Raw genomic sequence first — 72,089 nt, 5'->3', positions numbered from 1 at the left:
CATCGTTATATAGCATTGGAAGAGTTGTGTTTCCCTCATTTGCCTCCCACCTTTTCATAGGAACAAATTTTATGAGTTTACCCTGAGATTCTTTTATTCACAGCTCTTTGGTTTTTTCTTTCATTAGCCTTGTTATACATAGTTTCTCTAAAGTGCTTCCCTCTAACTTGTTTCCCTCATTTCCCTTGCAATAATCTCCCACCTTGTTCATAGGAACATATTTAACGAGTTTTCCCCGAGATTCCTCTAAGCACAGCTCTTCGGTTTTTTATTTTCTTACCCCTGTTATATCCAATTTCTCTAAAGTGCTTTGCATATTTTTCCATGGATGTGGTATGATCTTCTACAATTCACCTAATGTTATGGTGCATTGAATCAGTGTTGACATGATAGACTGCAGCTTCTCCACATCGAGAGCCTACTTTGCTTGGTTTAATGTAATGGTCTTGCAAACCAGCAATGTTTCTTCATTATCACTCAAGTATGAGGGTAAATTTTTGAGGGTTTGGGATTTTGAAAAGCTCGACCGTTTTGATCCCCAATCTCCATATATTGACCTGCCATCTAGCTCCATGGGTGGTTGGTCTAACCAAACTTCTTTAAGTGGAGTTGATTTCAGAGTTAGGCTTCTATTGTTAACTTCTCTTTCCCATGGGTGATTTGGCCAATCCTCTTCCACTAAGGGAATTCTCTCTAGCCCTTCCTCACTATCTAGTACTATCAATTTAGGTTTGTCATTTTTAACTAAAGGATCCCTCAATTCCTTAGTGTCTTTTGTTTTCATCCATTTTGGTTTTGTTTTGTCCTTTTTTTGGATTCCCAATGGTCTCCATTTTTTATTTATGTGCTTCCATCATTGATTGCATAATTTGCACCAAGTTTTTAGAAGCTTCTAGCTTTGCTAGTTCCATATTAGGTGTTGGATAGTTTTTCCATTTAGTTTCCACTAATGTTTGACCTGCTTTCAAACCTGTTTAGAAGGCTTCCAATGTTGCATTGATGGGTTCATAGATTTTATCTACCAACATTGATCCTCCCAATCTTGGCTTTGATTCTTTCAACTCTATTCACTCTGACTTCATTATTTCCTCAACCATTTTTGAGGGCTTTCTCTTCAACTTTCCTTCGTTGTTCTTGTCTTCTAAGCTCGTAGCATCAGTGGCTCTCTCTTTCGTGGAGTCTTTTGAAGACTTCTTACTGCTATTTGACTTCCTAGCATTGATTTTTTTGTTTTTATTGGCATGTGCCCTTGTCACTACCTTGACTGGAGTTGTAGGTTAGCTATTTGAGGAGCAACTTGGCATAACTTGCACTATGTTTATGCCTATTGTTCCTTTGTTTATGCAGACAATCCTTTGGATAGTGTCCACCTTTTCTGCCACATTGCATGCAAATAAGCCTCAATTGGCTTAGCATTCTTATCAGGATCTAGACAATCATTCTTAGCATTCTTATCAAGATCTAGACAATCATTTTTCCAATGGTCATCAGATCCACAATTTTGGCAATTCCCAGCTCTTGGCTTTGGCATTTGTTTCACCATGGGTGGCCTAGATCCTTAGTCTGCAATAAAGTAAATTGGTGATGTATGTAGAGGTGCCCGATAGACTAGTTTTTCCATGGTAGATTGCAGTTGAATATACAACTCTTCCTTGGCTACCATAGTTGATGAGCTAGCCTCATTGTAGGGCATATAGATTGCAGTTCCACTTGTCATTAAGGAAGCATGTACTTGATTGGCACAACATTGTTTCCTAGCAAGGGTTGTTGTTGATCTAACACTAGTTGTGGTCTCTCCACTATCATGGGTGGTTTCTGCATTTGCCCCATGTTATGCAGATATCTATACATAAGTTGTCTCTATTGTCTCATAGGCATGTATTGGACTTTTCCGTCGTATTTAAGTCGATAATAGCACTTACTAACCTCATGGTTTATCTATTTGCCTTTGATGGCACACCACTTAGATGACCTTACTAGTCCCATGTGTTGCCCTTGTGGCGGGCCCTTTCTTGGCCCTCTCACTAGCATCCTCAGCATGTTGCTCATCATATCATTCATGCACTTGAGCATGTCTTAATTGGCATTCATAGGAGCTGCCACAGTAGATCCTACATGTGTTGATAGTGCTAAAGCCAAGAGCTCGGAATTGCCAAAATTGTGCCAAATCGAGGAAGAACAAGGACAATTGCCAGATCCTTCTTCTTCCTCGCCACAATAGATCCCACCTCTTCTACTCCCAGTGTCACTTGTTCTTCCTCGATTTGCAATGATTTACATCCCTCTCCCCCAATTCTCATCATTGAGGTGGCTTTCTTTGGCTACATTGCCCCATTGGTTGGCCATATTGCCAAATGATCTTTTTGTTGGTCCAATTGTCTGTTTTGTTTCAGGTATGATCATCTCTCGGATCGAGTAACCCTAATACTTGGTATGTTCAACCTCCTTCAAAGTTGTCATATTAAAGTAATTGTTATAACAATCCCTAAAGAGGTGTACAGGGAGGTTTTCTAGACCTTTCTCCTTCATCTTGAAAATATACATGAATTTCAAGGGTGTCTATTGCCTTGGTGTAGCGTGATTGTCCATATCAAATCCGTAGCATTATTGTCCTCCCAACAATAAACTCTAAGTTGTGGTTATTAGTCGGCATGCATTTCAGAGGCTTGACATCTACTTGGTCATACCTTTCTAACTATTAACACTAGTGGTCCTTCTTTAGTGGCTATGTTTGGAATTTATGTATCAACCTCCAAACCCCATTGGTCCACAGTGTTAGGATTCTCAATTTTCACATATTGCACTCTGTTTTGGTCCATATAGAAGGTATCATGTATGTTTGCTCTAACCTTCTCCTCAAACTCAATCGTGTGGTCATCGACTCTCACCACATACTCTTCATTAGGATCTAGATAAAACTGAGCCTCATACGTGTTGGGCTTGTAAAAAGTCAATATGTGTTTGAACCCAAGAGTGATTCTCGTCTGCAATTGACTAGAAAAGGAAGAAATCTCTGAACTTGAATCAAAGTAAGTGTCAGACACTTCTTTCACTATGGTCTCTAATGGTCCCCCTTGGTTTACACTCTCCTCAATAGTAGATACTCTACTCTTAGTTTCTCGATTAGCATGATTTTCTATGACACGGCCTGATCTGAGGTGCATAAAGACCCAAAATACTCAATGAAAATGAATACCTAGCCTTTCGAACTAATACCAACCCATTTCAATTGTTGTAACTTCAAACTGATTGTTGCCCAAGCTTGACCTTGATCACTCCTGTACAATCAAAGGTATATGAGTTAGTCTATTAATCTATAAGTATACACAAGGACTCTTGATCAAAATTTTCACCTATAATCCTGCCAAAGTAGCCAAAGGACCAATCTGCAACCTTCATAGTTTCTTAAGCCAATTGTGTGTATTTTGTAGATAGTAACCATATCTAATCATAGACTACAAACTTGGCTAGATATTGAGTAGTTTCTATGGGTTTCTAGAGGTCATAATGCTAAACCCAATTTTTTCATGTTTGCTGTATTTAGCACTTTATCATTGCCCCCAAGGTTCCAATTGTAAGAGATCCATTATCCTTTTGACATGCTCCATGGCTCCTTTTGAATCCAGAGGCCCAAAGGGAACTAAGAAAACATGTATATAGTATCTGTATTGAGCGTGACTATAGAAACTTTGATGATAGGTCCGCAGAATGGCAAAAATGCAACTCTTTTGTACCTATTTTTTTTGCCCAAAAAAAATTTAGTGAGGTAAAAGCAACCATATGTTCTGGTCACCAGCTTATTGAAGTTAACGGGGCATTTTATCTCATGTCCTACAAAAATCTCCACTCTTATTTATATGCAATCAACCGTAAGAAATTGTTGTTTTGGGCAAAATGCACTTGTCCATCAACTTTGGATGCTTCTAGTGACCAAGGGATGAGAAAAATTACAAGTTTCTCATTTTTTCCATATGTAGTAGTTATTGAACTATAAGCTCATGAAAGGATTTTTCAAAATGAGTGGATCTACTATGGTTTTGGATTTTTTTCCCAAAACCCTGAAAGGACACTTTTATGTCCTGTTAGGTTACCATTCTAGTGTTAAAGCATTTTCAGATCCAAGTCGGATTCTGATGTGACCGTTAAAAACACATGTCAACTGTCCACTGTTCTTCTGATGGAAGATGCGGCCCAACCTCTTGTGCAATCGAGGTTGAAAACACAGGACCCTCCTGGTTGCTGAAAATGTAGCCCAATGAGCCTACTCCTTGAACCCCCAAGCTATAATAAAGTGAGTATGGATATTACCACGCCAGAGTGAAGCGAGGAAGAAAGTGCGAGAAGAGGAGAAAGATCGAGAGACACAGCAGAGCCAAGAAGAAGGCAAAGAAGAGTCGATCCCATAGAAGATCCAGAAAGCACTTTGACGGTTCATACGAGGATTCCTCTTTCTCGGACAATTCATAAGTCTGATGAGCCGATGTTTGCAAAGAGAAAGCAATTTTACAGAGCCAATCGATATCATTTTCTTGAGGATAGGAAGAAGAAACCCAAAGATTTTAAGGAGGGCCGGCAAGCAATAAAATTTGACACTTATTCTGGCTTTAAGGATACCCGTAGAGCCCTCACTTTCATTGAAGTACAGTTTGATATTGCAACTCCAGAGGACGCTATTCTGAGCACTTTAAAGTCCGAAGAGCGGCATCCTACCTCCCCATTAAATCTGTGATCACCTGCACCCACTACTCACCCACACATTGTAAAGCAATTACTGGGCAAAAATCAGTCCCCTCTCTTGAAATGGGCGCCCCTTCGTCTTGCAGACTTGGCAAGTGCATCTGCAACCGCCATGTGTTCCTTATGCCTCTTTTGAGTTAATTTCCTAGTACCCACCGACTTATAAGTGACAAGTGTAGCGAGGCGGCCTAAATGACTTTGAGCTGAGCCTAGACACCCTTTTACTGCTCGGATTCCACTGTCGACTGGCCCGACCATCTCGTGGCGACCTGTCCTTCCCAACTACAGGTGAAACTCTCGATTGTTGGTCGTTTCACACTGGCCACGCAATGTCCATCCATTTGTGACTTCAAAAAGAGGGTCCCAAAAATTAAATAAAAATCATCGAAAAGAAACCAACAACTAAGGTTACCGGTTGCCACATCCTCGTGACACTAACCGTCTTCTTGACGGGAACAAAGTGAGTCTGCTTGCTAAATTTGTCGATGACTGTCCAGAAGCCATGATGCCACTCTAAGTCTTGGGAAGATCAAAAATAAAATCCATTGCTATACTTTCCCACGGTCGGCTAGGTATAGGTAAAGGTTGCAAAAGACCTGGTGTCTTATGCCTATCAAACTTGACCTTTTGGCATATCAAACAACTTCGAACAAACTCATCCACATCCTTTTTGAGCCTCAGCCAGTAGAAAAACCGTTCCACATCTTTCGAGATGATCTCTATGTCGTGGTGGCCCGAAAAAGGCAGACAGTGGCATTGTCAAAACCTTATTTCTCAGTGCTTGTGTAACACACACGTTCTTCCGCATCAAATAGCCTTCCTTGAGTGAATAGCCCACAACTGCTTCCCCACTCTGTAACTGGTCAAAGATGTTTGTAAAGTCCAGATTTGTGGCGTACTGATCTACCATTCCTCGAAGCTGTGATAATGAACTGCCGAAATAGCCAAAACCAATGGCTTACGAGACAGTGCATCCGCCACCACACTCTTTTGTCCCTTAACATGCACAATTTGAAAGTGACATTGTGACAAAATGTTTGCCCACCGCATCTGCTTGTCCAAAAGTTGTTCTCCGACAAGAAATATCGTAAACTCTAATGATCGGTGAGCATTGTAAAATTGGCTCCGAGTAAAAAGTGCCGCCATTGTGTAAGAGCATGGATAACTGCCAATAGCTCTTTCTCATAAATATGTGTAACCCGTGTTGGTCTAGAAAACATTCTGCTCTCATAGGCTACAACATGTCCTTCCGGCATCAAGACCCCACCCAAACTGTGGTCATAGGCATCATATTATACCTCAAATGGATTTTGCAAGTCTGGCAAAACCAATATTCGGTCAGTCGTCAATTTCTCCTTGAGAGTCTTAAAGATTGCAATCTCGGATAATCCCCAAGTAAAAGGAGCCCCTTTCTATGTCAAAGTATGCAAATGAGAAGCAATCTCTGAAAACTTTCGAACAAACCGCAAATAGTAAGAACATAAGTCCAAAAAAGTGTGAATCTCTTGCACATTCTTCAACAATGGCCAATCTCTTATAGTCTCAATCTTGGCCAGATCCATATTGACACCCTCCGCAGAGACGATGTATCCCAAAAAGTGAATCTTTGGTAAGAAAATGCCACTCTTCTTTCCATTTACTACTGACCGATGTTGCCTTAGTGTCTGAAATACCTGGAAGAGGTGTTGTCGATGCTCTGCCTCATTCTTGGAGATTACGATGATGTCGTCAAAAAAGGTTCCTACAAATGACCTATACTTTCAAAAAATCATATCCATCATTTTGTTGATGGTTGCAGGAGCATTTGTGAGACCAAAAGGTGTCACTAAATACTCGTACAAACCAAAGGACGTCCTGAAGGTGGTCTTGTAAACATCTCCAAGAGCAATCTTGATCTAATGATAGCCACTTTTTAGGTCGATTCTACTAAAACAAATAGAACCCTATAACCTATCCAATGTATCATCGATCCTAGGTGTCGGGAATCCATTCTTGATCTTGATTTTATTGAGATCCTTGTGGACAATGCACATTCTCCAAGATCCATCTTTCTTTAGAACTAGAAGCATCGGCAAACAAAACGGTGAAGTACTAGGTTGAACCAATCTTTTTCCAACAATTCTTTTACTTGGTTCATAATTTCTTCATTTTGAGCTCTGCTTACTTTGTAAAGTGCCTAGTTCGGTGGCGTACTGCCTAGAATCAAATCAATCGTGATCTTCAGGATGTTGAGGAGGTAACTCTCCTTGTAAGCCTTTTGAGAAGCAGTAGCTTGAGCTTGTGTCACAAGGCAGGCATCATGTGCCAATAGAAAAGAACAGACTGAACAAACTTTTGGCACTTCAATAACATCTGAAACTAAAAGACAAAGAGCACACGCGACACGGAGTGGCGGAATTCCACCCCAGAAAGTATTGGCCCCAAACCTTGGCGTCCCCTTCGGTGTTTCTTTATATTGCATCAACAAATACAAGCCGGTACTCCAGACTCTGCACCTTTGCCAGGAAGCATGCCAGAGAATGAGCCCTAACCTCATATTTAAAGGCCCTAGGCGCCATTTGCAGTTTACAGTAAAAAGCCTTTAAAACTCAAAAGCTTCTGGTCCAAAAAGCAATGCCAAAAGCTGCTAGTGTAATTTATGGAAATCCATATAGCCTGCCACATCATCATCCAGTGCAAAACTCGGAAATCCGAACAGCCTACTGCCACATCATCATACTAGCGCAATTTTTGAAAATCTGCCATGTCATCAGTTTTGGCGTGTGACGGATGTCCAGATCCTGCTTTATTTTCTTCCTTTATGTCACTTGGGGCCCCATCGAACAGGGTCCCCAGAAGTTGGTAGGACTTGTTTCGTTGCTTGTTCTTCTTAGGGTTTAGGCCCCTCTGTCGACATCTACAAGTTGACTCCATTCTTTAGGTTTTGCAACGTCAGCAATTTGTTACATCTCCCCTTCTTGAAAGAGAGTAATCGTCCGGGATTTACAGCATATCTACAAAACAACTCAAGTTAGCTCAAAAAAAAATTCCGAGGGACATTCCGAAGGGCAATAAGTTTGCTCTTTTTATTAAGGAGTTAGCTTCTCCTTTCTGCTCTTTTGATCAAGGAGTTAGCTTCTCCTTTCGGCTGTTTTGATCAAGGAGTTAGCTTCTCCTTTCGGCTCTTTTGGTCAAGGAGTTAGCTTCTCCTTTCGGCTATTTTGATCAAGGAGTTAGCTTCTCGTTTCTGCTCTTTTGATCAAGGAGTTAGCTTCTCCTTTCATCCAGATCGGAACTCTTGATATTCCGGCGTAGTAAAATTAGCCATCACACCCAGGCCGTACTGATCTTCCACGGGTGTCTTGATGCTAAAAATTTATATATCCAGGCAATCTCATCCAATTAAGAATATTCAGTAATTGGCACATCACAATGCAACACAAATGCTTACATATGCATGTTACAAAACACAACAAACAGTGCCGCTGAGCACTCCCCCGAGACCGACGGTTTGCGCTATGAAGCTACTCAATGACTACCTCGTCACTCCCCCCGCAAATAACCTGAAAAGGTCCAGGCCATGAACTTAGAGGACTGTACAACCAGACGCTCCCCAAACTGTAGTCTACGTCGCTTGGAGGTTCAAGCATACAACCAAACGCTCCCCAGGCATCGGCCTGCGTTGTTCGGAGGTTTTCTAGCATACAACAGAATGCTCCCCAGGCATCGACCCGTGTCATTGGGAGGTTTTCAAACATACAACGAAATTCTCGCCAAGCATCGGCCTGCATCGTTCGGAGGTTTTCTAGCATACAACGGAATGCTCCCCAGGCATCGGCCTGCGTCGTTCCAAGGTTTTCAAACATACAACAAAACACTCCTAGGCATCGGCCTACATCGTTCCGAGGTTCAAACAATACCAAAACAGTATTTCTCACTTCTCCACCTGGGAGTAAAATCACCAATTATTGAAACCAGTATTAAAACCAGAGTCAAACAATTCAAATCGGCACCAAGACAAGAACACATAGCATCCATTTCAAACAAATTTCAAACAATACTTTCTCAAACAATGTTCAAAGGTATGTAACCAGAAAAAAACTAGAGAGGTCATTCAGGGTTTTGTTTGGACAATCGAACTTTGAGCACAATGGACTTGCCCTTCTGTATCACGGTGATGGTTCGGTTCTGGACCTGGAGAGTTGCATCATTCTTGTTGTGCCAGGGCATGCCCAAGAGAACGTTGCAGTTGCCCAACTTCATAATGTCTTTTCCATGAAGTTGTTTGGGTGCATAATGGAGATGAAATTGAGTGATTGGGCTGAAGAGAATGACAAGCGTGCAAAGGGACAAGTGGGTTTTCGTCGATGCCATAGCACCATTGATCATCTTGTCACTCTTCGTGTTCTCATGGAGGAAAGTCGGTTGAAAGGCAAGCGATTGTATTGTTGTTTTGTGGACTTTAAGAAAGCCTTTGATATGATTCCACGTAACAATTTGTGGAGAAGGATGGAAGAACTCCAAGTGCCAAGTGAGTTTATGCTTGCGGTTTCTCGAATCTATGAGAAGGTGATTTGTCAATTGCGCATGGGAAGAGAAATTTCAAAAAAATTTATAAGCACTATTGGGGTTAAACAAGGATGTCCATTGTCACCAACTCTCTTTGGTCTATGCATCGATCAATTGGAACAAATGGTACTTGACTTTATGCAATAAGAAGGCATTGAAGAGGTCAGTATTTGCAATGCGGTAATCATGCTTTTGTTGAATGCGGATGATGTAGTGCTTCTAGCACACACTTTAGAAGATGCACAAAAGCTTATGGTTGTCCTTGAGAACTTTTGCTTGCATAGTGGGCTGATTGTAAATGAATCCAAAACAAAGGTTATGCTTGTGAAAACCAACCATAAGGAGAAGCCATGCATTGTGTACAACAACGAGACACTTGAAGTTGTTGAGAGCTTTAAGTACCTTGGCCTTGAGGTTCCATCCAATCACAAGTGGCATGAATGTGCTATGCGTCGTTTGGAAGCGGGAAAGAGAGCATATTATGCATTTGAGAACATGTGTAATGCGGGAAACATCAAGTGTTGGGTTCTCAAGAACATGTGTAATGCGGGAAACATCAAGAGTTTGAGAATGTCCAAAAGCATTTTCTTACAAACTTTCTCCAAGTTAAGACACAAACACCATATATGCTCCTACTTCTTGAGTCGGGATCTCTTCCAATTGAGGTTATGGGCATGGAAAGGGTTGTGGAGTACATGATAAAGATGCGTCAAAACCCCTCACATCGACTTCCTACAATTGCATGGGAAGCAAGCAAAAAAGTTCAAAAGACGCATAAAAGCAAGATCTTGAGCACGGGATGGATGCAAGACATAAAGAAGTGGTTTGGGAGATGGGATGCATTACACTTGCTACATGATGCTTCAATTGACTCTCAAGTGAATGAAGCTTTTCTACAACGCCAATGTATTACGGCTTGGGAGAAATCCGGTGGGTCACGCTTCATACATTACACCACCTGTATTGCCCCGAACTACAAAACCATGTTCTTCGCTGAGAGAGGAAACCGTACTCACACTTACATGCTTGAGCCTATTCCCTTGTCCGCGATACGCACTATCGCAGCAATTCGGCTTAGCTCCCATTTCCTTCGATGCGAGATAGGGCGTTGGGGCAATGGAGAAGAGTCAAATCGATTGTGCACATTATGCTCACTGCAAGTTCGAGAGTCTGAGTATCACACACTACTAGAGTGCTCAGCTTTTGATCACATCCGAACTTGCTTCTCTCACATTTTCAGCCATAACTTAGACCTACACACTTTCCTCTCCCAGCCAAAGTGTGGGCTCTCCATTGCGACTCTCATCACTACAATTTTGGAGCATCGAGAGTCACTCATCAGCCATACACATACTACATCACATGTAACTTTGGTCCCATAGGTCATATTTGACCTCCGAGGACGATAATAAAATCTATCTATCTATCTATCTCTGAGGCTATGTCGTTCCGATAGCTATTTCGGCAAGATATGGAGCAAGGTCGAAGCGGAGCATGACTTGTGTACAAGCTTGGTGGGTCCGGAGACCCGGGTGAGTCGTGCTGGAGAGATGAGACAACTACAATATTCCATTAGAGGTGGACTATTTCCAATAGAAATGGAAAGGTCTCCCGGCCGGAAATCGATGAGGTTCAACAAAGGATTTTGTTCGAATGCCACGATGTCCCTAGCACTGGGCACCCAAGCATCCAAAGAACTTTGGCATTGGTTAAACAATATTTCTATTGGCTAAAGATGCGCTCTTACATAGAGAGCTATGTGAAGAGATGCAGTCAGTGTCAGGTCAATAAGACAGAGTGTGTCACAAACTGGTGACGTGGTTGGCCCTCGAACACACACACCCTGCGGCACAGACCTGTAAAACACGCTGGGCTGATGAGGTGACAAATTTTCAAAAATCAGGCTGATAGGCTGACGTGCCAGGCCATATGGATCTCTGCCTTTCCGTTGACATGCTGACATGGCAGTAGACAGACGCTCGTAATTTGTGCTGGCGCCAGTCTTTGGGGCCAATGCCTCTTGGCATGGAACTACCTCGGGCCGTGTCGTCTTTTGTGGACTATTTTAAAGTGAATCTCTACTATGTCGCGGTAGAATCTAGACTTGGGGTATCCAAGTTTATTACAATGGTATTAGAGCATGATCGATTTCTCTTCTATCGGGAAATTTGATCCTTTTCTCGCGACACTTATGGATTTCAACAAGAATCAGTCGACTTCTTCTACATCTGCTAATGCGAGAGGAGATCACGAAGAAGATTTTGATGATTTACCAGAGGAAGAGTACGGGTCACCTCGGCCTACTCAGTACAAACTTCAAGAGATGGAACGTCGACAACAGGTTGACGAGTGTACAAAGCAGATGATTAAATTTGCAAAGGATTTTCAGTTTGCAAATTTTTTATCTCAACAATCCATCGCAGAAGATCACACCGAGTGGCAGAAGCCACAAAACCATCCATTAAACCGGCAATCAAGAAACCTCCTTCTCCGAGGATGTTTATAGAGCAAGAATTATAGGAGGTGGTTCAGACACAATTCAATCGGCTTTTGGACATGAACAATCAATCCAAAAAGTAAGTGAAAAAGTGCAAGAAGGGGACTGAGTACCCTGGTTATTTGGGCCATCAATCTTCTTTTGCATCTGCAAGAAAGCAAAAGAAGCATGTACGATTTGAAGGACTACCCATTTCTTCTTCTTCCTCTGACAGTTCTTCTAGCTCTTCTGAACTCGAGCAAGGAGGACAGAAAAGGTAAAAGGCGAAGCAAAAAGTAAAGCTTTGGAAAGGGCAAGAAAAAGACAAAGAAACCCAGATTTTGCCTAGTTTCAGACACTTCTACATAGGAGTCATCCTCTGATAGTTTGGACTCCAATGACCATATGTTTTATGCAAAGAAAAAGCATTTTTACAAAGCCAACCAATATGACTTCCTTGAAGACAAAATCAAGAAAGTCAAAGAATTCAAAGAAGGTGGATAGTCGATTAAATTTGAATCCTTTTTTGGGTTCCTAGATGCTTCGAGGGCTTTGGCCTTCATTCATCAGTTTGACACAGCCTTCTCTAGAGGGCACTACTCATAGCACTCCAAGATTAGGAGGGCTACATCTTTCTTCAAAGGAAATGCTCGAACATGGTTCTTCTGAGGAAGGAAGCTCCAGTCAAGTAGTTGAAATCTCGAGAGTATGAACAAGATATACGAACCGCTTGGAATCATCTTCGGATGATCAAGGGAGATTCTTTGTACGCTTATTGCGAGAGATTTTGAAACTCTTTTATACCAACCTCTTCATTTAAGAAGGTCTCTTTTAAGGAACAGATTGAGCGGTTTTGTTGCGGACTCCCTATAGAGATCTGAGACTACTGCCTGGAACAAAAGTCGAATTCTATTCAAGAATTGAATGGTCATGCAAAACGGGGTTTCGTGATACATTTGGGAAATATGACTTACCCCAATGATGAGATCTTGACTCACATAACCCAAAAGACCTCTAGCAGTGAAAGTAGAAAGAGAGAGAGTTCCCAAGAAAAGAAAGATGACGATACACGACCCCGGCTCACTCTTTGAGAGAGTGTCAATTACATCAAACAAGGGAAGTGTTTTGGTTGCGGGGCACATGGGCACATCTCCGCAAAGTGTCCCAAAAAGGCACAACGAGAACAAAGTGAAGACATGCCCGAGAGTTTGACAGCAACAGAGGAACGTGGCAGAAAAGGCAAGATCAAAGCAGGATTGGTACCGGATTGCATGGGTACTGACCCAAGCCTGATTGATGAAAGTACATAACTTTACCGAGCTTGGGGCAAAGTGAAAGATCAAGAAGCCCTGATTTGAGGAGCCAAGGCCAACTTCATTTCATCTGAATTGGCGGCGCAACTCAAGATTACACCCGATAGGATGGGACCACTAGCAGAGGTAGTTCTAGCGGCACTCGGACAAGACATAGCCATTACACCTGTCATTGGCAAACTTCGATTGCATTGTCAGGGATATTTGGGACACGAGGACTTTTACATAATGCCCTTGGAAGGTTGTGACGTTCTCCTAGGAGTCCCTTGGTAGCATAAGAACAACACCGTGGTCGATTATCGGGCAAAGAAAGCAACTTTGACGACGAAAAGGGCCGAAAAATTATACTTGATGTAAAATTGAAGGGCAAGTATGTCCCTATTTTATCGGCTTCGGCCATTTCCAAATTAATGAAATCCAGTCTCTTTGTTTACTCGATCTACTTGAAAGAGTTAAATAATGAGCATAGAACGAACATGTCTGAACTTGATAAAGAATGCCAAGATTTCCTCCACACACATGCTGCTTGTTTCTGTGAGGGCCTGCCAGGCGAGTTGCCACCATCTCATCCTGAGGATCACACTATTGATTTGATACCTGGAAGCACACCAGCGAATCGGCCACCTTATCATGTTAGCCGAGCCCATATTGAAGAGATTATGAACCAAGTGAAAGACCTTATGGAAAAGGGTCTTATCCAACTGAGTACTTCACCCTACTGCTCTTCGGTGTTGTTGGTTTTAAAGAGAGACGGATCTTGGAGAATGTGCATTCACTACAGAGCTCTCATGTTAGGTGCAGCGGAATGATTGTTTGCGCTTTGCTCAAGATGACTATTTTGGCTGCGTTTTCGAGGGCTGAAATTGGAGGTCTTCTGCAGGTACGTAGGAGTGAATCTGCTGCTAATTCTGCATGCTAAAAACGCTGAGTCTTCTGCTACAAAAGGGCTGAAAATCAAAAACGCTCGACTGCCTACTGTCACTAGGGAAAAACGCTGGCCTTCTGAGACTGCTGGCGATCAAGGGTGGGCTGAAAATGCCAGGGAATTATGAAGGGGCTGAAGGTATGCAAAAACGCCAGGGTTGATGGGAAACCCAAAACGCTAGGGCTAGGTATCTACTGATGGCGATCTGTAACTGAAACCGCCAGGGATCTTGGGGACCGGTGCTGAGGATGCCCAAAAACGCTAGGTTGATGGGTTCTTGCTGAGAAGGTGCCTGTTGAGCATGTGCTCCTCCTGCCTCTTCTGGCAGAAAGTGCTAACTTCGGTTTGTTATATATTAACTTAGCAAAATTGCCCTACCTACTTTTGTTGGAAAGTCACTTAAAAATAATAAGTGAAAAATACCAAAAATAGGAAAAATAGGCTAAATGCATTGGAAAATTCCCCTAACTGATTCTAATGGATTCTGATGGAAATTTCGATGATCATGATGTGTGCAACCAGAGAATATACATCTATGCTAAGTGATTGGGCATGCACGGTCTACGAATAGACTCACAAAAGTACCAGATCACTTCTAATCTAGACTTGACTGGACTAACTGAACCCTGATCATGCTGTAGCTTGTCCACGGACACACAGAGTTGGATGTGTCACGAGACATCCCCTCCTTTTCAAAGTGAGGTATTGGTACCAAACTGTATGGCATTGAGGGAGATCGCCAATAGCATCCGGAATCCTGGAAGGGACTCTTCACCTGCCCACTCTGATGTGTGGGTCGTGCAGTACTTGAACTTCATAAAGGTCTACAATGCTTGCTTCTTTGGGCCACGCCGAAAGCAACACAAAGTCTTTTGTGGAGCCTTCGATGCTTCAACTTCGTCGAGAGTCATGCTTCTTTCTTCTTCAAGAATCTCCATGGCTGAAAATTCATGAAACCACTTCCAACACAAAAACATGAACACACCCATTCCATATAAAGTGAGTGGAAAAAATCTTGTCTTTATTAAAGACTGTGTATGCAATGTAGATGAACATAGAGACGAAGTGACAAACCGTTTAGCAAACACATGCAAACAATGAGATCGAATCTTTTCTTTCTGATCTACATCAGTCAACTGTGGCAATTCACAACGGAAATGCCCATGCTTGGTGCTCATACTTTCATATACTCTTTCTACAACTGTGACATGCCAAAGAAGAGACATGGAATGTGACTTCCTTACATAGATACTTTTCAGCTTTTCATGAGAAATCCGCATACATTCGTGCTCATCCATGAGAGAAACGTGCTCAACATACAATATGTCATGCCTAGGAAAAGGGATCACATAACGACGCTGACTAAAATACAGGAAATGATCACGAATGAAACATTCGAACAATGCTATGTATCAATCATGCGAACACATAATACTTCCTATGAGGGTTCTTTGGACCTAGGCTCGAGAGCCAAGATCGCTTCTTCTTCGTGAATGATCGAATCTGCAACAAGGTCAGTTTTGCTAGAAAAAGCATCCACTAACACATCATCCTGGTGAACAATCACATCTTCTTCATGCAACTCATCATCCTTGTGAGAAAGCACATCTTGATCATGCAAATCATCATGCTTGTCATTGGCATCCAAATCATCATGCTTAGCAATATCATTCAAATCATCATGCTTATCTTTGTCAATCAAATCATCATCATGATTCACACAATCATGCAAATCCTATGTGTCATGCTTTGGAGAAGAAGAGACTGAGAGAGTCTCCTTTTCCCGAATCTCTTGCATCGGTGTCGGCACTTGAGAAAAGAATCGCAACATCTCTTGCATTCGTGCTTTGGTCTCGCGATAAAATTCTGCTCGTATTTCTTTGTTCTCTACTTGTCTGCGTTCCATTTCTTCTTTGTTCTCTACTTGTTTGCGTTCCATTTCTGCTTTTCTTTCTTTGAATTCACGATCCAATTCGGCTTTTCGTTCTTTGGCTTCCAAGCATGCTTGCTCACGCTCACGCGCTATGGCTGCCATTCTTGCGGCATTTCTTGCTTTGCGTTGTAAATTATGTTCCATAAACAATACAATTTCTTCTTTGTTCTCTACTTGTATTTCTTTGTTCTCTACTTGTTTGCGTTCCATTTCTGCTTTTCTTTCTTTGAATTCACGATCCAATTCGGCTTTTCGTTCTTTGGCTTCCAAGCATGCTTGCTCACGCTCACGCGCTATGGCTGCCATTCTTGCGGCATTTCTTGCTTTGCGTTGTAAATTATGTTCCATAAACAATAGCTCCAACTCCTCCATTGGAGTTAATGCAATCAGTGTTGTAGATGGGTAAGGGTCAGAAAAACCTCCTGGTGGGAAAAATTCTTCTTCGCCTCTCTCATGCTCATCATCGCCAAACGAAGTATCCATTCCGCTTTGAGTGATGACCATTCTGAATTCTTGGGTTCTTGTGGGTTCTTATGGTCTTGGGTTCTTAAGTTCACGAGGAACTTGGGTTCTTGGGAGTCTTGGATTCTTGGGTTCTTGAGGGTCTTGAGGTTCTTGAGGTTTTCTTACGCTTGCAAACGGCGTTTGAGAAGGATCTTCTGTTCACCCGAGTTCTACTCTTTTCAGCGGGCGCACCCCTTGGCGGCCTTGCGCTCACACCAAGGTTGCTTTTTTCCACCTCATGTCGATTTGCTGGCCGCTCAGTGCATGGTCCGCTCTCAATGAGTGAAAAGAGACACAAGGGGAGGTTGGACAAGCCCTTCTTTCTTGGAATTCCTATCACTCTTCAAAAAACACGATTAGGAATCGACATGCCCAAGCGAACTTGGGTTCGTGCGACCTCAACAAGCAAAAAAAATTATGTGGTTCTTGTGGTTCTTTCCTTGAGTGATACAGAACACTGCCAAACCTCTGATATCAATGTTAGGTGAAGCGGAATGATTGTTTGCACTTTGCTCAAGATGATTGTTTTGGCTGCGTTTTCGAGGGCTAAAAATGGAGGTCTTCTACAGGTACTTAGGGCTGAATCTGTTGCTAATTTTGCATGCTGAAAATGCGGAGTCTTCTCTTGCAAAAGGGCTGAAAATCAAAAACGTTGGACTGTCTGCTGTCACTAGGGAAAAACGCTGGCCTTCTGAAACTGTTGGCAATCAAGAGTGGGCTGAAAATGCCAGGAAATTGTGAAGGGGCTAAAGGTATGCAATGTCATAAAATATAATATCTAATATCTAACCAACCCAAATGATTTTCTCATATTAAACTGATCACTTAATGTGGAAGAATAAACGGGAACAAGGATTAAGATATAGACATGTGCTTATAGATCTATCTCAACACGGGGCCAATAGTAAAGGGGCCCAAATGAGAGATGGTCTATCAAAGAGCAAGGCTAACTAATGGAGCATAAGACCTTAGAGTTAGCTTCATTGAAGACCTCCAATAATGTGTGTAAAAGTCCTTTGACCTTAGGTAAGCTAGGGCTGACCTTCAGGCGTGGGAACCCGACCCAGCTTGAGGTGCTTGTCCTGCTTGTCATGCTTGATGACTAAGGTGCTTGAGGTGTTTGATGATTGAGGTGCTTTAGATGCTTGAGCTGCTTGACGATTGAGATGCTTGAGGTGCTTGACATGCTTGAGATGCTAGGGTTGCACTTGAGGTGAGAACCTAGCCCAAGCTTAAAGTGCTTAAGGGCCAAGCTTGTGGTGGGAACTGGGCCTATGCATGAGGAGATTGAGGTGTCAAAAAGTCAAATATTCAATCCCTACAAGGAGGGGGCGAGCCCTACATGAGGGGGGATGAAACAGAACACCCACACACTCACACAAGGCATGCATGGTACAAAGAAAGCAAAAGAGACACTTGTCAAGTTCCTCCTCATGTTGCCGTCATGGTGTGCCTGAAGCCTATTGGTTGGCCACCCAAGGGGTCCAATGATAATTTAGGAGATTTAATTAATTGATTTTGCATTTATCAAGCCCTCTCTCTCAAAGGGGAAAGGGGGACACTTGTCCCAAGGCTACCCTTGTCGCTTGTAATGCCTCCTGCTTGTGATTGGCTAGGCCTGGAGGGATCCAATGAGCTTCAAGCATGAGCTACAAGGGGGGGGATCGACCCAAGCAAGCTAGGGGGTTGCTTAGGGGGTATACTCACCCACACACACTCACAAACACTCTCATTGTGTGCTATGCAAAGTGCAAGAGCTCTCTCTCCTTCTCCAAGCAAGTAGAGGTTGAGAGCCTACACCAACACTCTTGGCTATGAAATGCAAATCCAACCAAGAGCCATGATTCAATGCTTAAGCTTTCCATCTCCTTCTTCTTCATTACTATGCTATTATGTATGCTAGCAACAAGAGTTATGATAAGTGAGGAACTAATTCTTTCTCCTATGAAATGTTTCTTTTTCTTCTTCCCTACCCTCATTCCCTGCTAGCTCTCTCCACCTTCGAAGGTGTTTGAGGTCTTGGGACTGAGGCTTGGGATAGTTAAAGCTTTCTTCAATTTTATGTTATGTTTGTGATGCATGAAGCTTTCCATCTTCATTGCATCACCTAGGTCACAAGGAACACAAATATTGTATTGTAACAAGTCTCTTTTAATGGGAAAAATCATGATACAAATGCCTATTGGAGGGGGGATCGGCTCCACATAAATCCGGTCCTCAATTGTTGTCATGTTCTCTAAATTCTCTCTCTTGCAAAAGTATTGTTCATGCCAAGTTAACTAATTTCTATCATTATGTTGCTATCTTCAATTATGTTCACTCGCTATGCTCACAAAGTCATTTCTCAAAAGTACTCTCATTAATTTCCGCTACTCTCAAGTTAAATAGGCCAATTCCATTACATTGGTATCAGAGCATTTGGTTTCTCTTTTCCTACTTAAGAAGAGAGGTCCTTAAGTAGCCTATAAATGGTTGATGTTGTTAATTATATTAGGGTAAGTGGAACTGGGATCTATTATCGGTTTTGTTGAGCCCACTATGTGGGATATGGTGCACACCTTAGAAGCTTTGGACTTAATAATGGAGTCTTTTTAGACTTGCCTACGGCTTTACCATTATTGAGCCATAAGAAGTCTGAGAGGAGCTAACCCTCAGCAACTCTGCTATGTTAGACCTACTCCAATACTCTTTATAATTAACCACTTTGAGCCGTGGGTATAGATACTTAAGAGCCAATTTTCAAAGGCTAAGAGGAGTGGCAACTAAGGTTTTGAATTGCCAAAGCATACACTAAGTATATACATAAATTTTGTTAACATGGCTGACAATAATCAGGAGAGTAGAAGAAACATTGATAACTTTGATTTTACACATGCAGGTGCTAATGATGATGCTCCCATGTTTGTGAATTATCTCGTCACTAGGTTACAGCAAGCTATGGGCAACCCTGCTTTGCAAGCCGAAGTTACTCAGCAACTTCGTGCTTATGGAATTTACCTTCCTCTCCAAGAGGAGAGACAGCTTAGGAGGCCTCTTGAAGAGACCCCCAAGAGAAGACTCTCTCCCATTCGAGAGGAGGAATCCAAAAAGCAAGAAAGCAATGAAAGTTTAAGTTCCTCTGAAGATGTGGCTCCACGAAGACGGTAGTCTAGACGATCGCCCACTCCTCCCAAGAGGAAAACATCAACACATAATCCTTCTCCTCGTCACTCTGAAAGGGAAGAGAGGAAACAAAGGAAGAAAAGGTTTAGGAAGAGGTCACCCTCTTCTCCTTCTTCTTCACCTTCCTCCTCTTTCGACGAAAGCTATGACTATTCTCCTAGAGAATACAAGAGGGGAGGACATCGCAAATCATTTCCTGCATGGCGAAGGTCACAAAAGCTAAAGAAGTTCAAGGAGGGATGAAAGAATCTCTCTTTTCTCACCTATGATGGCACCTTTGGTGCTACCGACAAAGTGTTTGCCTTCATCCAGAAATTTGATGCGGCCTTTGGAGACGAGGGCTTCACAAAGTCCTCCAAGCTACACCATGTAGCTATGCACTTCCAAAAATCAGCTCATCAATGGTGGGCTAGCCTTCGTGGCAATGCTGAAGCCCCAAAGACATGGAAAAATCTACGAGTTTCCACCATGAAGCAATTCCTTGCAAGTGATGCAAAGAACAAAGTGCTTACCGGATGGCGCAGCTTGAAGCTTCTCTCTCATGAGTCCATCCACAAGTACGTAGACAAGTTTTGGGATTTACATCTCAAGGCTACTGTCTTTCAAAAGATAGACTTTGCCTAGCAAAGGCAGCAATTTTGTGCGGGATTACCTGAAGAGATGGCCGAATGCATCAACTCTCAACAACCTCGTACTATTAGCGAAGTAATCCATCACACTGTGGTTGCTTCACGCATCAATCTCCATCAAGGGGCTAGACGTAATGTCAAGCCCATGGAGAACAAAGACAAAATGATGCAAAGGGGAAAACCAATGTTCAAAATTCTTTCCAAGTCACTTCCAACAACAACAACAATCGGTCCAAGGAGAAGGGATTTTACAAAGCTAAAAACAAACTCTCTCCTTAAGAGCTTGAATCTTTTCTCAAGGACCATAAGTGTTTCAAGTGTGGGGAGTAAGGACACGGCTATCGTTCTTGCCCCAAGAAGAATACTCGCAATGAGACTCCTAGGGCTTCCATCATCGAAGCTCCAAAAGAAGATGCTCACTGCAAAGGATCGTCACTTTCCTATGCTTGGGGAAAGGTAAGAGAGCATGATGCCTTCATCTTGTTTGACCCTGGATCTACTCACAACTTCATATCAATGGAGTTGGCCACCAAGTTGGGCATTCAAGCTTTTGATATGGGAGATATGGTAATGGCTGACACGGCTTTCAAGGGATAGCAAGCCTCCGTTACTCCCTTGATTGGAAAGTTGAGGCTTCATGTCCAAAGCTATGTTGACAAAGAAGACTTCTTCATCTCTCCTCTCCAACATGAGGATGCTACCCTAGGGGCACCATGGTTTGATCGCATGGCTGCCAACATGAAGTTCCCTGAAAGGAGAATCCACTTCACCTACAAGGGAAAGAACATGTATATAGATGCTAGTGAGCGTGGTCGCACTATTCCACTTGTAAATCCTCTTGCTTTTGAGAAGTCAATGAAGAGCTCAGTTTTTGCATACATGGTTTTTGTCAAAGAGTCTCTAAAAAATACTAATGTTTCATCAAATGTAAATGATAGGAATCAAGAAGAGTTAGACTTGTCTAATTTTCTAAAAGGATTCCAAGATGTGTTCATCGATGATATCCCTATGGACTTACCTCCAACACGAGGGTATGATGACCATCAAATTGAGCTCCTTCCAGGCAACTCACCGCCTAACAAACCTCCTTATCGAGTCTCACAAGCTCAACAAGAAGAGATCATGAGGCAAGTACGGGAATTGGTAGACAAAGGGATGGTGAGACCTAGTTCCTCTCCCTTTTGTTCTCCAGTCCTTTTAGTGAAAAAGAAAGATGGTACATACCGTATAAGTGTGGACTATCGAGCACTAAACCATATCACTATCAAAAATAGATTTCTCGTGCCTCGGATAGAAGATCTGTTTGATAAGCTACAAGGCTCTACCTACTTCAGTAGGATTGACCTTAAAAGTGGCTATCATCAAATAAGGATAGTGTATGAAGATATCCTAAAGACCGCGTTTCGCACAACATTTGGTCTTTATGAATATCTAGTCATGCCTTTTGGCTTGACTAATGCACTAGCTACGTGCAATCGTCTGATGGAGAAAATTTTTATACCTTATCGCAAATTCACTGGATTGTTCTTTGATGATATCATCATCTACTCCAAGTCTTTGGAGGAACATAAGCAACATCTCCAAGTGACTTTTCAAGCATTGAGGGAGAACAAGCTTTTTCTCAACCAAAAGAAAAGCAAATTCTTCCTTCAAGAGATTCAATACCTAGGTCATATTATCTCTCACAATGGTACCCGTATGGATCAATCAAAGTTAGAGGTATTAAAATCATGGCCTAACCCAAGAAATCTACATGAGCTAAGAAGTTTTATTGGTATGTGCGCATACTATAGACGCTTCATAGCAAAATTCTCTCAAGTAGCAGGACCACTACACGACTTAACTTAACTAAGAATAACGTTAAGTATGTATGGACTGCTAAGGAGAAAAATGCATTTGATAAGCTCAAAGAGAAGCTTACTTCCCAACCAGTCTGTGTGCTTCCGGATCTCTCAAAGCCATTTGAGGTCCAATGTGATGCTTGTGGTGATTGCCTTGGAGCAGTTTTGCTTCAAGAAGGGCATGCCATAGCATATGAGAGCCGAAGGCTCAATACTGATGAACGAGTCTTGGGCATTTATGAGAAAGAGCTTTTAGTTGTTCTACATGCCCTAGACACATGGAAGCACTACCTATTGGGGACTCCATTTATCCTACGAACCGACCACCAAAGTCTCAAGTATTTCATGAAGCAAACCAAGCTTTCCGACAAACAAATGAGGTGGGCAAATTTTCTTTCTGAATTTAATTTCCATATTGCTCACATAGCTAGTAAGCACAATCAAGTGGCTGATGTACTTTCACGACGACCAAAAGTTAATGGGGTGTCTATAGCTACTCACAATGATCTATTCTCTATGATAGATGAGTATGCTACTGACCCTGATTTTAGAGACATAATGCCAACTCTTGCTTTGGGGAAGAAAGAGGAACCATTCACCTTGCAGGATGGTTATCTTCCCCACCGCAATAGGCTATGTGTTACCCATTCCCTTCGTGAGAAAGTTATCTATGGATCCCATGATCCTCCATATGCGGGGCATAGAGGTATTCAACCTACTCTCCGAGGAGTAGAGACATACTCTTCTATTGGCCTACCATGAAAATGGACATACAAGAGTATGTTTCAAAGTGTGTAGTATGCCAAAAGACCAAGTATGATAGAGGGAAGCAACCTGGATTACTCTAGCCATTGCCTATCCCAAATTCACCATGGGAGAGTATATCCATGGATTTCATCTTTGGATTACCCAAGTCTATCCATGGGAATACAGGAATATGGACAATAGTCGACAGGTTTAGCAAGCAAGCACATTTTATTCCTATCAAAAAGACTATTAAGGCACATCAAATGGCAACTCTCTTCATATCTCAGATTTTCAAGCACCATGGATTACCCACATCAATCATGTTAGATAGAGATCCTAGAATGACCATTAATTTCTGGAAATGTCTCTTTGAAAATCTAGGAACAAGATTGAATTCCTCTTTGGCCTATCACCCACAAACAGATGGCCAAAGTGAGATAGCCAATCTTATGATACTCAATCTACTCAAGACTTATGTTACTGAAGTAGATAAATGCTCACAATGGGAAAAGTATTACCTCTTGTAGAGTATGCCTACAATAATACTGTACATACTTCTATGGGAAAAGCAACTTATGAGATCATTGAGAGAAGACCTAAAAGTCCCTTGCTACTCAAAGTACATGGGAAGATCTTCGCTGCCAATGAGTATAGCCGTGACCTACAAGAATCTTTTCAAAAGATTAAGGAGGCTATATCCATCTCTCAACAAAGGCAAAAAGTTGTTGCTGATAAGTACAGAAGAGCCTTAATGTTCAAAGAAAATGATTCGGTCTTACTCAAGTTTCCTAAGGCTCGATTAAGGCAAACAACGGGCAAAAATCCTACGGGTCATCAAAAGTATTATGCTAAACTAGCAAAAAGATACTATGGTCCTTTCCAAATCTTGAAGCCCATCAATGATACGGCTTATCATCTCAACTTTCCCAACCATTGGCTCATACACAATGCCTTTCATGTAATCCTACTTAATCCCTACAAAGGAGAGCCACCAAATGAACCAATTATTGAAGACCCTACCGAAGCTGAAGACCAAGAAGAGGTGCTGCAACCCGAAGCTATCCTTTGGCATGAAGAAGAGGTACTACGACATGGTAAGATTATCCAATGGTATCTTATTAAGTTCAAAAATTATCCTTTTGAAGATGCTAGATGGATGCAAGGAATACAGCTTAAGGATAGTATGAACCTTGTCAATGCTTACAATGCTACATTAGAGTAAGCAAATGTACAAATTTCTTTTAAATGACTCATGTTTTTGTCTTATAAGACTGGTCCTCTTTTTAGTTGTGCACAAATTTAACTAGGATGCATGCTTAGAATCATGTTTGTGATGACGACGTCTCTCAAACACCAAGTAGAATATATCACTCTACTTTGGGAGAATGAAATGGACTAAAGAGCAGACATGCTTGCGGCAGCTATGTCTCCCAAGCACCAAACGGATTAGTCATCCATCTTGGAAAGATGCGTAGGGTAAAAAGGGATCCTCTACTTGCTAAGTAAAATTGACTACTGACTAAGGCTTTATATCTTCTACCTCATAGTCGAGGACGACTATGATTTCAAGAGAGAGGTAATGTCATAAAATCTAATATCTAATATCTAACCAACCCAAATGATTTTCTCATATTAAACTGATCGCTTAATGTGGGAGAATAAACACGAACAAGGGTTAAGATATACATATGTGCTTATAGATCTATCTCAACACACGGCCAATAGTAAAGGGGCCCAAACAAGAGATGGTCTATCAAAGAGCAAGGCTAACCAATGGAGCATAAGACCTTAGAGTTAGCTTCATTGAAGACCTCCAATAATGTGTGTAAAAGTCCTTTGACCTTAGGTAAGCTAGGGCTAACCTTGAGGCACAGGAACCCGACCCAGCTCGAGGTGCTTGTCTTGCTTGTCATGCTTGATGACTAAGGTGCTTGAGGTGTTTGATGATTGAGGTGCTTGAGATGCTTGAGGTGCTTGACATGCTTGAGATGCTAGGGTTGCACTTGAGGTGAGAACCTAGCCCAAGCTTAAAGTGCTTAAGGGCCAAGCTTGTGGTGGGAACTGGGCCTATGCATGAGGGGATTGAGGTGTCAAAAAGTCAAATATTCAATCCCTATAAGGAGGGGGCGAGCTCTACATGAGGGGGGATGAGAGAGAACACCTACACACTCACACAAGGCATTCATGGTACAAAGAAAGCAAAAGAGACACTTGTCAAGTTCCTCCTCATGTTGCCCTCATGGTGTGCCTGAAGCCTATGGGTTGGCCACCCAAGGGGTCCAATGATAATTTAGGAGATTTAATTAATTGATTTTTCATTTATCAAGCCCTCTCTCTCAAAGGGGAAAGGGGGACACTTTTCCCAAGGCTGCCCTTGGTTCTTGTAATGCCTCTTGCTTGTGATTGGCTAGGCCTGGAGGGTTCCAATGAGCTTCAAGCATGAGCTACAAGGGGGGGGATCGACCCAAGCAAGCTAGGGGGTTGCTTAGGGGGTATACTCACCCACACACACTCACAAACACTCTCATTGTGTTCTATGCAAAGTGCAAGAGCTCCCTCTCCTTCTCCAAGCAAGTAGAGGTTGAGAGCCTACACCAACACTCTTGGCTATGAAATGCAAATCCAACCAAGAGCCATGATTCAATGCTTAAGCTTGCTATCTCCTTCTTCTTCATTACTATGCTATTATGTATGCTAGCAACAAGAGTTATGATAAGTGAGGAACTAATTCTTTCTCCTTTGAAATGTTTCTTCTTCTTCTTCTCTACCCTCATTCCCTGCTAGCTCTCTCCACCTTCAAAGGTGTTTGACGTCTTGGGACTGAGGCTTGGGATAGTTAAAGCTTTCTTCAATTTTATGTTATGTTTGTGATGCATGAAGCTTTACATCTTCATTGCATCACCTAGGTCGCAAGGAACACAAAGATTGTATTGTAACAAGTCTCTCTTAATGGGAGAAATCATAATACAAATGCCTATGGGAGGGGGGACCGGCTCCACATAGATCCGGTCCTCAATTGTTGTCATGTTCTGTAAATTCTCTCTCTTGCAAAAGTATTGTTCATGCCAAGTTAACTAATTTCTATGATTATGTTGCTATCTTCAATTATGTTCACTCGCTATGCTCACACAGTCATTTCTCAAAAGTACTCTCATTAATTTCCGCTACTCTCAAGTTAAATAGGCCAATTCCATTACATGCAAAAACACCAAGGTTGATGGGAAACCCAAAACGCTAGGGCTAGGTATTTGGTGATGGCGATATGCAACTGAAACCACCAAGGATCTTGGGGGGTGTTGAGGATGCCCAAAAACGCTAGGTTGATGGGTTCTTGCTGAGAAGGTGCTTGTTGAGCATGTGCTCCTGCTGCCTCTTCTGCCAGAAAGTGCTAACTTGGGTTTGCTTATATATTAACTTAGAAAAATTGCCCTACCTACTTTTGTTGGAAAGTCACTTAAAAATAATAAGTGAAAAATACCAAAAATAGGGAAAATAGGCAAAATGCACTAGAAAATTTCCCTAACTGATTCTAATGGATTCTGCTGGGAATTCCAATGATCATGCTGTGTGCAACCAGAGGATATGCATCTATGCTAAGTGACTGGGCATGCACGGTCTACAAATAGACTCACAAAAGTTCCAGATCACTTCTAATCTAGACTTGACTAGACTGACTGAACCCTGAACATGTTGTAGCTTGTCCACAGACACATAGGATTGGATGTGTCACGTGACATCTCAATAAAATCACCATCAAGAACAGATTTCCAATTCCAAGGATCGATGATATTCTTGACCGACTTTAGGGATCTTCTTGTTTCAACGGGATTGATTTCAAAAGCACATCAAATCCAAATCGCGCCGGGAGATGTCTACAAGACAGCCTTTTGGACAACCAATTTGTTTTGGAAGGCTATTTGGGAGAACATTGACACACGATTGCAATTCTCGTCATCTTTCCACGCGCAGACAGATAAGCAATTTGAGATTGCAAATTTAGTTGTATGGATTTATTAAAGTCTTACATTTCTAATCACTCAATGGAAATTTTTTTTGCCCTTGGTGGAATTTGCCTACAATAACACGATCATTGAAGGTGCTCCGAAGGTTCCACTCTTATCAAGAAAGATAAGGTTTTTGAAGCCGACCAGTACACAAGGGACTTGGACAATGCTTTTGCCAAGGTCCGGGAGGCTTTAGAAAATTCTCAGGAAAGACATAAGAAGGCAGCAGATTAACACCGTCGCGATTTGAAATTAAAGGAAGACGATTGGGTGCTCTTACATTTTGAGAAGTCACGCCTAAGAAAGAAAAAGGGAAAGGAGCACCTTTTTCCAAAGCTTAGCATGAGGTTCTATGGCCTTTTCCAGATAAAAGAAAAGATAAATGGTGTCTCCTTTAGATTGAAGTTGCCCGATACTTGGAAGATTCACAATGCATTTCATGTGAGTCTATTGAAGCCTTTTAAAGGTGATGCGCTTGAAGATGGGGATCCAGATGAGCAACCCGAAGTGGAGGAAAGCAAGGAGATACTCGTTCCAGAACAGATATTGGCACACAAAGACAGAAAGATAAAAGGAAAGTGATTAGGCAGTTCTTGGTTAGCTCAAGAACTACCCTGTATTGGGTGCAATGTTGATGGAGGAGGAGGACCTAGCAGATACTCCTCAGATTTTGGAACTTTACCTTGAAGCATTTGGTTTAGCATAGTCTACTCCGATAGAACCCCGATTTCAGCAAGGGTGAATCTAGTGCAGCGCGTTTGCACAAGAGGAAAGTCACTCCACTCCTTTGTCAACGGATTACCATGATTTTGAATAGAGTCACCAATGTCCCCTTTGGGTTTCAGGGATACTAAAGGCCTGAATAGTATTCTCCTGTATGACTTTATAACTGGAATTCTCAAAAATGAAAATGATTAATTTGTAATTGACTTGTTTGAGTGCAGGAAATGAAAGACAAATCAACTGCAACATTTTGGTCTCGTTAATCTCTATAGACATAATTGCAATAAGAATTAGTTAATTGGGCATCCATGAGGTCCGGAATGGATCTAGATGCGATTACTAAATACATTGCTGATTAATCATGGTCTGAGATTTGGAATGAATTTGTATGTGATTTGTCATGTGATGTCAAGTGATGTCCGGTGATGTGACTGCTTTCGATTTGTACAAGTGCTAGATGTGTTGTGTCTAGTACGTCAGTACTAACAATTAGTGTCTAGTAAGACAATTTATGGCCTCTCAACGATTATAATTCTTTCAAGAGGGGGGTATGTCACAAACTGGTGATGTGGTTGGCCCCCGGACACACACACTTTGCTAGCATAGACCCGTAAAAACACATTGGACTGGTGACGTGGCAAATTCTTGGAAATCGCGCTGACAAGCTGACGTGGCAAGCCGTACGGATCTCCATCTTTTCTGTTGACATGCTGACATGGCAGTGTACGGACGCCCGTAATTTGTGTTGACTGCTTTTTGTTGGGGTATAAAGCCCAATGTGGTCGCCCAGGTAAGTGGGCGGGCCGCCAGGTATGTACACATATTCTTTTGTAAAAACCTAATAAGAACTCACTATGCTCTACACATTACAGTAGAGCAAGTTCACCATATCGTCGTGCTCTTCTTCTCGCACTCTCTCTCGCGTCACACTTCCGATCGTACTCCTTCAACTGGTATCAGAGCTCAGATCGAGGCTCGGGGCAGCACTGCAGGAGGCTAGAGTCACCAGCTCAGATTGGAGTGAAATTCGACAGGCGAAGACACGGCCCCAAATCCTGTGGAAGAGCACAATGGGCTTGGTGTTCTCAAAATTACATTCTGAGGTCATCTCGGTTACCGTTCGGCTTCGACAAAGTTCTGCGCATGCCATTTTCGACTACGTGGTCTCAGCGGGTGCAGATCCGACTCTGCAAATTTGGGGTTTTCGGCCTACGACTGTAGGTGCTGAGGATATCGACACTCCCAGAGTGTTGATTTGTGGCTATCTACACATCGAAGGACGGCTCACAGTTCTTGGAGGCGTGTCACATACGACACGGGTGCATCTACACACAGACTGTAGGCGACATCCACTAGTTCATCGGGTAGCTTGTGTTTGCTGCTTGATATTCCAGATTTCATCCTGACATTGCAGGTACTTCCACATTGGATGTATTGTCAGAGATGATGTATGTCTGTTGAGGGTTTGCTGGCTATGAGTCACGTAGCAAACAACCGCCGCAGCGGTTACAGCATACACTGGGAAATTTGTGGATGTATGACTTTGTGGGAAGTCTATGTACTGTCAGATTTACTGCAGCCTTTGTTGAGGGTCGAGTGAGGTTTTATTGAGCTGGGGGATTCTCAAATGTTGAGATCCTTTCGGTGATACAGGTCTTGGAGCGATCCCTCGAGCACCCTTAGATAGGCAGCTAGGATGTATAGACTGTGAGTTAGACAGTTGGGATTGCATCTTTGCTTTACTGCCGTTGAGGCATTGTCGCAGTCTATGCCTACAGGACAGTGACAGGACAGTCAGAGACAGTACAGGTGCAGGACAAGTTTACCCACAGCTTACAGTGTTAGAGAGACAGTGGTTTTTTGAGCTGTTTTTTGGTCTGTTTTTAGTACACCAGAGCCATTTTACAAAGGAGACTCTGCCAAAATTTTTGCAGAATCTGTAGCTTTCTTGGTTCATTTGACAGGTTGATATTGGTTCTGAGGTCAGTTTACAGGGGAAACTCTGCCGAATTTTTCCCAGGAAAGTAAACTACTGTGAAGCGTAGCTATGGCTGGATCACAGGACACTGCTCTTTACAATATCAAGAAGCTGGATGGAACCAATTTCCCATTGTGGAAGAAGCAGATTTGGCACGTGTTGGTACAAAAGAAGCAGATAAAACCTATAAAGCTCAAGGGGATAAAACCAGAAGATATGGACGAAGATGAATGGAGCGAAATAGATGAATTGGCACTTTCTACCATTATGCTAACTTTGACAGAAAGCGTTTACTTCAATGTAGCAGACAAGATGTCGGCTTATCAAGGATGGTTAAAGCTGAGTGATCTATATGAGAAGCAGAGTGCAGCTTCACAGGTATACTGGCTTAAGAAGCTTGTTGACTTGAAGATGAAAGAAGGGACACCTATGTCCAATCATCTGAATGAATTCAACACAATCTATAGTCAGTTGTCAGCTCAAGGTGTCAAGTTTGATGAACCTGTTAGAGCTATGTTCCTGTTGATCACATTGCCTTAAAGTTGGGACACTTTTCGCACAGCTTTGAGTAATTCTGCACCTCCAGATGGTTTGAACATAGCAGGTGTAGAAGGAAGTCTGCTTACTGAAGAAACCAATAGAAAGACAATAGACAAAGGCAAAGGAACAGCCTTAGTTGTCAGGGGAAGGACCAAAGAAAAGTACAAAGGTGGAAAGAGGAATCGGTCTCGTAGCAAGTCCCGCAGTGCTAAAGGCAAGAGTGACATAGAATGCTACCATTGTGGCAAGAAGGGTCACATGAAAAGAGACTGCAGAGAATGGAAAGCAGAAAAAGGCAAAGAGAAAGCTGAAGACCATGGTGAGAAGAACAAGTCCTCAGTGAAGATTCAAGAAATAAATGTGACAAACACTGTTGCAGAGGATGACAGTCTAGTGTCAGGAGACATCTACTTCTTGAAGAATACAATGGACTCAGATCTTCTTACAGCATCTGATGGAAATGCACTGAGTGACTGGATTATAGACTCAGGGGCATCACTTCATGTGTCTCTAAACAAGGAGTGGTTTACCTCTTATGTGACCACTAAAGATCATGTTCGGCTAGGCAATGGGCAGACATGTGAGATCTTAGGTGTTGGAGATGTTCAATTGAAGTTTCAGAATGGCTCTTCTTTCACGCTGAAGAATGTGAGACATGTTCCCACAATTACAAAGAGCTTGATCGGCGCAGGTTTACTTGATGATGCTGGCTACGTCACCACTTTTGGACAGAACATGTGGAAGATATCCAAGGGTTCTATGACAGTAGCACATGGAGTAAAGTCTGGAGGACTTTACATGATTTATGTATCAAATGTCTCTAAAAATGTAATCAATGTAACCAAGCAGCCGAACGTTTCTTTGTGGCATAGCCGGTTAGGACATATGTCCAAGAAGGGAATGGAAATCTTGTCTCGTTCTGGTTATTTTCCTGGCTTTTCATTTAATGATTTTTAATTCTCTGAACATTGTCTGTATGGTAAGCAAACACAGCAGCCACATAAGCATAGAAGCAGTAGAAGAGATACGCAGTTGGCACTTGTTCATAGTGATTTGTGTGGACCTATGCCTAACCTATCTCTAGGGGGAGCTTCTTAGTTTATGACATTTATAGATGATTACTCGAGGAAAGTATGGGTTTACTTTCTCAAGCACAAGGATGAAGCGTTTAGTGTTTACAAAACGTTTGTGACACTTGTGGAGAATCAGAGTGGCAAGAAGCTTAAATGCTTACGCACTGACAATGGTGGAGAGTATGTTTCAAAGGCCTTTCAGGACTTTTGTGAGTCAAAAGGTATAAAACGTGAACTTACTGCTCCTTACAATCCTCCTCAAAATGGTGTTGTTGAGAGGATGAATAGGACCATACAAGAGAAGGTCAGAAGTATGTTGTCTAATGCACAGCTGCCAAATGGGTTTTGGGCTGAAGCTGTATCAACAGCTGTTCATCTTGTAAATAGATCTCCTAGCAAGGTTTTGCAGAAGGATTCAGTGCCAGAGATGGTATGGTCAGGCAAAATGCCCTCATACAAGCATCTCAGAGTCTTTGGCTGTGAGGCATATACTCACATTCCAAAGGAATTTAGGAACAAACTTGAGCCAAAGAGTAGAAAGTGCATCTTTCTAGGCTATGGTAATTCTGGTGAGATGGGGTACAGACTTTGGGATTCCGAATCCAAAAAGGTTGTCCGCAGCAATGATGTTCACTTTAATGAATCCAAATATCATTCTAAACCAGAGAGGGTTGAGGAGATTAGAAGAGTTGTCTTCCAAGAAGATGGACCTGCACGTGCAAGACAAAATGTCAGGGCTCAAGAGGAGCAAGGACATGATAGAGTGGAACCACAGGTTGTGGCTGAGCCTGAGCCACCTATTGTGCGTAGATCTGGACGTGTCACGCGACCTCCTGATAGGTTTGTTCCATCTATGAACTATGTCATGTTGGCTGATTGCAATGAGCCTTCATGTTACAAGGAAGCAGTGCAAATGAAGGACTCCAGGAATTGGCAATTGGCCATGCAGTCAAAGATGACAGCTCTGCATAAAAACAAGACATGGAAGCTAGTTAAATTACCACAGGGCAAAAAGGCTCTACCTTGTAAATGGGTTTACAGGTATAAGATCACCGCTCATGATAGTCAGCCAAAGTACAAAGCAAGGCTTGTTGCCAAGGGCTTTAAGCAAGAACAAGGCATTGACTTTGATGAAGTCTTCTCTCCGGTGGTCAAGATGACTACATTGAGATGCTTTCTTGCATCGGTTGCCATATTAGATTTGGTGTTGCACCAAATGGATGTCAAGACAGCGTTCTTGCATGGTGATTTAGATGTGGAAATTTACATGCAGCAGCCAGAAGGGTTTGTTGAGAAAGGCAAGGAAGATTGGGTATGCCAGTTGTTAAAGAGTCTTTATGGCTTAAAACAATCACCAAGGGCATGGTACCATAAATTCCACAAGTTTATGCTTTCTCAAGGCTACAAACGTAGTGAGTTCGATCATTGTCTATATACAAAGAAGGCTAAGGATGGTAGTTGGTTGATCCTTATTTTGTATGTGGATGACATGTTGATTGCTGGCAAGCACTTGGAAGAAATTTCAGCTTTGAAGTCAAAGATGGAAAAATCGTTTGACATGAAAGACATGGGTGAGGCAAGTCATATACTTGGTATGCGCATTGAGAGAGACAGATCAAAGAAGTTGATTTGGTTATCTCAAACAGAGTATGTTGACAAGGTTTTGCAACGTTTCAATATGGAGAAGGGAAAGGCACTGAGTGTTCCATTGCCACCATATGTGAAACTTAGCAAACAAGATTGTCCTGTGTCTGAAGAAGAATAGGTTGAAATGGATAAGATTCCATATGCGTCTGCAGTGGGTAGTTTGATGTATGCAATGATTGCTACTCGCCCAGACATTGCATTTGCAGTGGGAGTAGTAAGTCGATACATGTCAAACCCAGGCAAGAAACATTGGAAGGCAGTGAAAGGAATATTGAGATACCTGAAAGCTACAAAGAGTATGCGTATATGCTATGGGAGTCAGGAGCTAAGTGTAAAGGGTTTTACAGACTCAGATTATGCAGGTGACTTAGACAACCGAAGGTCTACGTCAGGGTATGTCTTTACATTGGCTGGTGGAGCAGTATCATGGCATTCTAGATTACAAGATTGTGTTACTCAGTCTACTACAGAGGCTGAATATGTTGCAGCATCAAAGGCATGCAAAGAATCAATTTGGCTTAATCGACTAGTAATAGATTTGGGAATCAAAGAAGAGATGCCTGTGTTATATTGTGATAGTCAAAGTGCTATACAATGGGCTCGCAATCCAGTTTATCACTCAAAGACAAAGCATGTGGATGTGAAGTATCATTTCATCAGGGAAATGCTCAAGGATAAGCAACTTCAGCTTGTCAAAGTTCACACCATAGAAAATCTTGCTGATCTACTTACAAAAGGACTTCCCTCATAGAGCTTTGCGCATTTTCGCAAGCAGTTAGGTGTAGGGTAGTACATCACTTCTCTACATCTCTTGTATATTAGCTTGTATAGTAGCTTCTCTCACACTTAAAGTACCACATTGGACTTTAAGTGGGAGGTTGTTGGGGTATAAAGCCCAATGTGGTCGCCCAGGTAAGTGGGCGGGCCGCCAGGTATGTACACATATTCTTTTGTAAAAACCTAATAAGAACTCACTATGCTCTACACATTACAGTAGAGCGAGTTCACCATATCGTCATGCTCTTCTTCTCGCACTCTCTCTCGCGTCGCACTTCCGCTCGTACTCCTTCACTTTTGGCTGACAGATTTTGAGCAAAGCTTTTGGGAATAGTTGCTTTTGAGTTATTTTTAACTAATTTTGGCGCTCTGCTTTTGGGCATCCCTTGTAAGAATAAAGAAGTATGTTGGGCCCTCATTACTTAGAGCATCTGCATGCAGAGTCTGAGTGTGAGTCCCCGCAGACTCCCTTGTACTTTGCAGACAGATCAATATAAAAAGAAATACCAAAAGGGGCGCCAGTCTTTGGGGCCAATACCTCTTGGCATGGAACTATGCCGGGCCGCGTCATCTTTTGTGGACTATTTTAAAGTGAATCTCTGTTGTGTCGCGATAGAATCTAGACTTGGGGTGTCCAAGTTTGTTACAGAGCGCCTTACGAAAGCTGGCCTTCTACATCCATTGGATATCCCTGATGCCAAGTGGCATGGATTTTATTGTTGGTTTCCCAAATACTAGTCGTGGCAATGGTGCCATTTGGATTGTGGTTGATAGAGTCACAAAAATGGCAAAATTTATATCAACAAAGTCGACAGTAAAAAGCCATGAGTTGGTAGTTTTATTTATCGACCAACTTTATAAGTTATGCTCTACCAGAGGATATCATGAGCGATCAAGATACCAAGTTCACTGTGCGATTGTAGCACAATGTGTTTGCTCACCTTCGGACGAAGTTGAGTATGTCGTCCTCCGATCATCCTCCGATGGACAAACTCAGAGGATGAATCAAACGTTAGAGATCATGCTAAGGGCTTATGTCTCTCACTGGCAGTTTGATTGGGAAAGGAATCTTCCACAATTAGAGTTTTCCTACAATAGTAGTAAGCGTTCTCCTACTGGATTTAGCCCATGTATGACATGTAGGAAATGCTCGAATTGGCTAAGGATGGTATGAGGACAGCTCGTGATCGAGTTACTAATGCTAATCAAAAGAGATCTCCAAGGACTCTAGAGGTGGGACAATGGGTCTATCTGAAGATACCCAAGGATTCCAAAACTGTGCGAACTGGAAAGCATTATAAGCTTTCGACTAGATATTGTGGTCCATTGAAGATACCCAAGGATTCCAAGATTGTGCGAACTAGAAAGCATTATAAGCTTTCAACTAGATAGTGTGGTCCATTCTTGATCACAAAGAAAATTGGCCAAGTTGCCTATAAACTGGCTCTTCCTTTGGATGCTAGTGTATTTCTAGTGTTTCTTGTCAGCTGTCTTAAAAAAAAATTAAGCGAAGCCGAAGTTGTTGTGCCTATCAAGGAAAATGTATGGCAAGATATGCAAACTGAGTATATTCCTCGAGAACGAGAGGCTGTTCTAGATCATCGTACCGGTCATTCATGCCAAAAAGCTTATTATGAGTACTTAATAAAATGGAAGGGTCAATCAATATGAAAGGTTTGCTACTTGGGAATCAATTCGAGCTTTGAAACCTCAGTATCCCCACTTCATTGATGAAGACATCAATGGTTCTTAAGGGGGGAAGTATGTTATGTCCCACTCACAAGAGAGGGGATCCGGTTTAAGACACCGTTGGGATGGACGTTTGGTGTCCAGACGGCGGACGTAGTGTAAACCTAGCCAATGTGGTTGTCCACCATGATAAAAGAGATGCCAAGGCCTCATTTGTAGCTATCGACCCCCACCGCCAGTTTTTTTGTCGTTGGTGGAGTTGGGGGGGGAGGAGAAGAGGGAAATGGCTTATGAGACAAAATTGTTATTGTGTGTGTAACGAGAGGGCACCAGGTGCCAACTGAAAGAACAGAGTGAAACAGCCTTTTAGCAGTTCAATACAACTGAGGAGAGAGAGAGAGAGAGAGAGAGAGAGAGAGAGAGAGAGAGAGAGAGAGAGAGAGAGAAGAAGAAGAAGAGAGTTTTAACGTCGGAGGAAACTATCCCAAGAGACCTTAAAGATATTATCCGACGAGGAGAGTTGAACTCAAGAGGTGTTATTCAAGAGGGAAATGGCATAACCAATCTACCACACTTGGATATTAACGTCTACTAACGTCCACTCGAGGCTGAATTGACCTATGGGACAAATCGGATACAACTTTGGTTACAATCCACTTTGGGTATGAGAAAAGAAAAGTAGTGCATGTGCTCCTTATCCTCAAAACTCTCATGATTCATGAGAGATAAGTATTGCAATGAAATAGATCACCATGTTCTTAGAGTGGCTACATGCTACAAGTGTTAGGTCCATGTCTTTGAAGCGGGTGGTGGACTCTTGAAATCTCGAATGATAGCTTTCCTCCTTTGTACATTGCCATTTCCCTCGCTTCCTTGCTTCTTTGACTTTGGCCAGCTCTCTGGCTCTATTCTTTAGTTGTAGGGATGTCAACTCATCTAAAATCCACACTAATGTACCTTGTAGTGACTTGGTTGGCTTCATTACCTTGATCTTGTCATCTACGTCATAATAGCAAACTCTGACCTGTTTTTGTTTGATTAGGATGTCAGTTGGGTCACCAAGGTCTACAAAAGGGACCACCTTGGTGAGTCTTTCCTTGAGTATGTCTACATCTAGGATGTATCCTTCAAGGTGTTCATCTCGATTGGTACCTGTTGCCCAACCTTCTGGTAAACCGCCAACTCTGATGTAACTTTCCAAAGTCTTCACCCTTTCATTTTCCTTAAAAAGTGATGACACTTCATTGACAAAGGTCTCAGATTTTACCTTTGGTGGGGTGCTTTCTTGATGTGTTCTTGCATAAGCTCCTCTTGGGTGTGTTGCTTCATGGCTTCTTCTGGAGTCTTCTGCTTAGCTTTAACCTCTGGTAGTTGAGCTTCGATATTGACAATCCTTGCTTCTTTGGTTGAGAGCTATCACAAACTACTAATGTGTCAAGTCACTGAAGAAAAGCGCCAACCTTCATATCCCGGCCAAGGGGCCTAAACCCTAGGTGAAGAAGCAAAAGCAGCAGAAGAAGTTTTACCAACTTGCAAAGTCTTACCGAGTGGCCTATTTTTAAAGAAGAGTTCCCACCAACTTATGGGACTGCGTTTGATGGGGCCTAAGTGACCTAAAGGCATTAAAAATTAAAGTGGCGCCAACACACACACACACACACAAAGCGTAGAAGATGATGACGTGGCAGTTGTACGGATGCCCCAAAAAAATGTGGTGATATGCTGACGTGGCATTTGTACAGATTTTTGTGTGTTTACATTGATGACTGGCAATTGTATGGATTTTTGTAAATTATGTTAAGTTGCTTTTGAGTTTGATTGCTTTTTGTGTAATTTCTTTTCAAGGCCAAGGGTCTTCAAATATGTGCAAAGGGCTCATTATTTGGCATGCTTCAGTGTGCAGGTGCAGGAATTGGAGTACCGGCATTGTACTCAGTTGAAGCAATATAAAGAAATACCAAAAGGAGTGCCAATGTTTGGGGCCACTGCTCTCGTGTGTCGTGCACTCTCCATCTCTTTCAGTTCAATTGTTATTAACTTATTTGAAGTGCTTAAGGTTGTTTAGTCTGCTCTTTCATTGTTGGCACGTGGTGCCCGTTCCCCGTGACAGTGGTATTAGAGCTTCAGTCGTATGCTTTTCTGAAACCATACCGGTCCTTCAAACAGCAGACGGAGCAAGACAGTGCTTCCAAATTTCACAAGGAATTGTTTTACTAAAGAATCTTCGTGTCCCTACCCCGGACTTATTAGCCATTCCCACCATTACTTCATCGCGCATCGGGTGCGCTCTTGTCTTCATCGCTCTGTCTTACAAGGCATAAACCATAAAGATTACTTGCAAGAGAAGGATCCAATATTTTTTTCGAGTTGATTTTCTTCTCAGAAGCAGTGCCATACAGAGGTTGATGTCTATAGCTACCAAGACGCACACTCCAAGAACTTGGCAAGCTTTCAAGAAAATTTTTGCCCGAAGTTACATGCTTTTTGACATCTTTCTTTGGAGTGCAGTTTCTTGCAGAGTGGGGTATGCTGAAATGCTTGCCACACGGAAACCCTAGCAGATCACAAGTTTTAAAAAAAATTACATCTATCAGCAGGTGTCTCTTTTCGAGCTGATAACCTTGGAAGCCCAGTTAGATTGCTATATCATGGAACTATCATCACCACCACAGGGACACTATCTGTCGAGGCCTGTTTCGACTATTCAAGAGCTTATGGTCCATGTTGCGGTTGGTTACTACCTTATGAAAGAAATCTAACCCTAATTTTGGTGCAGGTTTCAGAGTGGAAAAACCAATCGGTTTTTTTCCGACTTCGACTGATGTCGAGATTGCTTTTTAAGTTTGAGTTCTGTTTGAGAACTTGTTTGGTGATCCTGTTTGGAATTTGTCGTGGTGCCAATTTGAATTGTTTGACTTTGGTTTTAGTATTGGTTTCAATGATTGGTGATTTAAACCCATGGTGGAGTAGTGAGAAATGTTGTTTTGGTATTGTTTGAACCTCGGAACGACGCAGACGGGATTTCTGGGGAGCGTTTTGTAGTATGCTTGAAAACCTCGAAACAACCCAGACGGGATGTACAAGGAGCATTTCATTGTATGCTGGAACCTCCAAATGATGCAGGCTGCAATCTGGGGGGCGTTTGGTTGTAAAAAGCCTCTATATCTCCCAACCCGGACCTTTTTAGGTTATGCGAGAGGAGTGATGAGGGAGTTTTTGAACAACTCATGGCCTGGACGTGGATGGTTATTTGTGGGGTAAGTGTTCATCGACGACTTTATTTTTCCATGTCTTGTAACATGCATGTGTGAGAATTTGTGTAGCATTGTGATGTGCCAACCACTGATATTCCTTAATATTTTTGGGAAGTCAACGACCCAAGATATCAAGAGTTCTAATCTGGAATGAGACTCTTTATCGGATGAGATATTTCTGGGAAACCAACGACCCAAGATATCAAGAGCTTTAATTTGGAATGAGACTCCTTATTGGATGAGATTCTCTTGGGAAGCCAACGACCCAGGAAATCAAGAGCTCCAATTTGAAATGAGAAAATTGATTGTCCCTCGGAACCAAAAGGGGCGCCAACGTTTGGGGTCAGTGCTCTCTTGGGGTGGAACTCTGCCACTCCCTGTCTCGTGTGTCGTACACTCTCCATCTCTTTCAATTCAATTGTTATTTGAAGTGCTTAAAGTTTTTCAGTCTGTTCTTTCTCCGTTGGCACGTGGTGCTTATCTCCCATGACAAGAGCTCCGTCTTGAGGTGTACTACCTCTCGTTGTAATTTCTTCATCTCTCCCATGAAATATGCTTCCCATGAACTTTGGAGTTTGATGGACGGTAGGACAAGCGGGGGGGCTTGAGGCCAGGGTGGCTGCGAAGGTTTTCTATTTAGGGGCCATGTTGTAGAAATAGGGCTGCTGGAAATCAGCCCTCGAAACGCCCCCCCCCCCGTCAAGGGAGGCACTGAGGTTTAGTTCCTAGCGGGTGTGTAGAGCTAAGAGACCGCGCAAGTTGAAAGTGTGCAGACTTCACAAGCTGGTGGGCGGGGCAGTTGCGGGCAGACGGGCTGAAGGGACAAAAAGATCAGGCGCGTCGATGCAAGCTGGGGCAGGTGCAGGGGGCAAGTGCGAGAGAGAGAGAGAGAGAGAGAGAGAGAGAGAGAGAGAGAGAGAGAGAGAGAGAGAGAGAGAGAGAGAGAGAGAGAGAGAGAGAGAGAGAGAGAGAGACTTCCAAATTTGTTGAGTGTAAGTGCCATATGCTGCAGCTCGCACGTAGGTTTTACTCTTGCTGAGAGAGAGAGAGAGAGAGAGAGAGAGAGAGAGAGAGAGAGAGAAATGAAATGATACATTAACGTCTTCTAGAGGCCAAACTGACCTATGAGACCAATCCATTACAAACTGGTGAATCTAATACCATGTCTGGGTACAAAAAAGAAATACATAAAAGAGATACTAAGATGAATCTAAAAGTGCTACTAGCTGGAATTGTGTGGGGTATTTGTGATATAATGGGTGGTGAGTCCATCCTCATTTGCACTCTAGATGTCGAGACAGTATGGCTCAAATCCTCTTCTGTAGTCTCCGTCGATGTTGTGAAGCTCCTCTCCTCATTCGTGGGCATCTCGATCTCCCTAGCTCCAATGCTCAGTCAATGAGAGTACCATAGGTGTGAGTATGAGCTGAGCTTTGCAATGGTGGCTACTACTCTATTTGGTGTCTGGTGTGAAGAAATCAGTAATCCGTCTCTGGGATTGTATCTCTCCATATCTCCTCAGTAAATTGTCTATGTGTCTGTGTAACTCAAGTAGATATAGTCTAAGACATCTCTGGTCTTGATAACTCATGACTCTAGAGAAAGGTCCTAAGCCTTCTTTGAATAGACAGTGGAAGCGACCGGGTATCTAGTAATACACTATGCATTGACATATATAATGCATCTCCGTCTCTATCTCTGTCTTTGTATGGCATAGGTGGCATATCATGCTGCCTACTCGTATCCCGCGGAACCTACCAGTCTCAATCTCAAGCTGGTGTAAAGATGTCGGTATCTGACCAATGGCACACCGTAACCTATGAGAGAGATGTGTATCCATATAGCTGGGTCAAATCACAAACCCATCCTATGCAAGTTGGAGAAGATGCTCTCCATAGAAATCCATCTTTGTGCCCAACTCTTGCGTCGGCTCTATCCATGTCCTCCTAGTGTCCATCTGGAACAGGTCCTAGCAAATGAGTCTAGTAATCTCCGCCCGTGTAAGAGACAATGATGTGGTGCATCAAGGGAGTACTGGAAGGGAGGTAATCTGTGAATGCAGAATCCATGTATTTGGAACCATGATGACATCTGTGCATATCAGCATGATGTGTCCCCCTATAAAGATAACTGTCTAGAGGACTCAAGGGCCAAATTAGCATATCTATCTCCCATGAATTAGAGAGACAGAGAAATGAAATGTAATATTAATGTCTTCAAAAGGCCAAAATGACCTATGACACCAAAAGGTTACATGTGGTGAATCTAATACCAGGTCTGGGTACAAAAAGTACAAAGAACTGAAAAGAAAATAGTGGGTAGGGGTGGGGTAAAAGCTGATACAAAGGGAATACAAAGGGTGAGTTGATACAATGGAGCTCTCTGACAGTCGAGGCATCATATACATATACATCAGTATGCAGAAGGCTATAGAGATTCAATGTCCTCCAAGGTAGGCACTTTGTCGAGACGGCTCCTATGTTGCATCAGTATGGTATGGATTCTCTATCGCAATCTGCATCGATGTCGAGAGGGCCCCCTCATCCGGGGGTGACGGGACCACCCCATTTCTATCACTCGATCAAGTAGTATGCCTCTAGTGCCTCTGGTGTTGTTATGCTATGGGGGCTGGTCGAACTCCTTTGTCTGTGGCTGAAAGAAATCTGTAATATTCCGCTGTTGTTGGATCTCTCTCATTGTGCCCCTCTTCAAGAGCTGATCTCTGTGTTTGCGAATCTCAAGTAAGTATAATCTGAGGCATCTCTGATCCTGGTATCTCATGACTCTAGAAAGTGGCCCAAAATCCTCTCTGAATAGACAGTGAAAGCGGCCTCATATCTCATAGTATACTGGGCAATGACATATGTAATGTAGCTCTGTCTCTGGCTCTATTCGGCACACCTGACAAATCAGCGGGTACTCCTCTAAATTTGCTTGTCTCGATCTCTAGCTCATGTGAGGATGTGCATATCTGACCAATAGCACATCGTATCCCGTGGGATAGATGAGTATCCATGTATCCTGGTCTGATCACAAAACCATCCTCCTTGAGTTGGAGAAGATGCTCTCTATAGAAAGTCATCTTCATACCTAGCTCATGTGTAGGTTGTATCCATGTCCTCTTCGTATCCAATTGAATCAAGTCCTGCCTGATGAGCCTGGTAATCTCTACCCTAGTGAGGGAGATGGAGGGTGCATCCAGAGAGTACTGAAATGGGGGTAGCCGATCCATACTAAAGCCATGTAATTGAAACCAAGATGCCAGCTCTGCATACCAACATGATCTATCTCCCTACAATGCCAGCTGTCGCAAAGACTCTAGTGCTAGTCTCTAGGGAGAGCCCAAGTGCTATGCATAAATGAAACTGATTGTAATCTGGGCTTATCATGGATTCAACTAGGTATATGTTGAGACAAAACTATGTTCAAGGACTCTTCTTCGACAAGGGAGGGTGTTTATGATACAGGAATAGACAATGGTTGAAGACAATTACTTTATGGATATCAGATAGTTTGCAGATTTGTTTGACAGTCAATTTTGTGAGGCCTTGGGGTCAAAGAGATGTGTCTTGGTACCTTCCCTTGGCGTTTGAGGTGGACGATGAGTGGGTCCCTCCTGCCTCTCTTACAGTATGGTTGTGTTGTAGATCTGCATCCCTTTTCGAGGTATGTCATTAGGAAATGTTAAGAGTGGATGCATATGATTTTGGAGGCACAGGCTAGGGGTTTCACGGTCCCTTGGCTTTTGTGAGCTGCCCCATAGGAGGTTTTTATAGCGTATGCTTTATATCAGCCAGATACACAGCACTGGACTTTGTGGTTTTCACTACATCATCTGAGGTGGAAAGAGCTTTCGGCAAATTTGTGTAGACTTGATCACAGCCCAGATAGCTACATTTCACACTGATTAGAGTATCTTTATCCCTAGATGTATCTTGTGGTTTGTTGTGGGATTTTTCCCCATGATCTCATTGTATATCTTTTAGGGTTTTTCCCATATGTCTTATATATGGACCTCTAGTCGATTTTACAATGCTGTCATAAAATCTAATATCTGACCAACCCAAATGATTTTCTCATATTAAATTGGTCACTTAATGTGGGAGAATAAACGGGAACAAGGGTTAAGATATAGATGTTCTTATAGATCTGGGCCAATGGTAGTCATCTTGACCACTAGCGAGAAGATCTCATCAAAATCTACTCCATGTTGTTGCTTAAATCCCTTATCAACCAATCTTGCCTTATACTTAGGCTTGGGATCATCTGATGTAAAATTTTTCTTGTAAACCCATTTGCAAGGTAAGGCTTGTTTACCTTTTGGCAATTCAATCAAGTCCCACGTCTCATTGTCCACAATCAAATCATACTCTGATTGCATGGCCTACCCCTGCTTGACCTTGTCATCCATTTTCATTGCCTCTTTATAACAAGATGGCTCATCGTAGTTTGTCAGCATTACATAGTCCAACCCTAACTAAAATTGCTCAGGTAGATGTGAGGATCTTATAAGTTGTTTCAATGGCTGACTATTGTTCTCTACCTGCTATGTGGGAGCACTACTAGTGGAAGGTACATCACTAAGTTTTTGAGTTCATGAGGCAACGTCTTCAAAAGTTACTCGTCTTTATTCAATCTCTCTGATAGGCTGTTTATGCATCTTTGACTCATTGAAGATCACACGAGAGCTACGAATAACCTTATGAGATTTTGGGTGCTAGAGACGATATCCCATGTCTCCATCTACACCATAGCCAATGAAGATACGTTTTTGTGACTTCGGATCTAGCTTATTTCTAAGCTCTTTAGGCAACGCATATGCCTCACAGCCAAAGACATGTAAATGATCGTAATGTGGCTTCTCTCCATACCACAACTCTTTGGAATCTTGTATTCTAAAGGCACACTAGGATACTTGTGAATAATATGTACTATTGTCAATACTACCTCTACCCAAAACCCTTGAGTTAGATTCTCCATAAAAAGCATAGCTATGCTCGCTCCTGAATTGTTCAATTCATCCTTTCTACAACTCCATTCTGATTAGGTGTGTAGGGAGTAGTAGGCTGCCTTTTAATATCTCTCTAGCTACAGAAATACTCAAACCGCTTGGAGACATACTCTCCCACCATTATCAATCCTTAAGCATTTCAGATTGTTGCCGGATTGATTCTCTACCAATGCTAAGACTATTTCAAAAGTAGAGAAGACCTGATCTTTATGACGTAAAATATAAAACCACACCTTCCTAGTGGAATTGTCAATAAAATTCACGAAATAGCTAGCTCCCCCTAGAGACTTGGTTGGCATAGGACCACAAACGTCACTATGTACAAGTTCTAGTGACTGCAAATGCTTCCTATTCAATGGCGCTAAAGTGTTCCTAGTCTGTTTTGCCATAGATGCAATTCTCACACGTAGAAAATTCAGAGAAAAATAAGACAGGTAAGTAACTAGAATGAGCTAATACTTTCATTCCTTTCTGCCTCATATGGTCTATCCTGCTATGCCACAATTCAGTACATGACATCTTGGCTATGGATATATAATCCTCTTTTACACACGACACGAACATAGAATACAGTGTTTCATGCTTATGACCTCTAAGAATAACAAGGTTTCTCTTTCTAAACATCTAAGAGCCATTCCCAAAGGTTGTCAGTCATGTAACCCAAGTTGTCAAGCTAACCGGCATATATCAAACTCTTTGCTAACTTGGGAACATGTCTGACATTCTTGAGTATAAATTGTATACCATTATGCAAAACTAGCTTAATGTCTTCAACACCATGTATGCCAAGCTCATACGCATCACCAAGCTTCACTATTCCACGTATATGTGCATAAGTAGAGAAGCACTCTCTATGAGGTGTCACACGGAAACTGGCTCTAGAATCTATGACCCAATTATGATCAAAATTGGCATCTTCTGCAACAAGAGAGTCTGGTCTAAGATATGTTGTAAACACTAGAACATTTGTGGGAGGTAAGACCCCAGGTATATCTATAGTCTTAGGAGACTCTACCACATTTAGTTCCTCAATCTTAACTTTTCCCTTTCCATCATTGTCAGAATTCTTGATATCATGAGACTTTTGCTTGTCTCTTTTCAATGCCCTACAATCTTTCTTCATATGCCCTTTCTTGTGGCAATGGTAGCACTCAACATTTTGCATATTTCCCTTGGTCTTACTGCGGGAAGCCTTTTGATCTTTAATCTTGCCACAACCCAGATTACAACGCCTCTATCTCTGTGAGGTAGCAACATAAGTATCACCTTGCTTAATAGGCTCCAAATATTACCGTCGAATCTCTTCGGTAAGTAGATTAGTGACGATAACATCATTATACCCCATTCTGCCATTAGGTATAGAGTTGCTTATGGTTGTATCCCAAGATGAGGGTAAAGAGCATAATAGAAAAAATCATTTGACTTCCCCATCAAAATTCATGCCCTGTGAATTCAACTGACTGAAAAGGATGTTGAAATCATTGAGATGGCTCGAAACTGTATCGCTCTCTTTCATTTGAAGCTCAAACAATTTCTTTATCAAGTAAACGTTGTTGCTTGCACTTTTTCTGTTGTAGTTAGTGCATGGCTTGTCCCATACAGATTTAGCCGTAGGTTCGCCCACAATGGTAAAGTAGACTACTAAGTGCAAACAAATAGTGGACCTAGCCTTCATGTCAAGCATCTTCCACTCAGAGTCAGTGTAGACATTTCCCACTGGGCGTTCTTCTAAAGGATCCAATTGACCTAATCCTTTGGATAAAAAAATCTTGAATCTGCTCTTTCCATATGGCAAAGTTAGTGCCATGGAACTTTCGGATGTTAAAAATGTCCTTGTCAGAAGAGGATGCCATAATTGCAAGTGGTTAAGACTATGGTGAGAAGTGCAAAACACATATGGCCACTAACACATCGGCCAACTTACCAATTTTTGAAAAAGACAGAGAGCACAAGATGCCTGTTGCACTAAAAGTTTCCATAAAATGGAGCAATAGAATGCCCCCCGATGAACTAGATAATTGTCACTCCACCAGTAATATTGGTGCAATCATCTACACCTCAGCCAAAATGATGTCCGTCGGCTGATAAACCCCACCTGCGATGTCGATGAAGAAGACTCTGCCTACGAGAAATGTGCTCCGGTAAAAGCGTCTCTCAAGAGACTATCCTATGTGTCCAAGCTCGAGTGTGGAAGCAACCGGATGTGGTGTCAATGTTGATGTCGTCAATGTCAATGCCGAGAGAGTCCGATGTCAGAGTAGGTGGTCATCAAAGTCAAGCCACTTTGGATTTTCTATGTGTGAAGTCACTGTCTCTCTCTCTACTCACACAGATGTGCATACATATTACTGATCTGTAAATCTGTAATTTCATGATATCTCTCAAACTATGTAGAATTTGCAGATATGTGTGATAGACAAAAACGTCCGGAAGGGCATTTTTGATAACCCCGTACATACAAATGTTGAAAAAGGCTGAATTTTGAAAATTTCCTTGATAAGGACTAAAAATGTGTGGCACTCAAAGCTCTGTACACACACAATCAACATACCATTGTGAATGAGCTTTGGAGAGCTCAAGAGGCTTCTGAGAATCTCTCTCTCTCTCTCTCTCTCTCTCTCTCTCTCTCTCTCTCTCTCTCTCTCTCTCTCTCTCTCTCTCTCTCTCTCTCTCTCTCTCTCTCTCTCTCTCTCTCTCTCTCTCTCTCTCTCTCTCTCTCTCTCTCTCTCTCTATGGTCGATGCTTACAACGAAAAAGGAAGTGATGTCACCGCACTCCCTGTCCTCAGCTTTGATACCACTTATTATGAGTGCACGAGTGTGGAGCGTGTGCGGCGATGGAGATGGACACAAAACACAGACACACTCTCTTGGGTGCAACCATCTCAAAGAAGTGAGCTATTCTTTTACTATATATGAATAAGAGATAACTTAGTGTGATGGGTGTGTTACCAGGTATCGTCCACGTCGGCCTTCACTCCAACAATGCTGGGTAAAGGTAGCTATGGTTTCATTGAATTTATTTACTTCCTCCTCACTTAGTGTAGCTTTCTCCCATGAGTTGCATCATTCTATGTAGCGATTCACATACACGAGCATACTTGATGTCAATTGCTACGTCATCTCACCTATATATAGTGATCACAAGCCTTCTTCAATAACTAAAAATCAGTATGGCTAGTTGAAATGTGATGGTTGGATAGAAGATGTTGAGACTTGCAACCCCCCATACAAGCTTTGTTGGGATAAATATACATTTGTAAAAGAATGCGGTTGTGGTTCGTGCATCGTTCTTCCTAGTGTCTCTAGCTTCCACCCACTTGGTCAGGTAATCAATGACTACAATAATATATTGTGATTGAGCTTTGTAAGCAGGTAATTGTATAGTACCAACAAAGTCTATACCCCATTTAGCAAATGCTCTTGCTCCCATCATTGGTCGCAATGGCATGCTATTCATTCTAGTCGGAATTTTTGCTCTTTTGACAAGAGTCACATCTTCTGACAAATTCCTTCGTATCTATAGACAGAGTTGGCCATCAAATACTAGCAATCAGTATTGCTCTAGCCATAGTCGCATGAGAGAGATTCCTCCATGCATGTGCTTGTTCTAAGAAAGAAATGTAATCTTCATTGGCACACAATCTAAGTGGCTGATCTTTCCCTCTTTTATATAGCTATTCACGGATCATTGTGTAATTTGTTGTCTTTATTTTGATTGCTCTTTTTCTTTGTTTTCTCATGTCTTAAAGGAATTTTCTATTACCAAGTACTCCACTAGATATCTCCTCCACTTAGGTGCAATCCAAATCTGGAACAAGGTAGCATGTGGTATTGCTGCTCTCTATTTGCATTGGAGATGTTGTCTACATAGGCATGAACATTTCTTTTCAAGTAAACCCCTAACCACATAGGTAGTCTCAATGTTCAATATTTTGCAAAATGGATTCCTACCATTGTAGTATGAGCCGAATTTAAGTAGTTGGTTTGTTCTTATGGGCCTATGCATACAAGTAGAATCTCATCCTTCTTTTCCTATACAGTCTTCCTACTGCCAACTGATACATAGCTGATTTCTCGATCAGCCATGGTGTGATCGGAAGTTGGATTTGTGAATCTACTTATGCTAGCGTCATGAGAGAGAGAGAGACCAGATCCTTTGACCATCTAGGAATCATCTTGACTCAGAACATATAAGCATCTGGTAAGTCGTCATCAACCCCTTGGGAGGTTCTTTTGAGGTGATTCTTGATAGGTGTTTTTCTAATTGATGTGTGGTGCCCTTCTTAACTACCACTGTAAAATCAAACTCCAACAAAGTGATGAACCATCTTACAATCCTACCAATGTTACACGGTTTCTTGACTAGATAAAGTACAATCCTACCGTACCAAGTCCGTCCCTCTCTATCGTGGTATGATTCTTTTTAGCTAGGCTCAATTGCCTGCTAGCATATGAGATGGGAAAATCCACGGTTCCCTCTCCTGGTTGTGCCAATATTCTACCAATAGCAAAAATTGAAGCATCAACTTGCACATGGAAAATTTTATTCTAGTATGGAGTCTTCAAAATAGGTGTTGAAGACAAAGCTTGTTTAAGCTTTTGAAATGACTCTTCACACTCATCAGTCCATACAAACTAAGTGATAAGTCTATAAATGGGTTTAGTAATGACAACGTACATGTAGATAAATATGTGATAGTATCCACATGGTCCCATGAATGCTTAAACTCTTTTGACATTCATTGGTCTAGGCATTTCAATAATCACTACCACCTTTTCTATATTGATTACAATGCCATTTTTTGAAATGATATGTCCACCTTATATAACCATGAATATATATTTCTTGGGATTTAAACAAACCTTATGTAAACGGAATTTCTCAAAGACACGCTTGAGGTGTTCAAAATGTTCTTCTCTTTTGGATGAATGCACACAAAGATCATCCATGTAAACTTCTAAGAAGTTTCTCAAGTGATCTTTGAATGCATGGCTTATTAGCATTTGAAATTTTGGTGGTGCGTTTGTTAGCCCAAAAGGCATGACTCTATAAGCAAATATTCCCCATTATGTGGCACAAGCCGTTTTGTGTTGAACTTTAGGTTCAATGGCTAACTGATTGTATCCAGAGAACCCATCGATGATGTGAAGAGGATAGTTATCTCATATGATTGTAACATTCACCTTCCTGAGGTTTATACACAAAGTTTCTCGTTTTTCTTTGGTACCACCACAACTGGTGACACCCAATCGGTGTGTTCTATTTTGTAGATGAATTCAGCTTCCTTGAGTTCTCCTCCCCTCCTCATAGCAATAATTTTGCTCTAACATGCTCTTTTTCCAAATTGAATTCCTTTGTAGTAAGAGTTTCCTCTTCTCGCTCATCCATAGCATCGTAATAGTGATCAAAGAAAACTTGCTATTCATCCAATAGTACAATAGTATCATAGCCTTCTTCATCGCAAAACAAGGTCAATGTGGACTCGTTGGCACACATGTCCATGGTAGCCGAAATTTGAGTCCACTCAAATGGCTCAAACAAATGTTTAGGAAAAGGTTCTAGTATGTAATTTGCATCGTTTACTTCTCCTCCCATCGTAAACTACCATTATTTGAAGCTCCACACATCCAAATAGGAGTGTCCTTGTTCAAGTATGAAGGTGATTTAGTCTCAGTCAATGCTTTAGAATTCAAGCTCTTGGATTGGCGTTTTAAGGGAATCCTTATACGAGTGATCCTTCAGGTTTACATGTGTAATTGGTCCAACTTGTTTCAAGTATAGATAATGATTCTCTTGGTTTTGGATCGATTGTATTTGCCTCATGAAAGGTTGTCCCAAGATGATTTCATAGCTCAAATTTTTTTTGAAATCTACAATGGAAAATGTGTGCTGGTAGTCATTCCCACATGAGTTGATTATCACGTATTCCAACAATCTTATGGGTCGTTCAATGTGCTCATCTACCACTTGCATTTTCATTCTCATTTGCCTAATTCCAATTCTTTTAAAAGCTTCCCAAACTGCTATTGTTGCGATAGCAATGCCTGCCCTAGTGTCTAGTATAGCCATGTGGTTACATTGTTATATAGCACTGGAAGAGTTGTGTTTCCCTCATTTGCCTCCCACCTTTTTCATAGGAACAAATTTAATGAGTTTACTTTAAACATAGCTCTTTGGTTTTTTCTTTCATTAGCCTTGTTATACATAGTTTCTCTAAAGTGCTTCCCTCTAACTTGTTTCCCTCATTTTGCTTGCAGTAATCTCCCACCTTGTTCATAGGAACATATTTAACGAGCTTCCCCCGAGATTCTTCTAAGCACAGCTCTCCGGTTTTTTATTTTGTTATCCTTGTTATATCCAATTTCTCTAAAGTGCTTTGCATATTTTTCCATGGATGTGGTCTGAACTTCTACAATCCACCTAATGTTATGGTGCATTGAATCGGTGTTGACATGATAGACTGCAACTTCTCCACATCAAGAGCCTGCTTTGCTTGGTTTAATGTAGTGGTCTTGCAAACCAGCAATGTTTCTTCGTTATCACTCAAGTATGAGGGTATATTTTTGAGGGTTTGGGCTTTTGAAAAGCTCTACCGTTTTGATCCCCAATCTCCATATATCGACCATCCATCTAGCTCCATGGGTGGTTGGTCTAACCAAACTTCTTTAAGTGGAGTTGATTTCAGAGTTAGGCTTCTATTGTTAACTTCTCTAACTCTTTCCCATGGGTGATTTGGCCAATCCTCTTACACTAAGGGAATTCTCTTTAGCCCTTCCTCACTGTCTAGTACTATCAATTTAGGTTTGTCACTTTTAACTAAAGAATCTTTCAATTCCTTAGTGTCTTTTGTTTTCACCAATTTTGGTTTTGTTTTGTCCTTTTTTTGGATTCCCAATGGTTTCCATTTTTTATTTATGTGCTTCCATCATTGATTGCATAAATTGCACCAAGTTTTTAGAAGCTTCTAGCTTTGTTGCTTCCATATTAGGTGTTGGATAGTTTTTCCATTTAGTTTCCACCAATGTTTGACCTGCTTTCAAGCCTATTTAGAAGGCTTCCAATGTTGCATTGATGGGTTCATAGATTTTATCTACCAACATTGATCCTCTCAATCTTGGCTTTCATTCTTTCATTTCTATTCACTTTGACTTCATTCTTTCCTCAACCATTTTTGAGGGCTTTCTCTTCAACTTTCCTTCATTGTTCTTGTCTTCTAAGCTCGTAGCATCAATGGCTCTCTCGTTCGTAGAGTCTTTTGAAGAATTCTTACTGCTATTTGACATACTAGCATTGTTTTGTTTGTTTTTATTGGCATGTGCCCTTGTCACTACCTTGACTAGAGTTGTAGGTTAGCTATCTGAGGAGCAACTTGGCATAACTTGCACTATGTTTATGGCTATTGTTCCTTTGTTTATACAGACAATCCTTTGGATAGTGTCCACCTTTTCTGCCACATTGCATGCAAATAAGCTTCAATTGGCTTAGCATTCTTATCAGGATCTGGACATTCATTTTTCCAATGGTCATCAGATCCACAATTTTGGCAATTCTCAGCTCTTGGCTTTGGCATTTGTTTCACCATGGGTGGGCTAGCTCCTTAGTTTGCAATAAAGTAAATTGGTGATGTATGTAGAGGTTCCTGATAGACTGATTTTTCCATGGTAGGTTGCAGTTGAACAAACAACTCTTCCTTGGCTACCACATTGTGCGCATCTGTCGCACGTGTCAATGCAATGAACTTGCCGATACACTGTGTGCGAGCCACAAATGGCTCCAAGCACGCAACTAGCCTAAACTAGTACGCTCAAAGATGACGATGGTGTGCCACTCACCGCTCTACGCTTGCTGTCGTGGAGGATTCCTCGCCGCGAAGAAGAAGGAGCCGCCGCTGCACCGCACTCAACCGCTTCGCCGCCGTCGTGCTGTCGTCGCAATGCTCTCTCTCTCTCTCTCTCTCTCTCTCTCTCTCTCTCTCTCTCTCTCTCTCTCTCTCTCTCTCTCTCTCTCTCTCTCGCACTCTCGCATACACACACACACACACAAGGAGATGAAGAAGAAGCAGATGGAGCAAGAGCAAGAGCACTCTTCAATTGCACAAATGAGAGAATCACTGAATTTTGGGTTTAGTTGACTTTTATATGAGCTCACTCCATTCACACTTGGGTGCCCATGCTTAGCCAACTAATCCCTTGAATGTTCCAGTTAGAGTGCGCCTCTCATCGGCAATCACTCTTACCCTTTTCTTATTGGACCGACAAGCCCGGTACCTGACTCTACCAAATAAATAATACGGCTTCTGTCTTAGGTGATAGGAATGTGCATGAGGGTTAACATGCCCCCCTTCCTTATGTAGATTCCGTCCTTGAAAGCTATTGAGTTGAAGCTCGTTCGTTGACGTGGAAGAGCATTTGAGATGAATGTCCTTAGCCTTCTTCAGTCACTGCAAAATCAAACAACATTGGCACAGTAATTGCATTCTCATATACAATTAAAGAGCATATGCAGTTGTAGATAGAAAATTTGATTGGTAACAGAATTTTAAACGATTTGTTAGCAATAAACATTAAATTGCAATATATCAAACGATAAACAGTTGTAAAAGTAAAAAATTAAACAAGTATGGGGTCGCTAATTTAACGATCGAAAGGCACTAAAGATCGACTATTAATACCATGGGCAAGTTTCTCAATTATCTCTAGTCAATTAAGTTGTTTAATCGCGAGAGACAAGTATTTCATGCCCAAGGGCTGATTAGAGGCTATACCTAGAAGACCTTATAGTTAAGCTACGATAAAAGGAATTTCTCATGAAATCATAGCCTGACTTATTTCTTTTTCTTTGACCCCCCAAAGTCTTTTCACATTGTTTCAATTTTTATGTGTGTGCTTATTTTGTATGCCTTGGGGCTTTTGCTTTTCAAGGAAAAGCGCCCACACTGGGAACCTCTAGGGCTCTAGTACCATAGGCGATACATGTGAGTGAAGTACCAAATCAAGCTGAGATTTCTCTTGTAGCTTAAGATTTTACATTGTGGCACTTTGATTTTTTTGTTTGTTTGTTCGTTTCCAGCATTTTAATTTCGTAACTTTGGGGGGTCATATAACACTGTTACCCTCCCCAGGCTCATCACATTAGTACACTCCCTTTATAATACTTAAGCTAAAGGTCAATAGGGACTAAGCCCACTAGAAATCCCTAGTACATTACACACAATGCTGCTTAAATAGGATTAAGAACCTAAGTAACCATTGATTTCCCATGGTATTAAGAGAAGATCTCTAACGCCTAGCTTGGTCAAACTAGCTTAGTCGGACTGCTTGATTTTTAAACCTAGACAAGTGATTATGACAAAAAAATACATTGAATTTAATGTTTGATACTAAGCAAATGTGTTGGATATTATGCTACTAATCACAATTAAAGCAAACAAACATGGATGCAGAAAGATAAGGGGCAATGCTAATGGACAAGAAACACCTGGTTGTGTTGATGGTCGTACTTGATTTGAAGTGTGAACGAGAGAAAGATTCCATGAAGGTCCAAATCCTAACAACTGCAACACGTTTCTGTACACACTAGGAAACACAAACAATATCTTTAGGAGGCACTTCAGTGGGAAGAAAGAACTTTGCTTATCACTAAATTCTAAAACAGAAACACTCCTATCGTACTAATCCTTCCTACCCTCCATCACTTGAGTGATGAGGATCAAATGTGTTTGATGATATAGGTTTCTGTTTCAGTGTACCAGATGTGAATGTGTAGGTCTGGTCAATGTTTTGACTTTTATTGTGCATACTCGTTTGCTAATTGCTCTTGCTCTTACATGAATGAAGACTTCCCCCCTTCCTTTGGTAGGTCATACTGTTTGAAATGTGCTCGTCACCCTTTGAAACCAATTGTTCCGGTTAGTAATAGGTGAGGATTTTTGCCATTAGTTTTCTATTACCTTAGGTGTCTCATCGAGTTGCAAGGGTGGTAAGGTACTCTCCCATGATTTTATTTGCAATGTTATTGTAGGTGATGAACTTACAACGGAAGGTGCAAACTCTTCCTTGTTTGTATGGATATGTACAATGGTGGATGGAGGTTGTGTCAAAGCTTCTATTAGGAACTACATGAAGAGCAAAAAGCTTCATTTGACTTCCCTGTTCTTGAGCTATGCAAAATAGATTGGTTTTTCCTTGGAACCCGAACTAGCTCTAGAGCGGGTGTGTAGCATTCTGTGGTTTTCTTCTTTTCACGATCTTCAATTCATTTTGGAGCTACGGGATTGGGCTCACATGGGTCAGGTGACAGGTAAGAACACAATCTATGTTTTGGCACGCAGATTTGATCGTTTCCTTGATAGTCAACTTGGGCTTCCAATAGTCATTTAGGAATCCAACGCAATCTTTCTTTACATTTCTTGGAGCGAGTGGGACGTTTCTTACAAGGCTTCTGTTTTTTAGCACTATCTATGGTTGCTAAAGAAGCTTTAGGGACCCACTTGTATGTTTCTTTCGTTATATTAGGATGAGTCTTGTCAGAAGCTATGTGCATTGCTTGTAGCATATTTAAGGGTACGAGTGATGGCATTTCATCCCCCTCAGGTGTTACCCAGGTTGTCCCCCTGTTTCCCCAAGTGTCTATGGTTGCTGCTAGGTGGACCCAATCCACATTTTCCGACTCAGTCATCCCAAGTAGTACATCCATGTAAGGAGAATCTTCCCCAACATCAATGTCCGCTTTACACGTGTAACAATATTGCAACAGGGCCGAGTGAACTGTGGTGTCAGATCTATGATCAATTATAAACCTGTTGCCTAGGAAATGTGCTCGACCAGTTACAAGATCCACTCGAATGACACAATCTTGGAAGTGCAGGTAGACATGGTTTTTAGACCAATCATGCACCATTTTTGCTTGCCTCATGAAAGGACGTCCTAAGATCATCTCCAATGCCATAGTGTGTTTGCAAAAATCCATAACAATGAAGGTAATCCTTATTTTATGTCCAAAGACCTTGATCTTGAGATCTTATGGCATCCCAATAGGTTTAACAATAGACCCATTGGCCATCTTCACTACTATGGTTGTAATCACAAGGTGAGGTCTTCTCATAGTTTCCCGGCAATTTTAGTCACAATGCCAATCCCAACGCCACCTTCAAGGATTCCCTTCACAGTTAATCCCTTAGTAGTGATTCGTATGGTCGCATTGGATTCATCACCCTCAAAGTATTGTCCCAATTTGTTAGCAGGTATTTCTATAACAAGGTTCTCATCTAGGTTGGGTTGTGGATCTAAGTGTTCCTCCTCTATTGGCATCTCCCCAACTCCATCCATCTGTGCAAATTGTCGTAGCCCAAACTTCAGTTCTCCATTGAGGAAGGCTCAAAGAGCTAAGACTAGCTCAGGGTCTTTATATAGTTTGGACATGATGGTGGTTCTAACTTCTAAAGACATGAAATCCATCAATTTGGCAATGTTTAACAGCACCTTTTGGGCTTCAGCCCCTTGACGTGTGGAAGATGAGATCTCCATTTCTTTGATAGGATCAGGTAGTCCCTCTGTAAAAATTCTTTCCATCAAGAAGTGAGTGCTCCCACTTTCCCATGACTTTTAAGTCACTTTCTTCTTGGATGACACTAGGTATGGCTAAGGGTCTATGGACTTGGTGAGGTTGTTGTTGCGTAGGGAACACGGTGTCTGTAATCTGGATCTGCCTAGGTGCTGGTTCTAGATCCCTTTGGGTATCTTCTACCAAACTCGTTAATCGCTTGACTCGCTCGATCTCCTCTGTAAGTTTTGGATAAGTTCCTATCTTCTTCTTGGATCCCTGCCATTGTGGCTCATGAAGATCTTCCTTGTTGGTTTCTATCTTAGTGGTCGTTTTGGTCTCCATGGTTTCACCTGAATCAGAATCCTCTTCAGCGTCGTATATATAGACGGCGTCGTCACCAGTCCCTATGTTGGTCTTTGAAATGGGGTCTGACTTCGTTGCTTTTTGCGATCTCTTCCTTCGTGTTTTCTTCTTTTTCTGAGACTGGGCAATTGCTGCCGTGTCTCTTTTCTTAAGAATATAATTTTGCTTTTGGAGCATCGATTGTGTGAGTACGTTTACTAGACCACATGTGTACTTTGTGATGGATCCTTGGTAACCTCAATCAAGTTTAATGGCATGATCTTCGGTGCATTTCGATTATTTGGACATTGGGCAATCAAATGATCTATGCCACATCAATTACACATGAGTATCGGCATTGTAGACGTGCTCGCTTGATTGGTTTGCATTAGTGTGGTGTTATTTTGTAGCCTAATAGGACACTCGGCTACACGATGTGGACCTCCACACTCATAGCATTGAAGAGGTGGTCTCTTAGCAGTGTAAGGATATTTTGGCCTCTTGCCGCAAGAGCAACTACTTGACAAACAGGTTTGACTTGTCCCCAATAGTCCTCCATGTAGTATTGTGGACTTTCTTCAAGCATATCCATCCCATAGGCAATATTAGGATCTATATCTTCCTCACAGCCTTCCAAACAAGCAATGGATGACTCACAACCCACTTGATTCATAGAAGTGATTTTCGGATGTGGTGGTTGCGGTCCTAGCACTGGAGGTGGTAAGGGTGTTGTTTGAAAAACATTTTGGGCCCTAGGGACCATGTGTTGTGCTGTTTTTTCAAGAGGTGGGGCCGGCATCAATGCAGGCACTCGAGGTGTGTATGTCCATGCTAAGGTTGGTCTATTGGCCATTGCGCGCTTAAATACTATGAAATCCTTAGCTGGATGACCATACCTCCCACAGGCATTGCAGTTCCCATTGAATTTTACTCTAAAAGTAGGGCATTCACTGGTACTATGCGGACCATAGCATACTGAGCACCATTGTTGCTCCGTTCTTGGATATATATGATTGTTTTGCGGAGCACGATTGTCTCTAAGACTCTGTTGAATAGCCTTGGTGAGATGTGCTAAAGTCATCTCAATATCTTTGGCTCCCTAGCAATAGGCCTTAAGGTCATTGGCCGATGCCCCGATGCTTGCGAGCTAATATATTTAGCTCAACAGACACTCTTTCTCCTTGAATCATTAAATTATCCTCCAATTGGATCGCATTGGTGGTGACTGCTTCCCAAGTGGTGATACCTCTAATGACTAGGCCATTGTAGATATCCTCATGTCGTAATCCCCTAATGAATCTATCAAGCAATTGATTATTATTGAAGCGCTCATTTGGATAACGACGAGAATTCAAATGCTTCAAGCGACTAATAAAGTCTCTCACCGACTCTCCTTCCTCTCATTGGGCTTTCTGGAGCTGAGAGGCTACACCCCAAAGCACTTCCTCTCGTATGTATTCTTTCAAGAACAGTCTCCTAAGAGTAGGGTAAATCGTTTTTTCTTCCACCCTTAGGGTTCTATACCAATCCCCTGCCTTCCCACTCAAGGTTAGGCTTAAAGAATTACTCTTATGCAAGTCATTGTGTTCTCCTAGACAATCGCATATTTGTTCAAACACTTCGATATGATTTCTCACATCCCCATCTCCACTAAATTTTTGTGTGAGCTTGGCTATTTGTACTGCCTTACTTCTAAGCTCTCTATCAGGCATGTTACGCATATTCTCAGCAATACATCGACCAATAACTTGAGCAAATGTTGCCAAGTCACCTAAGTGAGCAGGCACCGTGGGTGAAGGTGCTCCAGAGACTACATGTGAAGTAAGTATTGGCATTGGGCTTGGCGCATAGGAAGCCCTTGGGTTACACGTTTGGTACGGTGTTGTACCATGTGGCGGTTCAAAGTTTACATGTGTGGCCCTAGGCATAGCAGATGTCGGATGTGACATGCTAATGCTAGCCAGTATGGTCCCATGGAAACAAGAGCTTGGGTGTTGTGGCTGTGGAGCATAGGTAGTTGAAACAATGGGAGGGGTAGGAACTACATGAGTACGAGGATCCATGGGTGTATACGATTGGTACACACTTGTAGGTACTGTTGCAGGCATTGAGCTACCATGTAGCGGTGCTTTACTAACAAATGAGGTCCATGGCGTGTTTCTCGGCATGCCCATCATTGGGGTAGGCATGGTAGTTGTGGTGTCATCAAGGGAAAGATGAGCTAGACTTGGAAGGTAAAGCTATCACTTGTGGGCTCAGATTGCACTAAGACCCCTGGCGAAACAACATATGGAGGATCCATCGGACTTACTGAGGGAGTCTCCATTTGCGATAAGGTCGGTTGTTTATCTTTCCCTGTATCCAAGAATCTCATGAGACCCATTGAAGGCATGTGGATCCCCTTGTTCTGTCTCTCTAGCTCAATAACCCTATGGATGACCTCACAAACTCTTTGTTGTTGATCCTCCACACTAGTAGCACCCGTTGTGGATTGAAGGACATCTAACCAACCCACGTGATAGGTATGACCTATGTATAGTCGGTTAGAGTTTCCGTTTGTAGTTCATACTCCCAGTTCTCATTTAGGAACGCTCCATCTAGGCTTGAGGTGCTAGGGGTGTCCTTTGAACTAGATGCAATGTGGCTCTCTATGGGTTGACCCTTAATGGTCGCTAATTCAAGAGCACTCGATTGCTCTCCTAGTAATGATATTGACATAGGAGCTTTTGCTTTTAACTCTCTTCATTGCTCCGCCTTGCGTAAGCTCTCAATTTCCTTTTCCCTAGCCGCAATGATATATCGCTCAACCTCTTGCACTTCGGCAAGGCTTCTACCATCAGGTAATATGACCTCGGAGGGGAATGCTCTGAAGAGTTAGGGGGGTGCAGTGAATGGAGTATTCACATGCACATTCTCTAAGGGCATAGGATCTATGTTGGTCATGAATGGTGAATTTACTTCCCCGCCCCCCTCATTTACATCGTTAGCTCCATGTTCAGAGCGAGTGGCTCTACTAACAGTTTCCTTCAAGCGGCTAAGCACGCTCAGCCCGGACCGTGGGCCCACGGCATGTATGTCTTGGCTTGAGCTATTGGGATTAGGCACTGGGAAACCCTCCATGATGTCGTAGTCAGAGGAAGAGTCACTAGCCGCTATGTTTGGGTCTTGGTTTGTACTACCTTGGGTCCCCGCCGAGGGCCCGGAACCTAAGGTAGGTGGATATTGAGAATTCGTGTAAGTCGAAATGCTCTCTAGTTGCTTGGCCTCTAGCACACGATCAGAGCGCAGATGCATGTGCCTTTGGCACCCTACAAGCGTCGGAGAATTAACCTCGAAGGTTAACTGCTTACTTTTTTAGGCGTCCGTTTTCACTCGTTTTTTTTATGTTTTTTAATGATCGTTTTTTTTATTAAAGTGTGTGATAGCTCGAAACAACCGTATCACTGAGAGGGTCGTGGTGTGCTTTACAGCACAACATTCGATCACCTGAAGCTCCGTTGGTCCTCAAAAAAGTCGATTTTTAGGTACGTGTGAGGCTAAAATACGTAATTTTAAAGGGCGACTGAGATTAGAGCCTGAGCGTGAGCTTGGGCTTGGGTCAAGGTGATATTCCCGATCCCGGTCCTAACTTTAAAATTTTTAATAATTTTTTTTTTTTATAAGGTCGCCGCGGTCGTGCTGTGTTTTGTTTTTTGATAAGGTCGCCGCGGTCGCGCTGTGCGCGCGAGCACACACACACTCTACCTACCTACTTACAACTAATACACCTACTGTTACACACTAACACACTTCATTAGCTCTAACATATCTACTTCCTACTTATTGTACTTTACACAGAACTAACATTATGGATCTACAACCTTAATACTAACACCTTATCACAGAGAAAACAAAACACATTACCTTTCAAAACCTCATTAACAAAGAAATACATAGCAGCAAAACAAACTCCTTCTTCTCAATACACACACCTTCCTTCCCTACCTTTCCTACGATTGAAATTGCACCACAAAGAAGCACAAAGTGCCATTCAAGCTTAGTGTATGGCATTCCCCGACAGCGGCGCCAAAAATGAGCGCGTCTATCGCACGTGTCAATGCAAGGAACTTGCCGATACATTGTGTGCGAGCCACAAATGGCTCCAAGCATGCAACTAGCTTAAACTAGTAAGCTTAAAGATGACGATGGTGTGTCACTCATCACTCTACACTTGCTGTCGTGGAGGATTCCTTGCCGCGAAGAAGAAGGAGCAGTCGTTGCGTTGCGCTCAACCGCTTCGTCGCCGCCGTGCCGTCATCACAATGCTCTCTCTCTCTCTCTCTCTCTCTCTCTCTCTCTCTCTCTCTCTCTCTCTCTCTCTCTCTCTCTCTCTCTCTCACGCATATGCACACACACACACAAGGAGATGAAGAAGAAGAAGATGGAGATGGAGCAAGAGCACTCTTCAATTGCACAAATGAGAGAATCAGTGAATTTTAGGTTTATTTGACTTTTATATGAGCTCGCCCCATTCACACTTGGGCGCCCATGCTTAGCCAACTAATCCCTTGAATGTTCTAGTTAGAGTGCGCCTCTCATCGGCGATCACTCTTACCCTTTTCCTATTGAACTGACAAGCTCGGTACCTGACTCTACCAAATAAATAATACGGTGTCCGTCTTAGGTGATAGGAATGTGCGTGAGGGGGTTAACACACACTTGATGAGCTAGCCTCATTGTAGTGCGTAACCGGCACTATAGATTGCAATTCCACTTGTCATTAAGGAAGCATGTACTTGATTGACACAACATTGTTTCCTAGCAAGGGTTGTTGTTGATCTAACACTAGCTGTGGTCTCTCCACTATCATGGGTGGTTTCTGCATTTGCCCCATGTTAGGCAAATAACTATACATAGGTGTCTCTATTGTCTCATAGGCATGTATTGGACTTTTCCGTCGTATTTAAGTCGATAATAGCACTTACTGACCTCATGGTTTATCCATTTGCCTTTGATGGCACACCACTTAGATGACCTTGCTGGTCCCATGTGTTGCCCTTGTGGCGGACCCTTTCTTGGCCCTCTCACTAGCATCCTCTGCATGTTGCTCATCATATCATTCATGCACTTGAGCATGTCTTCAATGGCATTCATAGGAGCCGCCACAGTAGATCCTACATGTGTTGGCATGGTAGATGTGGCTTGCTTACTTTGTGTGTCCTTGATAGTGCTCTCTTCATTGAAGACTCACAGTTATCCCCAAAGTCTATAGCAGCTAAAATGCATGCTTCTAGAGTCGTATCTTTCTTGCTATACAGAATAGCATGCTTCTAGGGGGTATTTTTCTTGTTATACAGAATAGCATGCAACTCTTTGTTATGTACGCCTCCTAGAAACAATGAGACGTCTCTCCTTCGTTGAAATTTCCAACTTCGGACATCTATCAATATACAGTTTCATCCGACTCCCAAAGTCTCTTACAGACTCCCCTTGTTTTTGTTTGAAGTTGTGGATTCGTGCTATCGTGCTGTGCTTAATTCCCATCTTCGAACAAGCAACAACAAGTCTCATTGCCAATGTAATTAGATCTATGATGGATCTAGGAGGTATTGTCTGAAACCAAGTTAAAGCCTTATCTTCCAGGGTCATTCCAAATCCCTCAAACTAAGTATCGAAGTCAGATATTTGGTCTGCTCTTAGTACTTGCAAGAAGCTTGCTAAGTGGTCATATGGGTCCCCAGATCCACTGTATTTTTTTACCCATTGTTTGTTATTAGATGTTCTAACTCTATGGTTATGAATGGTGGCCCTTCGACTAAGCCATTAAACCAGTTGCTTGGTAAATGTGACTCGTGTGGACCTCTTCTACTCCCAGTGTCACTTGTTCTTTCTCAATTTGCAATTATTTTCTTCCCTCTCCCCCAATTCTCATCATTGAGGTGGCTTTCTTGGGCTACATTGCCCTGTTGCTTGGCCATATTGCCAAATGATCTTTTTGTTGGTCCAATTGTCTGTTTTGTTTCATGTATGATCATCTCTCAGATCGAGCAACCCTAATACTTGGTATGTTCAACCTCCTTCAAAGTCATCATAATAAAGTAATTGTTATAACAATCCCTAAAGAGGTGTACGTGGAGGTTTTCTAGACCTTTCTCCTTCATCTTGAAAATATACATGAATTTCAAAGGTGTCTATTGCCTTGGTCTAGCGTGACTGTCCATATCGAATCCATAGCGTTATTGTCCTCCCAACAATAAACTCTAAGTCATTAGTCGGTATGCATTTCAGAGGCTTGACATCTGCTTGGTCATACCATTCTAATTTTTCACTCTAGTGGTCCTTCTTTAGTGGCTATGTTTAAAATTTATGTATCAACCTCCAAACCCCATTGGTCCACAGTGTTAGGATTCTCAATTTTCACATATTGCACTCTGTTTTGGTCCATATAGAAGGTATCATGTATGTTTTCTCTAACCTTCTCCTCAAACTCAATCGTGTGGTCATCGACTCTCACCACATACTCTTCGTTAGGATCTACATGAAACTGAGCCTCATACGTGTTGGGCTTGTAAAAGGTCAATATGTGTTTGAACCCAAGAGTGATTCTCGTCTGCAATTGGCTAGAAAAGGAAGACATCTTTGAACTTGAATCAAAGTAAGTTTCGGACACTTCTTTCACTATGGTCTCTAATGGTCCCCCTTGGTTTACACTCTCCTCAATAGTAGATACTCTACTCTTAGTTTATCGATTAGCATGATTTTCTATGACACGGCCTGATCTGAGGTGCATAAAGACCCAAAATACTCAATGAAAAAGAATACTTGGCCTTTAGAACTAATACCAACCCATTTCAATTGTTGTAACTTCAAACTGATTGTTGCTCAAGCTGGACTTTGATCACTCCTGTACAATCAAAGGTATATAAGTTAGTCTATTAATCTATAAGTGTACACAAGGACTCTTGATCAAAATTTTCACCTCTAATCCTGCCAAAGTAGCCAAAGGACCAATCTGCAACCTTCAGCTAAAAACAAATCTATTTCAAGTAGCAAACAATGTCCAGATGACTTCAAACTTCCTAGGCTATCTGTATGAGGTGTCTACTAACCTTCTGAACCAAAAAAATTCAAAAATGATCTCTCTAGATAGTAACCACGCTTATTATCTACTAAGTCAGAAAAGCTGCATTTTTCACTTTTGTTGATTCCCACTAGTCAAGAGTGTGTTCAACGAGACAATGAGAACCACATACATATATGTCATAACATGGGATGGAGTTGACTTGACTAGTGCATAGAGGCCACAAAGAGGTTTCCACGCTCTTGGAAAATACACTCAATTCTTATCTACTTGAAGCTACACTCAATTGCATGTCAGGCAACAAATGCTAACTACGACACCAACAAGCGAATCTCGTCGATTCACTAAGAAAATGAAGTCCAATGAAGACCAAACTTGTAGGATGGATAAGAAATGACTAAAGACATATACCTATGGCCTCAAATCCCCTTTTGGCCACTAGCCAAAATCGTGATTATTATCTACAGGATAGATTTGACCTAACTATTTTTGGCTCTGAATACACCCTAAAGCTTAGGAATGATGCCCCAACAACTCTCCTATGCATAAAATACAGTTTTATGATGTAAAAACAACAAAAACACAATTTTATTTCAAGAGACTTACAATGTCACGAAGAGCTTTCACCTGTGAATGCGATGAAGCAGGTGGCCACCCTTCAAATGGACACTTAACGAGGAAGTTGAGATTGAGAAAGAAGAAGGAGAGTACACAATGCTTTGCAAAAATTTCATACGCTTATTGTCCAAAAAAAACCCTTAGGTTTTACAAAAATTGGCTTTTATACCTTCGCAAAAGGCTTTTAGGTTTAAAAATGAGTAATCTCTTAACTCTTTTACAACCTCAAGTTTCATTGATACAATATGGAAGCATTTAGCCCTACTCTCACTGGCTCATAATCACATAATCCTTTACATGTTTAGTCCAAGAATCAATAAATTAGCTAGGGATCACATCTAAAATGCTTGAAAAATGGAAAATTACAATATAAGATGTCACATAGGCTCCTTTGTTAGCAATGCGGCTAACAATATTTCTTGCAAGTTAGTTTCCCTTTATTCTAAACTCGTAACACCTCAACTCTCAGCAATTCCTTGGTGGACAAAGGATGATTAGCTATTCTCTTTGGAAGACATTTCTCAAAAAAGTAAAATTCTTGAAGTCTAGGAGGACCTTAGCCCAAGCATTGTGAATTAAAAATATTTTAAGCAAGGTATATTTTATTGTTGACGGTATCATGAATTTGCATGCTTGAAATCATTAAGTTCTTAATCATTCTATAATTTTGCATTCACAGTTATTCGTTTGCAATGCTCCAAATGACATATCTCTTTGCTCTTGCTCAAGCATGCCATTGCGTAGGAACCATGGCACAATGTATGGTTTGTAATTCATGATACAAGGGTGTCTTTAAATGTTTTCAATAAGCACATCATATTTGTGTATGAGAAGTGCAACTCCACTCCATTGGACCTATTAAGACATCTTGTGACATGGGATTTCATAATGCCAAAAGAAAAGATATTCATGTTCAGAGATTCAAGAGCTTAGATGGAGCATATTTATCTAACACAACTTTTCAATATACTAATTTTTTATGTAAAGAAAGGGCAACACTCTAGAAATGGGAGAGAATGCATTGAAAAGATCACAATCTTGTATCAGTAAAACATTTGGTAATGCCCTAAACCGCAATGTTAATTTCATAGCAAAGAAGCACTTCACTTTGCTAGTCTTATGATACTCTATAAACTATCAAACAAGTCAAAATGGAAGCAAGAGGTGAACATTTGTACTTTGATACTTGTGTGGTGTACATTCACACATGCAATAAGCAACCAAAGAAATCACATCCAAAATTCCTCACTATTTGGTCATGGTAAGCTTTCAAAGTCAATGTATTGCTCTATTTTTACCAAAATAGAAAATTCTTAGATTTTGACATCCGCATTCGACTTGACATTGTAAAACATTGTAGGTTTTATCTAAGACAAAAAAACTTGTGTGCTCATGCATTTGGTTTACTGCTACCTTGTAAAGATATTTTATGGGGGTGAAGGGGAGCATATATGTCGTGTCCCAAAGGACTTTATTAGTTGACCATCAATAGATATAGAAAGATTCAAGCTAAGGAACTTTCTTGAGGTCTCAAGTCCTTTAGAAATGTGGTGGCATTAGATTCAATGATGGGCTAGGTCAAATAAATGGTGAGGAAGACTTTTGGGATTTGTTATCTTTTGAAAGGAATGTAATCAAAACAGCTAAAGGGCACTTGATTATTATTTTTATGATGCGTCACTGGGTAGCATCCTTTGTAAGCTTTTTGATATGGTTGTATTCCAAGGCATTGAGTGGAAGCTGCACCATATAGAAAAACTTTTGTTTGAAAGGAATGCAATCAAAATAGCTAAAGGGAACTTGATTATTATTTTTATAATGTGTCACTGGGTAGCATCCTTTGTAAGCTTTTCGATATGGTTGTATTCCAAGGCATTTAGGTGGAAGTTGCACCATATTGATGAGCAAGCAAACTCCATGGGAATGCCAGTTACTTGTTTGAATACCATACCTTGCCATTGGATGATATATGTGCATGTATCTTTGTGTTAGTGTAGAGGACTATGGTAAATTAAGGCAGTAAGCAAAGTTAAGGGCCATAGGTAAGGGGGAACATTTAACCCAAAAATCTGGCATTCGATGGTGATTGTTAATTGGTGAAGGTGTAATAGGCATTGAGGATAATGCCAAGTCAAAAGTTCCCTTAACAAGGTGCAAGAAGACCTCATCATCTTATGTGAATATGACATCCAAATGATAGAATAGTAGACTTGCTAAGGTGTCTAAGGTTAAACAACGTACTATAAAAAATAGCTGATTTATTTTTGGGAGATAATTCCAATATGAGTGTCAATCAAGGTTTTGTAGGGAGCAACAACAAACGATAATAACGAGCTTTCACTCAATCAAGAACGCTCCTTCATAAGTAATCTTTTTTCTCTCTCTTGCCTACTCCCTTCCCACGAGTATTCATTCCCAAGAGTAGTCTCTTCATGATTCTCATCGTTTCCATCTCTCTCTACAAGTCGAAGGAGGACATTAACAACCACAACACCTCCCTTAACACATAGAGTGACATTATGACGCATGCAATAGGGCACATTTTTTTCTTATTTCTTGAGGGCGACATGGGCTTGCATAGGGCAATAACTTCTTGTTGAATCTATTTTTAGATTAGTGGCAACCTATGATGATATTTTACTAATCTCGAACACCATAGGCTGAAATTAAATAAAGTAGCATCCTGTGATTAGCTATTAGGCTAATAGCAAAAAACTCACCACGAGTGGAAACCCAGTTAGGGAAGTGATTAAACCACGCACTCTTGTACACTAGCCAGCAGCATCGACGACGTAGATGAGCTCGTAAGCTTGGATCTCCTCGACCATATAGAAGAAGGGCAAGGAAGCTTGGTAACTTAGCCATTCATGGCCCTTACTCTGCACGCTGCATCTCAAAAGCTCAGCACTCCCTTCGCCAAGCTGCAAATTGCCATTTTCAGGGCAAGCATTACTTCTCTCCTCAACAACCCAGGTATGCACTCTCTCTTCTTACTCTTGTTTGCGCCTGCATGTGTCTGATTTACGGTTTCTTACCACTTTTGCTTTCATGAAATCCTTTTTTTAAAGTTAAGCTTGGCTATGCATTTTGGGCAATCGGCTATAGTCGTGCAAAATTGACTTAATTCAATGTCTTGTTGCACACACTTTTTCTTCATCTGTCAAGGTTAGCCCAAGCTCGTGAGCTGCTCTTGTTGCTTCAACCTTGGAATTCTGGAGTTCACACACGAGGTTTTTTGGGAGAATGGTCATAGAATAGCAGTAAAATTTTGCGATTGTGATCGATTGTGCATTTATTAGTGCTTACTTTAAATGAAGGATGCTCAAAAGCACTAACATATGAGTTGTTTTGAAGGGGTGTGGCAAGGTTGAAATTTCATTGATCCAAGAAGGGGTCATCATTGCAAAATATTGCAAAATTCGGCTAGTTAGAGCCATTCCCTTTCTTTGGACTAAAAGTTGTATACATGCTAGCTCATAGCTTGGTCTAAAATGCAAATGTTTTCATTTGAGCTAGTATTTACTCAACTTTTTTGAGAGCTTTCGAGTACAAAATTTGGCTTTTGAGAGCCATTCATTTTCATTTCATCAAGTTGCAGTCATCTCTAGCTCATAGATTGCTCTAAAAAATGTAAAATTTAATATGAGCTAGTTGTTAGCCAACTTGTTTGAAGCTTTAAATTCTAAAATTTGGCTTGAAGAGCCACTTCATTTCATCAAGTTGCATTATTTTTTTAGCTCTTGGCTTGTTTTAAATTCCATACTTCAAGTGAGCTAGAAATTGATCAACTTTTGAATCATGCATGAATGATGGTAAAAATTGTAAAATTTGCTTATGTAGAAGAAATTTATCTTTCATTGTCGATGTGTATGCATAAATTTTCTACTTTAGAGCATCATGTGCATAACCAAAGGCACTTTTTTTCCTTGGGTTTTTCCCCTTTGGCAAATTCGGTATGCAAGACCCTAGCTTTAGGTTTTCATTAATGTTTTTTGTGTGTGTTTTTTACTTTCAATAAAAGGCTTTTGTATCTTGTGTTTACACTTAGCTTCAAAAAGCTTCTTTTGCAAATAAAAAGGATCAAGAGACTTCTCTACACAAAGGGGATGCTTGCTCAAGGATGCTCAAAAGAGCATGAATAGGTGTAATCCTTCCATGATTTTGCTCTTTTGTTCATCTCTTCATTCTCTTGCTTGGCTTAAGTGAAATTTTACTTCTAAGCTATGGTTTTTTTATGTTCGAAAGTTAGGCATCCTAAAGTTTCAACATTTTGCTTTGTAAAAATTAGATCATCAAAACATTAGGTTTTATGTGTGCTAATAATAGGTAATTGGCCTTGACCTTAGGTTAATGTAGGATCATTTCTTGCTAGTCCTAGGCTCTTAGTGATAGTCTTAATACTCCATTCAGTTTTAACATGACCTAGGACTATGATTAGGCTTTAGTCCTTTAGTCCAATTACCATTAGCATCTCATGTTGGAAGCAATAATGTAAGGTCTTCGACCCCGAGCTAAAAGAGCACCATTGTACCATGAAAAGATCATAATGAAAAAAGTTACTATTTTTAGCAGTTTTTTGAATTTTATCAGTGCCATGATGTTTAGAATGTTTTAAAGCTTCAAATGTGAATTAAAATAATTTTTGTAAAAAAATTCCAAAAATAGTAAGTTTTTGGTCACCCGACCCGTCTAGTTTTTGACTGTCTCGAAAAACTGCACCTGTACCCCGAATTTGAAAAAATGTAATTTTCGGACGCCGAGGGCTGCTAAATATGGCAAGTACTCGGGATTATGCACCTTAGTTCTAGCTTAGCATAGCAAGTTTCGGCATCAAAATCTGATTAGAATTGCCCGTCTAGGATTAAAAAACAATTTTTCCTAAGGTTGTGCGGGGAGGCAACGGGGCTCGGGTATTGTGCGGGAACTGACTCCAGGGCACTGTAGACCCAACCTGGAAGCTAGGGGACGCCCTCTCTCACAAGTACAGCTCGTGGGGGCTTATCCATGCAAGGGAGAGAGAGAGTGAGTGAGTTCTGGAGCAGGTTGGCTGGAGTAGGTTGGACACTTGTTAAGTGTATAACTGAAGCTGCCTTGCATGAAATAAGTGCTCTCCATATGCATATAGCAGCACAATTCGAATTTCAGCTTGGAGGAGCCTATTTAAAGGTGTGCTCACACACACGCACACACACGCACACATATGCTCACACACACCCAGTACACCTACACACACACCTTGGGGAGGTGCTGCCGGCACACACACAGTTTTTGAAGGAGAAGCAAGTAGGGAGGTGCTATCGAAATTCTCATCTTGAGGATTCATTTGGATCAGAAAATCAAGAGGTTCTCAGCCCCTAATCACGGTAATCATGATTTAATTTATGCTCTTTTGTAATTCTCTTCATTATTCTCTTAATTCCTCGTCTACTATGCTTAATCCTAGCTATAATTCCCAATAGCTGCTCTCTAAATCTCCATAGCTATACTCCATTACATAATCATCATCCAATTAGCTAATTTATGCAGCCATTCATCACTCTTAATCAATGATTAATACATGATTAGGAGAGATTTCTCTCTCTAGACAGCATAGTAATTAATTGTCAAGCCGATAATGATGTAGATTTGATGAAATCCTTTCTTTTACCACATAATATTGGTGTAATTAAGTTAGATTCAATTTTTTCATACATTAAGATATGATTAAGGCAAAATTAATCCATCATTAAGCCACTAAGAAGAAAATTTTCTCTCACCTATGCATGCGGTAATTTTGCATCTTTCTAATTGCACTAGGAAAGAGATTGAGCTTGCCTAATTCATCTCTTTTGTAATTTAATTAGAAAAATTCTGAAATTCTTAATCATCTAAGCCAAGTGATTAACTTTAGAGCCGGTTCCCATAGGACAAGTAAAGTATTACCCATAAAATTACTATGTCTCGAAGGAAAAATCTAACCCTCTTGCATAAGGAGGATTGTTCAATGATTCTAATCTATCAATTGGATTGTTATGATGCTCTCGGACATTAGCTCTTTTCTTCAAGTTTATCATTTAAAGTAGTGAGTATAAAATGGCCCCGGTTAAGAGAACTCGCTTCGGTGGTGCCCACGACCGCGAGACGGAAACGAGCAATGTGAATGGAAAAGGAAAAGCTCCCATGGACGAACAAGCACCGGCCATCTCACGGGCCATTGACGAAGAAATGGAAGAGGTAGGTCACAATTTTATTCAAGTTATTTAATTAACATTGCATACGTTTAGCTAGGAAAGAACATATCCCCAAACATGTTGGAGAAATCCGACAGAAACCTCGGCATTTGAATTTCAATTGTATATTACAGTCTAAGTAGAAAAGAATGGATTGATGGATATACTGTTTGAAATAGGAAAGAATGTCTGCTAGGGAAAATTTAGCTCGGCATGTTCATTTCTATTTCCAATATTGATACTAGTCCGAATCCCCTCCTGATCACAGGGGATAGAGTTCCTGGTTAAGGGCTCTTGAATCCACGTCTGCTGGTTAAGCTGTGGATACCCACGTCTGCTGGTTAAGCGATGGGAACCCACATCTGCTGGTTAAGCGGTGGGAATGTCCATGTCGTGCTTTCTATGCGGTGGACATACCTAGTTGTATGGGCAGCTAGGCGACAACGGGAGGAGTAAACTCTCGCTAGAGGGGGGATGTTGTACCTCCAGAACATTGAAATTTTAATGAATAAGTTTGAGTAGAATTTTTACTAGAATACTGTCTTGGTGCCGCTTGCAATACTGGTTGAAGGGCTGTCTTAACGAACATTGTGATTCGAAATCTAATCAAGGAATTTTTATGTTGAACAACCATTGTGGTAGTAATTAGGACACACAAGGAAGTGTGAGTGTGGGGGTGGAAAGTGGGGGCTTGGCTCAGGTTGCCAATGCCTATGAGAAGGGTGGTCCTGATTGGTCGGGAACTCTCTGTCCCCATAGTGTTTAAATCGATACTAGTAAATACTCATTGCCCCTAGAGCGGCGAAGTCTCAAGTGTACGTGCCTCTGAAACATGGGAAAAAAGGCACTCGGGATTTCTCTCCTCTTGGAAGGTGGGTCTTAGGATCGCTAGATAGGTTAAGTACGCTTCCCCTGCGAGGTGGAGCTAGATCTCATTACTAGTAGGCTCAAACTCGACTCACTTTGTGATGAGAGATCGTCTGCTAGTTGAACCCTGAACCACTTTGTTTGCTTTCACTATAGATCTAGTGGCCACCAGGTTCACCATCAGATCCTCCGTTTGATACGGCGGGGGTGGGGATCTCACAAATAAAGTGCTAAAAAAAGGAATCAATGAAGAAAAAAATATCAAGAAGAAGTAGCAAAAATGCTACTAGACACATTAAAAAAAAAAAATCTATGTTATGTTGTGTGAGGCCTAGCACCTTATTGGCACTTGGCAGGCAAGGGGAATCACCTTGGCACGCTTGGTCAAGGCCCTAAACCGATGCCCTGTGCTGATAGGGGTTAGTCGTCGCCTTGGTAGGCTAGTAGGCTTTTGGAACACCTTCTTGAGGGTTCAAGGACTCGAGAGTCGCACCTAGACTTGCCTTGGGGTGGTAGCCTTGTATTGTGCTTTACTTTTTTCAATGAATGACAAAAACAAAACTTCCATGAGCTTCAAAAAGCTGTGACAATGTACTAATAGATTAGGAGATTTTTTGTAGCCCATAGACATGATAGGCTTGAATAATTTATTAAGATTGATCACAAAGTTTTTAGGCTAGTAGGTTTATGAACTTGCATTAGCCTAGGGTTATAACTGATTGCTTGTGTTTCATGCATAAAACTAAAATTTCAAGTGGTTTAATCTTCATGATAGTTTGAGTGTTTTTTTGCTTTATGTTGTCTAGTTTTTCACTATGATTCACCCATCTTTTAGAAGCAAAAAATTCACTTTGCATGATTGATCATTGTGCTTCATGTTTTATTCATTTTTGGTGACCTTTGATGCTCATTACTTGTTCTTATGTTTTGTAGCTCAACATTTCTTCCATAGACTTGCTTTCTACCATGTCATCGTGTTTTTCTTCACCGGCACACGAGGACCTGCGCAAAATTAGGAAGGGGGGGAATGTTAGCAGCGGCTAACACAGGCTACATAGAATATGCATCAAGTGGGAGATATGCTATGGATGTCACAATATTTTCACTCACTTTGTATAAGTCTTGGGCTCACTTGGAGTTCCAAAGTTGTAAATGCTAGCTAGAGGCTCAAGCTTAAACCCATAGTAGAAGGAATTGTGGGGAAAGCCTTTAAAAGGAATCCTTTACGCAAGGAAGATTTATTCTTGAGTATCCACTCTTGAGGATCTACTTTTGGAACACCTTCTTGAGGGTTCAAGGAGCCGAGAGTCGCACCTAGACTTGCCTTGGGGTGGTAGCCTTGTATTGTGCTTTAGTTTTTTCAATGACTGACAAAAACAAAACTTCCATGAGCTTCAAAAAGCTGTGACAATGTACTAGTAGATTAGGAGCTTTTTTATTGCCCATAGACATGATAGGGGTTAGCCGTTGCCTTGGTAGGCTAGTAGGCTTTTGGAACACCTTCTTGAGGGTTCAAGGAGCCGAGAGTCGCACCTAGACTTGCCTTGGGGTGGTAGCCTTGTATTGTGCTTTACTTTTTTCAATGAATGACAAAAACAAAACTTCCATGAGCTTCAAAAAGTTGTGATAATGTATTAATAGATTAGGAGCTTTTTTATAGCCCATAGACATGATAGGCTTGAATAATTTATTAAGATTGATCACAAAGTTTTTAGGCTAGTAGGTTTATGAACTTGCATTAGCCTAGGGTTATAACTGATTGCTTGTGTTTCATGCATAAAACTAAAATTTCAAGTGGTTTAATCTTCATGATAGTTTGAGTGTTTTTTTGCTTTATGTTGTCTAGTTTTTCACTATGATTCACCCATCTTTTAGAAGCAAAAAATTCACTTTGCATGATTGATCATTGTGCTTCATGTTCTATTCATTCTTGGT

The sequence above is a fragment of the Adiantum capillus-veneris genome, chromosome 4, assembly GCF_014529385.1.
Source record: "Adiantum capillus-veneris isolate H3 chromosome 4, ASM1452938v2, whole genome shotgun sequence".
Taxonomy (NCBI): Eukaryota; Viridiplantae; Streptophyta; class Polypodiopsida; order Polypodiales; family Pteridaceae; genus Adiantum; species Adiantum capillus-veneris.
This window is presented reverse-complemented; position numbering follows the sequence as displayed.